Source organism: Oncorhynchus mykiss, chromosome 12, assembly GCF_057628025.1.
Source record: "Oncorhynchus mykiss isolate SJ-2025 chromosome 12, ASM5762802v1, whole genome shotgun sequence".
Classification (NCBI taxonomy): domain Eukaryota; kingdom Metazoa; phylum Chordata; class Actinopteri; order Salmoniformes; family Salmonidae; genus Oncorhynchus; species Oncorhynchus mykiss.
In genome coordinates this window covers 66,680,619-66,752,707 of record NC_143033.1, presented here as the reverse complement: position 1 = coordinate 66,752,707, position 72,089 = coordinate 66,680,619, and the positions used below count along the sequence as shown (strand labels likewise).

Genomic DNA, 72,089 nt, shown 5'->3' with positions numbered 1-72,089 from the left:
GTTTGCACTGTTGGGACTATTCCATTGGTGCCATTGAGCCAGGCAAGCTCAACTTAAGTATTTGAAAAACCACACACAATAAACCACACAAATATTACAGACCCCTGGATAACGATGTGGATGTCATTGTGTCAGGTTTACAGGGTTTTGACAGGTGTCAGCAATATGGTAATAGCTCCACTTTGCCCTCTGATAGGCTGAGTGGAAGTTTCACCATATTGCTTAAACCAATCAAATCCTCTCAGATCTTCACAAGTGCATAGGGCGTAGGGTCTATTTGTGATTTGGCTTTACCTTGTCATCAGTGGGTTGGGGATGAATCATCTGATAGTCAGACGGCAGGAGGAAGCTGATGGTGAAGACAGATGACGCCCACATCTTCTTCTTCTCTTCAATTTTGACAGTCACCGGAGCTGTCATGTCAATGTTGACGCCTATAGAAAAAACATGTGTGTAAGCACTTGTTACCAGGTAGACACACGCGCACGGAAACAGACTCATGCATGTGCATCCGCACGCACGCACGCATGCACGCACACACACACACACACACACACACACACACACACACACACACACACCAGCCTTGTTGGATCCGGTGATGTATTTGAAGAGTCTCCGGAAGGCAGTGTAAGTGGCCTTGTCCATGAAGTAGCATTCCTCGTCTGTCGACACCCATTTCACCGAGTCATAGTGGCGCACCTGTAACACAGACACAAACCTTCACTCACGAGTCCTCTGCTGGAGAGTGTATTTGAGTTACAGATGTTGAGAACGGGATTAGGGTGATCTACAACCCTGCATAACTTGATCTACAACCCTGCATAACTTGATCTACAACATGTTTCCAATTACCGAAACCCGATGCGATAACCAAAATGGGGGGTGGGGGGGATCATCATGTTGTCAATTTGATATATGCAAATGCTATTGTTTTGTATCTGCCACCCTGAACAACAACGAAACACAAAAAAAATCTGTCACCAAAAAGGTGGTGAAACAAACTCCTATGTTGTAGCCCCAATGTGCCATTAATTTGTGCTGCACAAGACTCACCTCATAATCGTCATTCTTGCACACCAGATCATACAGCAGACATTCCTTTGACTCGGTGCAGAAGCGAGACTCAGAGGAGTTCCTAAAGGGATCGGTGGAAAACAAATCAATAAACGGACAACAGCATACGATTTAGCACGGAGACCGTTCACTCACTACACAAACAGAGTATTCATTCTGAAACGTGCGGTTACGATGCGAGAGAAGTAATAACAGATGTGTGTTATAACATCCTTACCCAACTCTGGCTTCAGCAGTCAAGATGAGAAGCAAGCCAACCAACCCTACAAAATAAACCCTGAAGTACACACAAACAGTCAGTGTCATCACATTAAAAACCTGAAGTACACACAAACAGTCAGTGTCATCACATTAAAAACCTGAAGTACACACAAACAGTCAGTGTCATCACATTAAAAACCTGAAGTACACACAAACAGTCAGTGCCATCACATTAAAAACCTGAAGTACACACAAACAGTCAGTGTCATCACATTAAAAACCTGAAGTACACACAAACAGTCAGTGTCATCACATTAAAAACCTGAAGTACACACAAACAGTCAGTGTCATCACATTAAAAACCTGAAGTACACACAAACAGTCAGTGCCATCACATTAAAAACCTGAAGTACACACAAACAGTCAGTGTCATCACATTAAAAACCTGAAGTACACACAAACAGTCAGTGTCATCACATTAAAAACCTGAAGTACACACAAACAGTCAGTGTCATCACATTAAAAACCTGAAGTACACACAAACAGTCAGTGCATCACATTAAAAACCTGAAGTACACACAAACAGTCAGTGTCATCACATTAAAAACCTGAAGTACACACAAACAGTCAGTGTCATCACATTAAAAACCTGAAGTACACACAAACAGTCAGTGTCATCACATTAAAAACCTGAAGTACACACAAACAGTCAGTGCATCACATTAAAAACCTGAAGTACACACAAACAGTCAGTGCATCACATTAAAAACCTGAAGTACACACAAACAGTCAGTGTCATCACATTAAAAACCTGAAGTACACACAAACAGTCAGTGTCATCACATTAAAAACCTGAAGTACACACAAACAGTCAGTGTCATCACATTAAAAACCTGAAGTACACACAAACAGTCAGTGTCATCACATTAAAAACCTGAAGTACACACAAACAGTCAGTGTCATCACATTAAAAACCTGAAGTACACACAAACAGTCAGTGTCATCACATAGACACAATGTAATACTCTTTGACACTCTTCACATATGGTGCTGCTACTCTGTTCATTATCTATCCTGATTGCCTAGTCACTTTTACCCCTACCTACCTGTACACATTACCTCAACAACATTCTACCTCAACAACATTCTACCCCTGCACAATGCCTCAGTACTGGTACTCCTTGTATTTAGCCTCGTTATTGTTATTTTACTGTGTTACTATTTCCTTTTGTATTTTGCAAATTATTCTTCGTTTTTAACTCTGCATGGTTGGGAAAGGGCTCGGAAGTAAGCATTTCACTGTAAAGTCTACTACACATGTTGTATTCAGCGCATGTGACAAACACATTTCATTTGAAAACCTAAAGTACACAAAACAGTGTCATCACATGAAAAACCTGAAGTACACACAAACAGTGTGTCAATACATGAAAAACCTGAAGTACACAAAACAGTGTGTCATCACATGAAAAACCTGAAGTACACACAAACAGTCAGTGACATAATCATATAACAAATATGTTATACAGACATAACTGACTAAGATTGCAATATTGTAATACTTTAAAAGACAGTAAACTGTGTTATTACACATTTCTATTTCTAGAAAAATCTTAATTAAAATTACTTAACACCATAACAACTCAAACAAACCTAGTCAATGCAATGATAAACTATCATTTCTACTTACATTGTGCTGAATGTGTGTCTTTTAGATCAGCTCAGTTCAGATGCATCCACTGGCCTGAGGGAAATGCTTGCAGAGAAACTATTTATACCAACTGAGGGATATTTGCATCGCCCCCCCCCCAAAAACACACCCACTTCACCACAGAATGTACAATGGACTTCACATGCGGAAGAGAAGAAAAGGTGGTTTATAAATAAGTGTGTGCCAAGTTAGATAACGTGAGAAGATCGATCTTGATCCGTCTTTGAAAAGCAAGTATAGGATTATTGAGAAAGAGGCTGTGACTAGATCCGTCACGTGTAGCAGACTATTATGTATTTCTGTTTCGTAATTAAAGCCTTTGCTGCTTCGCAATAACAGCCTGGCTGTCACGTTTAGACTAAAGAAATAGCACTTGCATGTAGTTTGTTCACTGAGCACTGCTGGGTCGACATTACCAATCACTAGTGGACAATGGAGTAGCCCTGTTTATAACTGGTGCTAACATGGACCCTTTGTAATCCACGTTTCTTATGATATTAAGTTGTTATAAAGTAGAGTGAAATTAAAATGAAAAAATCCGATGCACATTGGGCAAACATTTTCCAATTCATATCAAACCATATTCCCCACCTATAAAAGCAGATAAGACAGCACTTGGATGACCTAAAGAGCTCAGCTTTGACCCCACGAGTAGCCAAGAAAACAGAACTCTGGGGTGTATCTCAGTAGTCTGGAAGGGCTTCATTTAAAAAAATATTTAGCAGACACTCTTATCCAGGAGCATTTAGGGTTACAGATTTTTCTGCCGAGTCGGCTCGGGCATTTGAACCAGCAACCTTTCAGTTACTTGCCCAACGCTCCCTACCACATGGCCACCTCCTCTCCTCTTCACATGGACTGACCCGAAGAGACAAAGGATAGGTGGTGAATACAAAACGGCGCTCCTCACTTTGAATCTGATTTCAACTGTCCCCTGTTCTTTTACATCAGTGTAGGAAAGGAGACAAGGAAACAAGAATAGGAAGCCACGGAATACCAAGATGGATGCAGTCATGGAATGAACCCTGCCCTAGATTTAGAAAGTCAAAGTCAATTTCAGTTTAAATGACCTTTAACAAACCTCTGACGTCCCCTGTGATGTCAGCTGGTCACCACCTCAGGGGCTCAATGGGTGACAGTCTTCACTTGGGGACTTCAGCCTCAGATGAAGAAAAACTCCAAATAACTCATATGATCCCCTCTCTTATGTCCGTTCTATGTGGAGAAGTATGTGCTTTAGGTCAAATTCTTAGCCAACACGTTGCTTTAGCCTGATTTGATCAGGACCATGAAACTGTATGTTGTGGACATTTCCATGGCATCATGGAACAAATGTTGTCACACTGACTGCAGAGCTGATTGTTGTTGTATTTGTTGTTGTTGTTGCTGCTGCTGTTCAAAAACTTTACATTTGTAGATAAAATGAGCGTGTGAGAGGGATTGAACAAAACACCAGAGGTGTGTTTGTTTCTCTCTGAGCATGAGACGCCCTGTTCCAACACAAAGCACTAGAGTACAGTTCATTTACACTCTTAGAAAAAAAGGGTTCCAAAAGGGTTCTTTGCAGAGGGATAGGGTTCTGCCAAGAACTGTTTTTATCTGATGAACCTTTTTGGAAGACTAAAGTTATTTGTAAGGCAAAGAGTTCTACGTAGAACCTTTTTCATCCTAAAAAAAACGGTTTCGGGAAGAAAGGGTTCTTTGATGATTGTTCGGAAGGCAAGAAGGGTTCTTCAAAGAACCCTCATTAATCTGAATAAGCTTTTGTATAGATTTTCTTCCCTTTCTTTGAAATAGTGCCTGAGTGTTTACATCAGTGTATAAACGTTAACATCAGGAGTTTGAGTAATATGATACGTTTAACAAGATAGGTGTGAGAAGGTTTTAAACTGTACCTTCAGTATATGGGAATATTTGTGCATGTTTCTGGTATCAATCCTTTTCTCATACAGTATACTGACATACCGTAGTTGATATCTTTGCCATTATTTTCTGTGATTTTAACAATGAGCAGAGAGTAAGAGAATATAAGTGAGTATGGGTGAACTAGCAGTGTATTGTGTGGGTACAGAGCGAATTACAAATGGCAGAAAAACATAAGACTGATTTAATTTAATCTTTGGTCCAGTTTCAACTGTTCTGCCTTATTATTATTCGATCATGCTGGTCATTTATGAACATTTGAACATCTTGGCCATGTTCTGTTATAATCTCCACCCGGCACAGCCAGAAGAGGACTGGCCTTCCCACATATGCTCTCTCTAATTCTCTCTTTCTTTCTCTCTCTCGGAGGACCTGAGCCCTAGGACCATGCCCCAGGACTACCTGACATGATGACTCCTTGCTGTCCCCAGTCCACCTGACCGTGCTACTGCTCCAGTTTCAACTGTTCTGCCTTATTATTATTCGACCATGCTGGTCATTTATGAACATTTGAACATCTTGGCCATGTTCGGCTATAATCTCCACCCGGCACAGCCAGAAGAGGACTGGCCACCCCACATAGCCTGGTTCCTCTCTAGGTTTCTTCCTAGGTGTTGGCCTTTCTAGGGAGTTTTTCCTAGCCACCGTGCTTCTACACCTGCATTGCTTGCTGTTTGGGGTTTTAGGTTGGGTTTCTGTACAGCACTTTGAGATATCAGCTGATGTACGAAGGGCTATATAAATGCATTTGATTTGATTTGATTTGGTACATAATTGATCTAGCAAGTACTCCAAAATTAAACAAATTTGAGTAAACACCTTTGAGTGTGGACTATATTATTATGCATACTGGATGGACTGGTTACCTTATGCTACGCTCCAAAATGTATACCCTGGGAAAGAATGTATAGCCCCAGGCGATGCTGTTGGTTCATTGATTGTTCGGGGCGGCTTACAGAAAGCCTACAATTATAGTGACTTTGTATTTGATTTTGAATAACCCAGTAATAGGGAATTTCTTATTTTTTCATAATTATTTGGGTAACACATTACCTTTAGCTATACAGAATATCTCACCATCATGCATTTTCATCTCCTCCTATGTTTTGTTGGAAAAACGTGTTACTATCGATGTTCCTGAACAGATTTCACTTAGTTTCCTAAATTAAGCACTGGGTAGCTGCAGGAACAGGGTTGGAGAGCCCATGACATACAGAGTTTGGGCAGAATATCACCTGTCGCGCAGCGAGAGCATGCTCCTCAAACAGCATACTCCTCCACATTTTCTTTCATCACAACCGTATTCTAAAATGGATTAAATAGTTGTTAGCCCTCATCAATCTACACATAATACCCCACAATGACAAATTAAAAACAGGGTTTAGAAATGTTTTCAAACTTGTAAAAGAAAGTATTACAAAAATATTACATTTACATAAGTTTTCAGACCCTTTACTCAGTACTTTATTGAAGCACCTTTGGCAGCAATTACAGCCCCAAATCTTCTTGGGTATGACGCTACAAGCTTGGCACACCTGTATTTGGGGAGTTTCTCCCATTCTTCTCTGCAGATCCTCTCAAGCTCTGTCAGGTTGGATGGGGAGCATTGCTGCACAGCTATTTTCAGGTCTCTCCAGAGATGTTAGATCGGGTTCAAGTCCGGGCTCTGACTGGGCCACTCAAGGACATTCAGAGACTTGACCTGAAGCCACTTTTGTGTAGTCTTGGCTGTGTGCTTAGGGTCGTTGTCCTGTTGGAAGGTGAACCTTCACCCCAGTCTGAGGTCCTGAGCACTCTGGAGCAGGTATTCATCAAGCATCTATGCTATGCTATGTACTTTGCTCCGTTCATCTTTTCCTCGATCCTGACTAGTCTCCCAGTCCATGCTGCTGAAAAACATCCATGCTGCCACCACCATGCTTCACCGTAGGGATGGTGCCAGGATTCCTCCAGATGTGACGCTTGGCATTCAGGCCAAAAAGTTCACTCTTATATAAGTGTGTGTGTGTGGCAAATGTGTTCCTGTACGTACATGTTATGTGCGAGTGTGTGTGTGTGTGTGTTGGAGTGTCAGTATGTGTGAATGTGTGGGTAAAGTCCATTGTGTGTGCATAGAGTCAAAAGGAGTTAGTGCAAAAAGGGTCAATGTAGATAGTCTGGGTATCTATTTGTCTTATGGCTTGGGGTATAAGCTGTTCAGGGGCCTTTTGGTCCAAGACAGTATATGTCCGTGTCTAGACTTGACTGTTCGTGCAGCTTTAGTATTCTGATCATGGAGTTCGGATCAAGGAATTCTGAATTCTGAAATGTGTCTACTGTGTTCACAGTGTGTCCGGATTCCCTTTTCCCGTGCCATATTCAAATTCCAGTATCCATTCTACAAACAGGGAAATATGCAAAATATGATTATAACACAAAAACCGATGCCAGTAGCTAACCTCTGTAGCTAGCCAGCAATCTAGCAAGTAAAGGAATTGCAAACGGGTTAGAATAACTCTAGTAAAACTAGTTTAAAAAAAAATCTAAATATTAACTAGCTGGCCAGCATTTGAGGCCAGTAAACACATTCCTCACACGCTGGGAACGTATTTCCTCCAGTTAAAACTGAAAAGGTGCATCGGTCCCAAAACAAATGTTTTCTGGAGACTTGTGGGAGGAGTGCTGATGGCGTTGCCCACTATATGCGCTTTCGGTAGCCTGATTGCATCCAGAATGGAGAAATCCAAACTTGAAGCATCCCTGATCCCCCTCCTGAAGCGGTCAGCCAGGTCTGAACACAATCAAACCCCTTTTGTGCATTTAAACATTTAAACTGTCTTTTTCAATGCGATCTTTGTATTCTGATAGTAGAAGTCGCATGTAAGTGTCAAGTGTATGACTTTGGGTGGCTGGAGTCTTCAGCCATTTTTTTTTTTTACCAGTTTTATGCAAACATTTGGTGTCAAAGAAATAAAGGAACGTGTGAGTCTGGTAAAATAACATGTGGTATTTTGTTGGCTAAAGCAATGTTTTATTAGTTAGCTAGGGTTTGAAGTAGGTGTATCTAACTCGCTTTCTTATATGTCTTTGTTCAATGCTTCCATTGATTTCATAAACTATATTGGATGTATGCTGTAGGTTCGAATCAACCCAAGATGATGAACCCTGAAGATGGGACAAAAAGGCATGAAAAAGTGGCCCAGATGAAGCCAACTGTTCTCAAACCCTACAGTGCCCCATTCTTCCAAGATCTCACTGAGCTCACTGAATTTGAATGAAGGTAAGTACACACACAAATGAAGGTAAGTACACACACACACACACACGGCACCAGCTTGATATGTCATTTTCCCCCTGTCTTTCTACTCAGAGTAACAGTCCTAGTGCTCTCTGTCTCTCCTTTTCATCTTTCTTTTTCTATGCTTGTCCTAGGGGTGAGTAGAGCTGACAAAATCAGAACTGAGGAGGATTGTTACGGAGCCCCATGAGGAATACCTGAATCTGCGCTGACTTCTCTCTCCTGGATGCTCTCCTGCCCAAACTGTCCCGTTGTGTTTCACCACCTCTGAACCCCCTTAAGCAACTAGTTGCCCCTGATCACAGATCTAAGATTGTACTCAATCTCAATTTGAACTCTTATCTCTTTGTCACTCTCTCCCCCACACACACCACCACACAGGCACACATTATAGTTTTTATGTTTGTGTTGTCGTTACGCTCTTCCTTGGTTACATACAGTATGTGTTAACTGTTGTTTCTTCTATTGTCAAATATGGTTGTTAATTTGTTATTAATGTTGGTACCAATTTGAATAAATGTATTGTTTTTCTTACATTTAGATTTCAGTGGGAATTTCACTGTACATTTACAGCATTATCTCGGCACCAGAGTTGCCAGCTTAATACTGTAATTTTGCTTTACAGCAGAGATGCTGTAATATATTTCACAGTACTGTTTTCCTTACTGTAAAACATTACAGCATCCCTGTAAATTTACAGCAGGGATACTGTAAAAAAAAGTTATATTTTGAGAATAGAGCCCATGCCTTAATTTTAAGTTGTTTGGCAAATGTACGTGTTTTAGAAACCATAGAACCTGCTCTTAACAATGGGTTATTCGATTAAAACGTCTTACTTGCATGAAGGATGATTTGAAAAAGTTTATTTTTGATAAGCTCTGTTCCCTACTTTGTCAATTACCCACGCTGCACTGCAGTATCTTCATTCACAGGGCAATTAATATTGTCACCCATCAGACTATTGTCAATTTAGTCGTGTCTATAGGCTACATCTATTATTACAGAGCAAACGCAGAAGTGTGAAAGTAACTCGCTGTTATGTTAATTTTAACACTTTTGCAGTGTGTATATTCATCCACTCTCAACAGAGTGAATTTCACACTTTCAAAAGTGTTAAAATGTTAACATTTAGACAGTGTTTCTGTAACCTACACAGAGTAGGGAAAAACACACTAGCTGTGTCAAATTCACAATACACTGCAGGGAATGAATAGGCATTTAACTGAATGAATGAATAGGCATCTATTCTGGAGTAAAATATAAAATGCACTCACTCTACTGTGGTGATAATCACACAATTTCACTTTACAGTGGAGTAAAATTCAAAAGGCACTCACACATCTGAGCTATCTTTGTTGCAGGTGCATGGTAACAGTTGAATAAGATGAGAAAAACATAAGAAACCCGCACACTGCTCAAAAGCTCTGACTAAGGCCTTGATAAGTAAAGCTTAATAAAGAGCAGTGATACTAGCAAGAGCAGTGTGCAGGTTTCTTTTTTAATCCACTTTACAGTGGAGTGAAATGTAATGAAATGGTGTATAGTTTAAAGTCACATTTTCATGTTTCCCAGGGTGCCTTTTCTTTTTGAGTGAATTGTAGAGTTACCACCCATGACTGTATTTGTTACTGACACAGACATGGTTGTTGAATTATTTCCTTTTAAAGGCCTGTGGCTTTCACCAAGGGAGTTCCTAGGCGAATGTTATCATTAAAATGATCTGACAAAATACATACATCATAAGACCTTATTTTGATGGCCTAGTTTTACCCTAACTCAGTGGTGTTAGGAAACTCCTGGTTTACAGGCCACATCAGGCCCGCAAGTCACTTTATTCTGCTTTGCAAAGTGATGTGTAATTCCTATTGGAATCCAGACAGAGTTAGGATATCCAACAGCTGGAAATATTATTCATCCGCAACCCGCATTCAAAAATAAACTTTTTCAAATCATCCTTCATGCAAGTAAGACGTTTTAATTGAATAACCCATTGTTAAGAGCAGGTTCTATGGTTTCTAAAACACGTACATTTGCCAAACAACTTAAAATTAAGGCATGGGCTCTATTTTCCAAATATAACTTTTTTTTACAGTATCCCTGCTGTAAATTTACAGGGATGCTGTAATGTATTACAGTAAGGTAAACAGTACTGTGAAATATATTACAGCATCTCTGCTGTAAAGCAAAATTACAGTATTAAGCTGGCAACTCTGGTGCCGGGATAATGCTGTAAATGTACAGTGAAATTCCCACTGAAATCTAAATGTAAGAAAAACAATACATTTATTCAAATTGGTACCAATATTAATAACAAAATATGCACAAAAACCTAATTTCTCTCAGATTTTGTGCACAAATTTGTTTACAGCCATGTTAGTGAGCATTTCTCCTTTGCCAAGATAATCCATCCACCTGACAGGTGTGGCATATCAATAAACTGATTAAACAGCATGATCATTACACAGGTGCACCTTGTGCTGGGGTCAATAATAAGCCACTCTAAAATGTGCAGTTTTGTCACTTAACACAATGCCACAGATGTCACAAGTGTTGAGGGAACATGCAATTACATTCTGACTGCAGGAATGTCCACCAGAGCTGTTGCCTGAAAATGTCATGTTCATTACTCTTACCATAAGCCACCAACGTCGTTTTAGAGAATTTGGCAGTACGTCCACAAGGCTTCACAACCGCAAACCACGTGTATGGCGTTGTCTGGGAAACCGGTTTGCTGATGTCAATGTTGTGAACAGAGTTCCCCATGCTGGCTCTGGGGTTATGGTATGGTACCATAACGAGATCCTGAGGCTCATTGTGAGGCTCATTTAAGGTATCTGTGACTAATGGATGCAGATCTTTATTCCAAGTCATGCAAAATCCATAAATTAGGGCCCAATTAATTTATTTCAATTGACTGATTTCATCATATGAACTGTAACTCAGTAAAAATCTATAAATTGTTGCATGTCGAGATTATATTTTTGTTCAGTACATTTAAACTGGAACAACCCTTTCAGTAACGTGCAATAAATCAAATTTATTAGATTTGTTTATAAAAATGTATATTATTTGTCACACCTGATCCTGCTCCCCCTCTCTAGCACTCGAGGTCCACCAGGCTGCCCTTCATTACGCACACCTGTCACCATCATTACGCGCAGCAGTGCTCATTGGACTCACCTGGACTCCTTCCCTTTGTTGATTGCCCCGTCGATATCTGTCTGTTCCTCAGTTGGTTACCTGTGTCAGCATTATTGTCGTTGACATGGTTATTTTTCCCCTGTCCTGACGCTGTTCCCAGGGCTCCCATGCCTCAGCTGGCTTCTATTGTCAGATTGTCAGATGACGGTCAACTGGTGAAAAGGACACAGGGTGTAATTACACGTCTTCCTAAAACTACTTATAACACAAATTCAGTGAAACCCTAGTGACCTTGTTTAAGGACAATACAATTGTAATGAATAATTGCATTATTGTACAACTGCAGTAAAAATTGAATTTGAATAATGGTGCAAACAAAAACCCTGTGATTTGAATATTTAATTCCATTCATTCCATTTGTGTCAGTTGTGGGTCTTCTCCTGACAGTTTCTAAGATGTAGAAAGGCACAGTAGCATCCCAGTTTGGTTGTATGTTAAGTTCTGATACTGAGATGTGCTGCCTGTTGCGGATCATCATTCTCCCAAGTCATCCTACAATAATGTATTCACGGAAGCTTCAAGCGAGCTCTGCCTCCTCTCCAATCAAGAGCCTATAGCCTAAATATGTGTCATTCAATTTGTTTCACGTATTACCTTTTATGTGTGGCATAAACACAACCACCCACACGTATTTTGTAGGCTACCTGCTCACGTTCGTCCAAAATTTGATTCCAGCATCCAGATGCTGTGCAGATGATGTTGAAGCTCCCGAAGTCAGTATGTTTTGCTTATTAGTTGTCGTGCATTGGCACAGGAAACCTGTGGGTGGAAAAATCGTTGCATATATTTTATATACTGTAATTACAAATACAGCATAAAATATGGGGACAAACCGAAGAACCCTTTATGGTTTTACTTAGCACCTTTTTATGTAAGAATGTACTAGTGTACAGGCCGAACTGGTCTTGAATAACTACCTTGGTCTTAACGACTCTCTGTAGTCTAGCAGGGACAAAGGCATCGCACCAAAGGACACGTTAAATCTTTCTAGTACACTATAGAAGGAGTGCATGGAGGTGGTTCACACATCCTCCTCGTATTACTGCTTTGTTTCCATGTCTTACCACAGGTCACAAGATACCTGCTCTAACCATTCTGGGAGGGAACGCTGAGTGCCATTGTCCCTTTGTTGGTGTTTCAGAATCACACCAAGTTCAGATCCCTGTGAGGGATTCCATTCTACAGAGGAACAATGGAGAAGTGTCTACACGCCCACTCAGTACTATACCCAGGCTGTGTTCGATATGAAAGAACAGTGTGCAACGTTTAATCCAACTAAGTTTTGCAATCGATCGTGCCACATGGGGCGACAGGTAGCCTAGTGATTAGAGCGTTGGGCCAGCTGACAAGGTCCAAATCTGGCATTCTGCCCCTGAACAAGGCAGTTAACCAACTGTTCCCCAGTAGGCCATCATTGTAAATAATAATTTGTTCTTAACTGACTTGCCTAGTTAAATAATATAAAAAATGTAAATAGTGATCATTCCACACCTTGCCAAACCCACCAAACGGCTGAAGAACGGTGCATGGCCGGTCGTTCAGTACAAACCGTCATGCATCTTAGCGAATGTTGAAGTTAACTGAGCACACCCCATTGCGATACCATAGGGAACAGGATAGAAGACCTAGTCGAGAAACCAACCAACTACTCAACTATTGCAAAACGTGACTTATTTTTTGCAATCAACGTTTCTACACAAAGTCACTGTCTCGCAATCCATTTGGGTGAATTTGAGATATATAAACTGTATAATATATTTCTGTGACAACGTGCTGTGTAAGTGACACAAAGTACAAGATCTCGGGTTCTTGGTGTAAAGTGATAATGCTGAAACACAAAGCCTGAACAACAACTCCACAAACTGGTTATGTTGTCATGTAACTTAATGAGGACTAGGAGCACACAAGGAAGGACGTCTGAAGTTATAGAACTTTTTGTAACGGCTTTCTTCTGTGGACGAAGGAGAGGACCAAAGTGCAACGTGGTTAGTGTTCATCATGTTTAATAAAGACGGTAAACGTGAACATTACAAAACAGTTCTGTCTGGTGCAGAAACACGAAGACAGAAGACACCCACCCACAAAACCCAACACAAAACAGGCTACCTAAATATGGTTCCCAATCAGAGACAATGACTAACACCTGCCTCTGATTGAGAACCATATCAGAATGCCCACTCAGCTCATGTCCTGACCCACACTAAAACAAAGAAAACACAAAAGAACTATGGTCAGAATGTGACACTTTTTCAATTCAACTTGTATCGTTGAAGTTCAGCAATATAGCACGACTGAAATGTAAAAGTCATTTACGATTGAGCTGACATACAGTAACAGTCAAAAGTTTGGACACACCTACTCATTCAAGGGTTTTTATTTATTTCTACAATTTTCTACATTGTAGAATAATTCAATCGGGGATTGCTCAGTTTGGTGGTTCCGAACTTCTTCCATTTAAGAATGATGGAGGCCACTGTGTTTTTTAGGGACTTTCAATGCTGCACACTAAGTGCCTTGCAAAAATTATTCATACCCATTGAATTTCTTAACATTGTGTTACAAAGTGAGGTTAAAATGTATTTAATTGTCTTTCTTAAAAATAGAATGTACACAAAATACTATAATGTCAAAATGGAAGATGTATTTGTATTTTTAAGATTAATAAAAGTTTGATAACTCAAATATAGTCATTGCATAAGTTTTAGGCAAGCTTAAATTAGTTCAGGAGTCAAATTCTGCTTAAAAGAAGATAGCCCTATTTAGCCCTATTTGGTAAAAGACCAAGTCCATATTATGGCAAGAACAGCTCAAATAAGCAAAGAAAAACAACAGTCCATCATTACTTTAATCATTACATTAAGGTCAGTCAATACGGAAACTTTATTTGTCACACGCGCCGAATACAACAACTGTAGACCTTAGAGTGAAATGCTTACTTACAAGCCCTTAAACCAACAGTGCAGTTCAAGAAGAGTTTAAGAAAATATTTACCAAATAAACTAAAGTAAAATAACAAAGTAACGAGGCTATATACAGGTGGGTACCGGTACAGAGTTTCTTGCTTTGGCCAAGAAACATGAGCAATGGACATTAGACCAGTGGAAAATCGTCCATTGGTCTGGAGTCCAAATTGGATGTTTTTGGTTTCAACCATTGTGTCTTTGAGACGTGGCGCATGTGTATTTCCCACTGTAAAGCATGGGGGAGGAGGTGTTATGGTGTGGGGGTGCTTTGCTGGTGACACTGTCAGTGATTTATTTAGAATTCAAGGCACACTTAACCAGCATGGCTACCACAGTATTCTGCAGCGATACGCCATCCCATCTGTTTTGCTCTTAGTGGGACTATCATTTGTTTTTCAACAAGAAAATGACCCAACACACCTCCAGGCTGTATAAGGGCTATTTGACCAAGAAGGAGAGTGATGGAGTGCTGCATCAGGTGACCTGGCCTCCACAATCACCCGACCTCAACCCAATTGAGATGGTTTAGTTGGCCCGCAGAGTGCAGGAAAAGCAGCCAACAAGTGCTCAGCATATGTGGGAACTCCTTCAAGACCATGGAGAAAGCATTCCAGGTGAAGCTGGTTGAGAGAATGCCAAGAGTGTGCAAAGCTGTCATCAAGGCAAAGGGTGGCTGTTTGAAGAATCTAAAATCTAAAATATATTTTGATTTGTTTAACACTTTTTTGGGAGTTACCACATGATTCCATATGTGTTATTTCATAATATTCTGCCCTTGAGTTGCGTTCCCATGCAAAACTAGACAGATAGCTAACAGCTAAGTCTTCAATAAAACTCCCAAGGCGTGCCTTTTCTTGAATATTGAAAACGTTTATGTTGTGAAACTGCAAAATACATAAAATAATATACTTTAGTATTCAATTCACATAGACATACTGTAGCTGTACATTATACATTTGAAGTTGAAGTTGCATGAAAATACAAAGCACGTACCAGGGTACCATGCATCTGGCATGACGCCAAATCATATAGCTAATTTTTACTCATATGGTAATTGGCTAACTCCTTTAACTACTCTAATAATGTACAACCTCTGTAGAATAACAAAGCATATTACACTAGAAACAGTAACAAAACTACAGTATAGTATATTTTACAATTCGTTTGCATGACGCACAAGCAAAATAATACAGCTGACGGCATACATGAAATGCATTGCAATTTGTGTGAGTAAATGCAACCAACCAACATTGATATGTAAGCAACTCAATCAATGACAAGATTATCATCACTAGCTAAATGCTTGAATTGAACTTACAAACAAATATTTTCCGAGGCTGAAGCGTGACAAGAAATAGCTACACTGAAAGACCTGCACCGTTGTTTTTAGCTGCTTCTATGCGTGCGGAACAATTCTCTACTTCCTGTTTGCGTACAGTATTTCCAAGTACCAGAAAGCTCCACTAGGGGGCGAATAACACCATGGAACACAATGAAAATCCATTTTAACCATTGTAATAAAATAATCTGTTACCTTCTAACAGGATGGCAGCACACAGTTTTGATGTCTTCACTATTATTCTACATTCTAAACGCACTACCCTGCCATGTGCCCCCTAAACAACCACACAACCCTCCCTAAAGAAAAAACAAAGTGTGACAATCCTCCCCTATTTTAGTTATCTAGCTAGCTAACTCTTCCCCAAGTGTTTTAACCTAGCTATCTAGCAACCTACCTAATGTCCTTTTTTATAATTGTTATAGATAATATAAATATATAAAATGTTCCCTTGCATCTAGAGATGGCTAGTATGGCAAGCCAGTTAATAGTACAGTAGCTAGAATGAATGCAATGTGGGACAGTAACGTTAGCTATATGGGCAACATTAGCTAGATAATTGAGTGATGAAAACCCGAAGGAATGACATCACATCAGAAACAGGTGTATAGCTAAACTGGAATTACTGAGTCTACCAGTACAGATAACCACTGGCAAATCTTTAAATAAATGAGATCATCAAAAACACGTTGAAATCGCATTAGGCTGAGTTAGCTTGCTATCTTTCTTACCTAATAAGGAGCGACATGCTGAGTCCGCCATATTGCAATGTGGCTACTGTCTACACTCTAAAAAGAAAAGGTTCCTGAAGTATCCTTTAGGGATTTTTCAAATTGAAACTGTGGGGGAACCCCTATAAATTCAAAGAACCAATTTTAATGGATCCTAGAAAAACCTTTTGGGGTTTCTTTTCTAACTATCCCCGCTCCCGTTATTTTTTATTATTGATAACAATAATAGGCATAACAATAACAACACAATATTTTTGTTCTCAGTGTTTATTGTGATTTTAGTGGCAAAGCAGAATAAAAAAATCCAGATATGAGGTAAACTCCCAGCAGGAACCCAAGTCCAATGGGTATATCCTCTGGCGTGTTGATGTTAATGTGCTGATGTTCTCCGTATCCATAACCAGAACGATTTGCAGTGCATGCTGATCGAACAGGTTTCCTGTTTTTTTCGTCAGAGGTGTAGGGAGGGGAGAAGTCTGTGAATCCCCCAAAATTTAATTATACAGATGATTACCAAAATATGCACCCGACAGTCTTGTTACCTTGGCTTTTGTGGTGAATGTGAATGAAAATAAATGTTTGATAAGGGTTTTCATACACGTACCTTGTCCATAATGTAGAGGCCTATGGGATATTCATTGATGAGGGAGTGAGGAGGATGGTAAATGTGATCTGCATAACATACCAATACCAATTGATGTACATTTGTATGCCTCCTTGTCTGTATACCTGCAGACACTGACACAAAAATGAGCAGTTCAGTCATCTGCACCCAGCTATCCTTCAACATATTCTTATAGCCTATATATTCTTACCTCTTTGTTGATTGATATCCATTGAATTGTGTCCATTTTCTGTTTTAGAAAGACTTGCACAAATATGTAAAGATAGATGTAATCGTCATAAAACAATATAAATGTAAATCATACAAGGGACAAACCTTACCTTAAATTGTGGACATTTCTAAAAACCTGTTTTTGCTTTGTCATTGTGGGGTATTGTGTGTAGATTGAGGGGGAAAAACAATTTAATACATTTTAGATTAAAACCTGTTTGGGATAGGGGGCAGCATTTTCACATTTTCACGAACAAATCAAACATTTATTGTGGAACTGGGATTCCTGGAAGTGCATTCTGATGAAGATCATCAAAGGTAAGTAAATATTTATAATGCTATTTCTGACTAATGTTGACTCCACAACATGGCAGATATTTCTGTGGCTGGTTTGGTCTCTGAGCGCCGTACTCAGATTATTGCATGGTGTGCTTTTTCCGTAAAGTTTTTTTGAAATCTGACACAGCGGTTGCATTAAGGTGAAGTCTATTTTTAATTCTGTGAATAACACTTGTATTTTTTTTATCAATGTTTTCAATGTGGCTCTCTGCAAAATCACAGGATGTTTTGGAAGCAAAACATTACTGAACGTAACATGCCAATGTAAACTAAGATTTTTGGATATAAATATGCACTTTATTGAACAAAACATACATGTACTGTGTAACATGATGTCCTATGAGTGTCATCTGATGAAGTTCATCAAAGGTTAATGATTAATTTTATCTATATTTCTGCTTTTTGTGACTCCTCTCTTTGGCTGGAAAAAGGGCTGTGTGTGTTTTTGTGACTTGGCTCTGACCTAACATAATCATATGTTGTGCTTTCGCTGTAAAGCCTTTTTGAAATCGGACACAATGGGTAGATTAACAAGAAGTTTATCTTTCATTTGGTGTATTGCACTTGTTAATATGTGAAAGTTACCTATTTCAAAAAAATATGTTTGAATTTCGCACGCTGCCTTTTCAGCTGAATGTTGTCGAGGGGTGCCGCTAGTGGAACCCCTAGCCATAAGAAGTTTCAAGGCTGTAAGGTAACAAAAAAACATTTACTCTCCGAATGCACAAATTTACACACAGTACAAAGATTAATAAAAGTGATTGGGATTGCACAATAAAGTTGTATTATAGGGTTGACATAGATACAGACATGTTTGTAGTGTTGCAAGATTGACGTAGTCATTGTGTCAGAGTATTTGAGCGGAGTTGAGCGGTTTGAAATCCAGTTCAACGGCTCATGGAGGCGCTCCATGTCCTTTCCTACAGCTCCACTAAAAACTGCTCCATGCTCACAGTACAAAACTAACGCCCCAAATACGTTACATTCCTTCAAATCACAATTTAAGCAACACCCATCTATTTTTCTGACTACCTGGACCTACCAATCGGTTTTTAAGTATTGAAACCAAACCATATGGACTTGAATGAAAATAATTTGAATAAACATGAAACGATGAATTTAAAAGATGAATTTAAGAAGCTAGCATAATTTCAAATGGGCTACAAGTCATATCAAACAGCGTATATATCAAGGTGAGACCCAAATGCAGACACAGGAGGCAGATGGTTGGAGTCTTACAATGTTTATTAATCCAAAAGGGGTAGGCAAGAGAATGGTCGTGGACAGGCAAAAGGTCAAAACCAGATCAGAGTCCAGCAGGTACAGAGTGGCAGACAGACTCGTGGTCAAGGCAGGCAGGATGGTCAGGCAGGCGGGTACAAAGTCCAGAAACAGGAAAAGGTCAAAACCGGAAGGACTAGAAAAAGGAGAATGCAAAAAGCAGGAGAACGGGAAAACCGCTGATTGACTTGGAAACATACAAGACGAACTGGCACAGTGAGACAGGAAACACAGGGATAAATCCACTGGGGAAAACAAGTGACACCTGGAGGGGGTGGAGACAATAACGAGGACAGGTGAAACTGATCAGGGTGTGACCGTATAAACATTCCAAATAGGTCAGGAGCCAGACAAGAAGCCTAAGAAGGAACAAAAATTAATTATTTAGGCTATATTATTTCAACCAAGGTAAAGACAGTTTCAGGTTAGATATTCGCCTGTAGTTTTCCTTAAGTCCACCAACCGCAGTTAGGGGCCGTCAACATAGTGACAAATCAAATGGTTCAAATTTCAATAGCTCTTTAACCGTTACTCCTCAAACTTTCAGAACTGGTTGTAGCCAACCCGATGGCATAGACACACATTGCACACACTTTTTTTGTCGATTTACATCTCACACTATTTTTATTAATTTACATTTTTGAATTTCAATAGCTCTTTGGTCATATGACCTACTGACTTCAAACAAAGTTCAGAGTGTACACTCAGTGGGCCTACATATTGCACACCTGTTAGTTTGTCCATTTTCATCTCACACGTTTTTTACATGAATTTTTCAAACTTAAAAACGTCATTGGTTAGTTTTCGTCAATCGAAAAAACATGGGACGTATTAAAAAAGTCCACAGAAACTCGGAATCAGATCTGTGGAATAAAGGTGGAGGGAGAGAGGCAGTTTTGCAGGCCTTCATTTTACATGGGTGTTACAAAATTGTTTTTGAAGTTAACAAATGGTCCAGGCTCGCAATAACTATCTTTCACATGGACACTGAAAAGATCTGCAAATGGCTGTATGTGGTATGGATCAAGGACAGGAGAGATGTTTGAACAGAGGTGCTTAAAGGAAGGCACACAGGTAGGCCTCATGGAAAAACAATGTTTCATATGTTCTTTTAATTCACAGTAATAGTCAGGGATTTGTCAGTCGGCGTGAGCTTGATAACGTGAAAGAATCCTTTTCATGGCATCACTTTCATATAGTGTACATTAACACAAATCCTTCTACTGTGAGTATTCGCCTGCAGTTTACATAACCTGATAATGACTTGATATTTGAGTGCATTCACAACAAGCCACTGAAATGTTTTGTATTTATTTGAAGTAAAGTGTCTGACATGTTGGGAAGATTAAAGGTCTACAATTTCCGTTTAATTTGTCAATATTCAATTTTTATTAATTGATTTTCTGGCTACCATTACTGTGGTTACATGTTCAGTACACGTATTGACCAGCAAACCCACTGCAGCATACCTCACTAGCTCACTCTCCATCCCTGCATTGGACAATTAATAGCATGACTCTCGAACTTTGCCCTTTTCATTTATGGTTGATATTAACGATGAAAGGAGATATTATCTGTCTCGCTCCTTTTGTGTACCGCTGTTAAATACTGAGGAAAAAAAAAAAACAGGGAAAATAAGTACTTAGAACTACCAATTTATTATAGATAAATATGACAGAAAAGGGTAAACACAACACTGGACTGAACCCCCCAATTGTCAAACTAATATTAGTCTACAACAACATAGAAGATACATGACTAGAGTTTATACAATATGAGTGTATAACCACCTCACGCTTCTTAGGTGTGTAATTGACAGGACCAAGGAGCTATTGAAATGAGAAAGTTTGACATATTCATGTAAAATCGAGTGAGATGAAAATGGACAAACAAAAGGGTGTGCAATATAGAAGGGTAGTCAGTGGACATTCTGAACCTTGGTTGAGTCAAGTAGGTCACATGACCAAGGAGCTATTGAAATATGAATGTAAAAAAAAGTTTGTTCTTTGTTCACACTCTAACTAATTAAACTAGGAATACAAAATGATGCTCACATTTCCACATGTTTATTAGCTTTGGAAAGTGAATTAATGTCCAATTCGTGAAAATAAGAAACATTTTCCAACATCATGCCACTTATTTGGAGTCTGTGGCTCAAGTGGTTTGAAAGCGTAAATATCCTTCGAATATCCAACTTGAAACCGTCTTTACCTCGGTATTATTTCAAGGCTATAGCCTACAAAGAAATACATTCTGAAGCATTTGCGAGTGCGACACAATAGGCTGGTAGGGACATAAAGCGTGCAGCATTTAAACAACTATTTCATTGTATTAAATTATTATAGTCTATATATTGCGCATATAGGCTGTGACTTACTTAGAATTAAATACAAATTAAACGAAAAATGTCTTATTAGTGCCTTTGAATACATTTTTAAAAACACGAGTTTGGCCAGTCTGTGGCTTCACCTATCCACACTTGCAGAGCCACTGGGGATGCTAAACACCCTTTTTGGCCACTCTTGCCAGGCTGGGCAAAGATGCAAAGTTGTTTATTGTTTTATTTTTCTATAGGTAGGCCTATAGGTTTTTAGGCAAAATAACCCAATCAAAACGGAAAGCTCCTTTAAAGTGGGAATATGCTAGGCCTATTGGGCCAAAATCTATATTGATAATAGAACGAAAATGAACGAAACATTTAAGAGACCTGATTTTCTGTTGATAAAAACTTTGCTACAATGACACACTTAGTTATCTACCCACCTTATTCCTTTCTTTTAACATGTGCACATTGTAAGTACACCATCATACTTTTGGGATAAGTGTCTTTTCAGATTCCACAATGATTCTTTAGTTGTGGATGTTTCATGTAACCAGTGTGTGACTGCCAAGTCCCGCGCGTAGAACAATTGACATCCGCTCTATAACCTAACAGTTTTAGTACCATACCAGCAGGTGGCATCCAAGCCTTACACATAACAATGGACACTATCACCGCACTCCCGCTCTTTCTCATCTTCGTAAGGCTCCTTGATTTAGCATCTGTGTGTTTTATTAGTTTCTTTATGAAAATATTTAGCGAACTCCATGACAGTATCCAAAGCAGTTGGCTATTAGCAGCACACAAGTAGACTACCAACGAATGCTGGAGCTGGCATGCCCTGAGCTCCTGAAGTAAGCACAACTGGAGCGAAATTGGAGCGGGCGAAACTGCCGACGCTACAGCCTTTGGGAATCTCGCTCCACGCTCCAGTGAAATTGGACACGCTCAGCTCCTCGCTCTGCTCCAGCCCCGCTCCACTCACATACTCTGCATTGCATGCAAGAAATATGGGACCAAATACTGTGGTTTTGAGACAAGATGTGTGGGGCATATAGGCATACGTTGCAATTGGAGGGTGCATTTTATGCACTTATTCTATAACGATATTCAATCTGTCAGTACAAACTTTGATTGAGAAAGGATGATGATGTCATTGACTTTTTTTGTTGCCCTCCCTCACCTCAAAAAAGAGCAGCCTCTGAATGTCATAGAGACAAACCAAAGATCTCTTATATGTATCTGAGTCACATCTTTCCCTGGCATTTTACAGCTTGTTTCTAGCATAAAGCATTGTGGTCTAAAGCCTCGTTATAAGATTGCTTTATATAATCAGGTCCATTTAATTTGTATTAAAATCAATTATATCAGTAGCAAGCTTTGGACCCAAGAAAAGTAGCTGCTGCCTTAGCAAAATTAAATTTAAAAAATACCTCTGATCCTCCATATCATATTCAGCTCTCGTTCTCAAACTGAACAGGACATGAGTAGGCCTGGTCCGCGTGCAGATATGGCTTTTTTGTTGTTGAAATTGACTCGCCTCCTGAGGTACCACCATACACAGCACAGTCATTGGTTAGGCAGCACAAAGCGGTTTACATCTGCAAGAGCAGGGCAGGCCAGAGTTCATGACTGGGAATGCCTATCCATTGCAGTGTGTAATGCAGTGTACACTCAGAAAAAATATGTTAAGTAGAACCATACAGGGTTCTTCAGTTTTTCCCCATAGGGGAACCCTTCTATCTAGTACCCTCTATGTTTGGTTCATGAAAGAACCCCCTGTATATGGTTTTACCTAGAACCCTCTGTGAAGGGTTCAACCAATAACCATTTTATAATCTAAAGGTTCGTCCTACAACCATCTATGAAAGATTCTACAGAGGGAAGATTGAAAATTGAGAGACCTCAATCATTTAAACTGAAAAACTCATCTCAGTAACGGGTGGAATAAATCCAATTACTAACCAATTGGATTAGTTTAGAAAACTGTATGTTCTTTATCTTTGTGAAGCATAACATGAATCAACTGATCAATGTACAGTACATGCAAAAACACAGATATTACAGTAAAACAATCTATTCGGAAAATCTCCCTGAAAAAGAGCATGCTGGGAAATATTATATAATGTTCCATGTAGAATCCTTCTTGCCTTCCAAATAATTATCCAATAACCTTTTCTTCCAAAAATGGTTCTTAGGATGTTAAAGGTTCTAGGTAGAACCCTTTGACTGATAAAGAACCGTTGTCTTCCAACAAGGGTTCTTCTGATCAAATTAGTTCTTGGTTGAACCTCATTCCTCAGTAAAGAACCCTTTTGGAACCCTTTTTTTCTAAGAGTGTACTTACTTGTGATCTGTATTTGAGATGTTTTCTTAGAACATGCCCTGAGTGGCAAAAAAGTGGCGTATAGTGGTCTTATGTTGGGCACCGATGAATAATAACAAACAAAGGAGATTTTTATGGCTTTCAAATATGACTTCACTGTATTTGTGAAAGGAGTGACTGGAAAAAAATTCATTTGTAATGTTCATCATAGTCTCTCATGGACAGACTATGTAACAAATATGGTTTCTGACACAATGACCCAAGATTTTATGTTCATTATAATCCTACTGTATTCACCACCACTCAAGTTTTACCAAAGAGCTGGAGAGGATTTGTTTGGCATATATTTAAGGGAACAAACTCAACACAGACAAAAGATCCAAATCATGTTCAACATTGAATGTAGTAGTTTGTCAAAAGGGAAGTTACTTTTCATAAACAGACTTTAGTACAAATGTATCCCTGTCTACATCTACATTCACCCCACATTGTTAGAACATGTCAATACGTACAGAGTTCGAATTATGGGGCTGGGGGGGGTGGGCAAGGCACCTTCCTAACAAACTGAACACTGAATAAGAATGAGCACATTCTAAGACATATGTATACACTCTATAGTATGTGGCATATTGATTTTGGATTATAGTGCCACCAGATCAGAGACACATGTCTTAGTTAATATCTTTTTTGCCCCCAAACCACATTTTCTCAGATGTTCTCAGTCTACCATGCACCTCCCATTGGTCCTCCTCAAAGTGGTTATGCCAGACTCAGCAGTAATGGAGGAGGATGTTTAGGAGGAGGTAGGGCACACAGGCTCTCCCTCAACCATGTACCACACCTCGTTGTGCCTATTCAGAATCTTCATTGGGCTGTAGGACACATACACACACACACACAAAATATTAAAGTATGTTTGAAAAAGTATTTTGGTGGAATTGTGTTGGATGTTGGATATGAGTACATTGAAGGATTTGTATCTGTGCTCTCACCTGTCATATCCCACAGCATAGTGGTAGTCTTTGTTGTAGGTGGCCTGGACGTTGTCTAGCTGCCTTTTCAGCAGCATAGAGTTTACACTGGATGTCAAAGACATCATCCATCCACCGTAGCTCCTCACGTACACTTTCATGTCTGGCGTCTCTGTAAAATACACCTGCACGGGGAAATCACAAAGACATCCACATTGTTAACCACGGTCTTTAAAAAAAAAAACATGACATACTTGACCTGGGTTCAAATGGTATTTGTGTTATTTTTAATATTTTTACTGCGCTCGATTAAGCTTTTCTTGCACAATGGCACCAATAGAATAGTCCCAAAACGGCAAACCCCAACCACCTGGCACTCTAGAAAAGCTGCATAAGCTGTAGGGACTATTGGGTCTTACACTGCCATCAGTGGGTTGGGGAGGAGCCAACTGATAGTCAGACGGCAGGAGGAAGTTGAGGGTGAAGACAGACGACTGCCACAACCTCTTCTTCTCCTCAATTTTGACAGTCACCGGAGTTGTCATGTCAATGTTGACGCCTATAGGAAAAATGTGCATCCACACACACACAAATAGATCAATATGCACATACACACACACACACACACACACACACACACACACACACACACACACACACACACACACACACACACACACACACACACACACACACACACACACACACACACACACACACACACACACACACCAGCCTCGTTGGAGCCGGTGATGTATTTGAAGAGTCTCTGGAAGGCAGTGTACATGGCCTTGTCCATGAAGTAGCTTTCCTCGTCTGTCGACACCCATTTCACCGAGTCATAGTGGCGCACCTGTAACACAGACACAAACTTTACTCAGAGTCCTGTGTTGGAGAACGTGTTGAGTTACGGATGTTGGATGCAGGGGGAGCAACTTTGGTGTCTTGGTCCAGTAGAAAGTGGTGGGAATCCTGATTTCTGGGGCTTGGGGACTTGGGGACTTGTCAGGTGGATGGCACCTTGGTAGCAGGGAGGGGATTGGGGGAAGCTCCTGTTTTACGCATGCAGGTACAATTCGTCTGTTTTTAAAATTTTATGGAAAATGATCATTATTATTATCATGTTGATAAACGATATTCTGATGAAAATGAAAATGTATTTTATCTGCAACCCTGACAGAAACGATCCCCCAAAAAATGTGGTCACAAATAACACCCCTGACTCTGTTTTATGTGCCATTAATTTGTGCTTTACAATGAACTCACCTCATAATCGTCATTCTTGCACACCAGATCATACAGCAGACATTCCCTTGACTCGGTGCAGAAGCTAGACTCAGAGGAGATCCTATAGGGATCAGTGGAAAACAAATCAATCATGGAGAAATTCAGAAAATATTGCACAACATCATTATTCAATATGAATATTCAAACATTCACTATGCGTGTGATTTCTGAAACGTGTGGTTACGATGTGAGGAAAGTAATAACAGATGTGCGTTATAACTTCCTTACCCAACTCTGGCTTCAGCAGTCAAGATGAGAAGCAAGCCAACCAACCCTACAAAATAAACCCTGAAGTACACACAAACAGTCAGTGTCATTATTAGAAGTTTAAACCGTCAGTGACCACACCACATGAAAAATCTATTATTCAGACATTAATGATTACTATTGCAATATATTGTAATACTTTAAGACCGTTTCCAAATGATGATACTACAACTTCCAATTTCTATAGAAATCATTCTCCCTTTAATAATTAACACCATCACAAGTCAAATGAAACATATCAAAGCAATGAGACTATCATTTCTACTTACATTGTGCTGAATGTGTGTCTTTTAGATCAGCTCAGTTCAGATGCATCCACTGGCCTGAGGGAAATGCTTGCAGAGAAACAATTTATACCAACTGAGGGTTATGAAAGAAATCCTGGACCCCTTCCCAAAACTTGTGAGACACACCCACTTCACTGCAGAATGGCCTGGGGGCCTCAACAAATATGTGCAATGGGATTATTTAACCAGCTGAAGAGAAAACCAGGTGGTTTATAAATGTGTGTGCCAAGTTAGATAATGCGAGACGATCAGTCTTGATGGGTCTTTGAAAAAGAGCATAGGATAATGAGAAAGAGGCTGTGACGAGATCCGTCACTTGTAGTAGACTGTTATATATTTCTTTTTGGAAAATAGAAAGTCTGTTTCGCAATAACAGCTTGGCTGCCACGTTTAGAGGAAGTAAATAGCACTTGGATGTATTCAGTTTGTTCACTGAGCACTTCTGGGTCGACTTTACCAATCACTAGTGAGGAATGGAGTAAGAAGCCTTGTTTATAACTGGTGCTAACATGGACCCTTTGTCCTGATATGGTATCTGACTCAATTACCCAAGATTTTATGTTCATTATAATCATACTGTATTCACCACCACTCGAGTTTGACCGAAGAGCTGGAGAGGATTTGTTTGGCATATACAGTTGAAGTCAGAAGTTTACATACACCTTAGCCAAATACATTTGCGCTCAGTTTTTCACAATTCCTGACATTTTAATCAGAGTAAAAATTCCCTGTCTTACGTCAGTTAGGATCACCACTTTATTTTAAGAACGTGAAATGTCAGAATAATAGTAGAGAGAATTATTTATTTCATCTTGTATTTCTTTCATCGCATTCCCAGTGGGGCAGAAGTTTACATACACTCAATTAGTACTTGGTTGCATTGCCTTTAAATTGTTTAATTTGGGTCAAACTTTTCGGGTAGCCTTCCACAAGCTTCCCACAATAAGTTGGATGAATTTTGGCCCATTCCTCCTGACAGAGCTGGTGTAACTGAGTCAGGTTTGTAGGCCTTCTTGCTCAAAGACGCTTTTTTCAGTTCTGCCCACAGATTTTCTATAGGACTGAGGTCAGGGCTTTGTGATAGCCACTCCAATACCTTGACTTTGTTGTCCTTAAGCCATTTTGCCAACAATTTGGAAGTATGCTTGGGGTCATTGTCCATTTGGAGGACCCATTTGCGACCAAGCTTTAACTTCCTGACTGATGTCTTGAGATGTTGCTTCAATATATCCACATAATTTTCCTGCCTCATGATGCCATCTATTTTGTGACATGCACCAGTCCATCCTGCAGCAATGCACCCCCGCAACATGATGTTGCCACCCCCGTGCTCCACGGATGGGATGATGTTCTTCGGCTTGCAAGCCTCCCCCTTTTTCCTCCAAACATAATGATGGTAATTATGGCCAAACAGTTCTATTTTTGTTTCATCAGACCAGAGGACATTTCTCCAAAAAGTACGATCTTTATCCCCATGTGCAGTTCAAAGCCGTAGTCTGGCTTTTTTATGGCGGTTTTGGAGCCGGCCTTTCAGGTTATGTCGATATAGGACTCGTTTTACTGTGGATATAGACACTGTTGTACCTGTTGCCTTCAGCATCTTCACAAGGTCCTTTGCTGTTGTTCTGGGATTGATTTGCACACTTCGAACCAAAGTATGTTCATCTCTAGGAGACAGAATGCGTCTCCTTTCTGAGTGATATGACGACGATATGTTTGTACAGATGAACGTGGTACCTTCAGCCATTTGGAAATTGCTCCCAAGGATGATCCAGACTTGTGGAGGTCTACAATTTTTTTCTGAGGTCTTGGCTGATTTCTTTTGATTTTCACATGATGTCAAGCAAAGAGGCACTGAGTTTGAAGGTAGGCCTTGAAATACATCCATAGGTACACCTCCAATTGACTCAAATTATGTCAATTAGCCTATCAGAAGCTTCTAAAGCCATGACATTATTTTCTGGACTTTTCCAAGCTGTTTAAAGGCACAGTCAACTTAGTGTATGTAAACTTCTGACCCCCTGGAATTGTGATACAGTGAGTCAAGTGAAATAATCTGTCTGTAAACAATTGTTGGAAAAATGACTTGTTTCATGCACAAAGTAGATGTCCTAACCAACTTGCCAAAACTATAGTTTGTTAACAAGACATTTGTGGAGTGGTTGAAAAACTTGTTTTAATGACTCCAACCTAAGTGTATGTAAATTCCGACTTCAACTGTACAGTCGTGGCCAAAAGTTTTGAGCATGACACAAATATACATTTTCACAAATTCTGATGCCTCAGTTTGTATGATGGCAATTTGCATATAGTCCAGAATGTTATGAAGAGTGATCAGATGAATTGCAATTAATTGCAAAGTCTCTATTTGCCATGCAAATGACTGAATTCCAAAAAAACATTTCCACTGCATTTCAGCCCTGCCACAAAAGGACCAGCTGACATCACATCAGTGATTCTCTCGTTAACACAGGCGTGAGTGTTGATGAGGACAAGGCTGGAGATCACTCTGTCATGCTGATTGAGTTTGAATAACAGACTGGAAGCTTCAAAAGGAGGGTGGTGCTTGGAATCATTGTTCTTCATCTGTCAACCATGGTTACCCACAAGGAAACACGTGCCGTCAACATTGCTTTGCACAAAAAGGGCTTCACAGGCAAGGATATTGCTGCCAGTAAGATTGCACCTAAATCAACCATTTATAGGATCATCAAGAACTTCTAAGAGAGCGGTTCAATTGTTGTGAAGAAGGCTTAAGGGCTCCCAAGAAAGTCCAGCAAGCGCCAAGACCGTCTCCTAAAGTTGATTCAGCTCCTTTTCCAATGCCTTTTCCAGCATGATGGAGCACCTTGCCATAAGGCAAAAGTGATAACTAAGTGGCTCGGGGAACAAAACATCAATATTTTGGGTCCATGGCCAGGAAACTCCCCAGACCTTAATCCCATTGAGAACTTGTAGTCAATCCTCAAGAGGCGGGTGGACAAACAAAACCTACAAATTCTGACAAACTCCAAGCATTGATTTTGCAAGAATTGGCTGCCATCAGTCAGGATGTGGCCCAGAAGTTAATTGACAGCATACCAGGGCAGATTGCAGAGGACTTGAAAAAGAAGGGTGAACACTGCAAATATTGACTCTTTGCATCAACTTCATGTAATTGTCAATAAAAGCCTTTGACACTTATGAAATGCTTGTAATTATACTTCAGTATTCCATGGTAATATCTGACAAAACTATCTAAAGACACTGAAGCAGCAAACTTTGTGGAAATTAATATTTGTGTCATTCTCAAACTTTTGGCCACGACTGTATTTAAGGAAACAAACTTAACACAGACAAAGTTTCAAATCATGTTCAACATTGGATGTAGTAGTTTATGAAAAGTAACTTCCCTTTTGACAAACAGACTTTAGTACAAATGTATATCTGTCTACATCTACATTCACCCCCACATTGTTAGAACATGTCAGTATGTACAGAGTTCTAATTATTGGTCTGGGGGGGTGGGCAAGGCACCTCCCTAACAAACTGAACCCTGAATAAGAATGAGCAAATTCTAAGACATGTACAGTAATACGTGGCATATTGATTTTGGATTATAGTGCCACCAGATCAGAGACACATGTCTTAGTTAATATCTTTGTTGCCCTCAAAACACATTTTCTCAGATGTTCTCAGTCTACCATGCACCTCCCATTGGATTTGTATTCGTGCTCTCACCTGTCATATCCCACAGCATAGTGGTAGTCTTTGTTGTAGGTGGCCTGGATGTTGTCTAGCTGCCTTTTCAGCAGCATGGAGTTATATTATTTTGTAAGAATGACTGTCAAATAATTAGCATACACGGAGGCACCAGCTAGTCACCAGCTAGTCTGGTCACAATGCGGACACATTGGACGGATAAGAGACACATTTTAATACAATTGGTAAGATCACGAAACTCACATGTCAGCGCAAGGTGTAAACAAGGATTCAGTGTACTCCTACTGAGGACCCTGTCAGTGGTGTTTCACCTATTAAAGTAAATATAAGTATGCTGCATTGGTATGATATTATTCTCTGATATTAAATCAATTAAAGACTTCATCAGTTTTCTTTATTATTTGTCTGGTCCAACCATCATCATCACCTCATTTTAACATGTTTATGTGTCATTACCTGTCAATGAGGGATGAATTGGTTAAAACCGTCTTTAATGTGAAATTATGATGTCATTATAATGTTGAGTGAAATATCAAATACACATTGGACGAACATTTCCTAATTCATATCAAACCATATTCCCCACCTATAAAAACAGACAAGACAGCACTTGCATGACCCTAAGAGTTCAACTTTGACCCCCACAAAGAGGAGAGTAGCCTAGAAAAAAATAACTCTGGGGTGTATCTCAATAGACTAAAATGTCTTCCTCTCCTCGTCTCCTTCCCTTCTCATGAGCTGATCTGAAGCTGAACACTGTAGATAAATACAAAATGGCATTTCTCACTGTGAATTTGATTTAATCTATTCCAGGTCTTTCACACCAGTGCAGGAAAAGAGATAAGAAAAAGGAAGCCACTGAATATCGAGATGGATGTGATCATGGAATGAACCCTGCCCTAGATAAAAAAAATAGATATAAAAAATCCCCCCATGCAAAGTCAGGTCAGTTTGCATTGGAGAGATGCCCAGTTGGGGTAATGCCATTGAGAGGGTTGTTGTTTAACCCCCTCAGGCCTTTCAGCTTTCACAGTTAGAATATTGTCAAAGGTCATGACCTTTAACAAACCTCTGACATCGCCTGTGATGTCAGCTGGTCACCACCTCAGGTGCTCAACGGGCGACGGCCTTCACTTGGTGACTTCAACCTCAGGCGAAGACAAACTCAAAATAACTCAAATGATCCCCTCTCTTATTCCTGTTCTGTGTGGAGCAAGCACATGTGCTTTAGGTCAACTTCTTAGCCAAAGCGTGTTACTTTAGCTTGATTCAATCAGGATCACGAAGTTGCATGCTGTGAAAGTTTCCATGGCATCATCACCAGACATGGGCAAAAATCACAAAATACAATGACAAAATACAAATACAAAATAAAAAATACAGTGGAGTGTAGTTTAACCCAGTGTAATTTAAATGAAAGTATACTCAGAAGTAATTAAAATGCGTATTTTAAATACAGTGTATGTGTAACAGAAATACTGCCTGTCTCTGAGAGTATTTGAAGGAAACATCAGAGGTGTTTTTATTTCTCTCAGAGCACGAGACACCCTGTTCCAACACAAATCACTAGAGTACAGTTCACTGTGTGTGTACAGGCCTAACTGGTCTTGAATAGCTACCTTGGGCTCCATAGTCTAGCAGGGACAAGTCTAGCAGGGACAAAGACATTGCACCAAATAACGTTTGACCTTTCTAGTAGACTGTAGTAATAGCGCATGGGGGAGGTGGTTCACACATCCAGTGAGCATTGCTGCTTTGTTTCTATGTACTATCACAGGTCACATGATACCTGCTTTAACCATTCTTGGAGGGAATGGTGGGTGTCCCTTTGTTGTTGTTGTTCCAGAATCACACCAAGGTCAGATCCCTGTGATGAACTCAATTCTACAGAGGGACAATGGAGCAGTGCCTACACGCCCACTTAGAATACCCAGGATGCGTTCAGTACAACAGAATACAGTACAATGTTTAATTCAACTGAAACGGCACTTGAAGAGTTGAAGAACGTTGTGTTTATCGTGGCCTTGAGTGCGATTGAGTATGATGTACTACACAAGTTTTGCAATGTCAAATGATCATACCCATATAGATTATACAATCAAACTGGAGCAAACATACCTCAAAGACTGTTGAAGAATGGTGCACACTGTTTTGGGGAAACGTGTTGTTCAGTTCAAACTGTCACGCAAACACTTGAAGTGAACTAAACGTACCCCAGTACTATAACAATACTATAGGGATAGTATGTGTGACCAGGTTGAGACACCCACCGACTATTTATCTGTCGAAAACATCCTGTCACTATCTCACAATCTGTTAAGGTGGACTTGTGACAGCTAAACTCTGAAATATTTATTATGTACTTACGTGACAACGTGCTGTGCGACTGACACAAAGTACAAGATATGCACATCTCTTGATGTAAAGGGATGGACTCTACAAGGTGTGTCACGCCTACTCCCGCTCCCCCACTCCGGCGCTCGATGTCGCCGGTCTACCAACCACCGGTCCAGGCACCATCATTTCGTGCACCTGCTCCACATCATTAAGTACACCTGGACTTCATCATCACCTTGATTACTCTCCCTTTATTTATTCCTCAGTAGACTCAGTATTCAGGCAGTATTGGTTTTGTTTACCTTCAGTACGCTACTCCTGTTTTGATTATCTTCATGTTTCTTATTATTAATGCCACCTTCTTCACCTGCTTCCTGACTCCCTGCGTATACGTTATAGAATACTTCCTCTCAAGAATTGGAAGCAGCAGAAGTTAAGGATATCGCCCACATGGTCGATGGACAGGAACACCTACTCCGTCAACACCACGACCAGCTGACTCAACTGGGTACGGTAATGGATAAGGTCCTTCGCATTCTCCACCACCTCGACAACACTCGAGAGGATTAATCTCCTAATAGCGTGAGGATCCTCTACCACATGTCATCCCAGAGAGCCAGTCCCCAAGCCCATCCAGAAGTCCGCCTAGGTCAGCGATGCCCTATTGTCCCTCCCAGGGACTCCATCGGGTTCATGGCATGAGAGGTTCATGGCTCTGTTCAGAGCAGTCTTCAATCATCCACCTGAGGGCAGAGAGGGAGGAGAGCGATTACTCCAACTTCGGCAGGGTGCCCAGACCGCTGCGGAGTATGCCTTCACCTTCCGGACTGTGGCAGCCCCCAGCTCCGCACCTGATTCCGTTGAGGACTGCGCGAAGAGGTCCAGACGGAGTTGGCGTGTCGGGACGACAACCTTTCCTTGGACGCGCTCATAGCGATGGCTCTCTTCAAGAGCGCCAGCACCCCCCTCATCTCTCGCCTTCCTCCTTTGGCTATCCTGAAACAGAGCCTGAACCCATGGAGATAGGGGTCACACACCTCCCCGTGGCAGAGTGGTGTCGTTGGAGACAGAGTGGTGTCATTGGTGGCAGAGTGGTGTCGTTGGAGACAGCTGGGGCTCTGTTCCTATTTTGGTCAGGAGGGGCACTAGCTTCAGCGGTGTCTGGTGCACTCCAACCCGGTGTCCAATAGGGCAGAGGGGCAGCCCTGTGATCATCCGTCTCCCAGGGTAGGTGTGAGTAGTCCATTATCATCACTTTCTATCCAAACCTTTTCTGGTTTCCATTTCACTGGCTGGGAGGATGCCCTTGCCTCCTCTCTGAACATCACCTCATACCCGCTCACCTTTCCTTTTCTGGTCCAAGCACTGGATACTCGACCATTGGGATCCGGCACAATAACGCACATCACAACACCACTCACCCTCACAGTGGAACCCGCGCATCAAGAAAGCCTTTTCTTCCTCATCATCAATGCACCCATACACAAAGTCGTCCTCGGCCACCCGTGGGTCCAACGTCATGACCCTACCATCTCATAGTCGAGGATGAAAATCACCGTCTGGGCACCGAATGCCGAGGACCTGCTTTCCTTTACCCTGTGGTTCCACGTCGGTTGAGAGTCCTGTGGTTGCCCTCCAGCCCAATATCTCAGAGGTATACACGGATCTCCGGGAGGTTTTCTCCAAGACCCGTGCCACCTGTCTCCCTCCTTATTGCCCCTGGGACTGTGCCATCGACCTGTTGCAGGCTTTGCACCTCCACACAGCCGCATCTACCCTCTGTCGGTGGTTGAAACCAAGTCTATGGAGGAGTACATCCAGGAGGCTCTCCAACAGGGTTTCATCAGCACGTCCACCTCCCATGCGTCGGGCAGGCTTCTTTTTCGTGGCCAAGAAGGATGGAGGTCTACGCCCGCGCATTGATTACAGAGGCCTCAATTCCATCACCACCAAGTACCGCTAACCTCTCCTGATGCCGGGTGCGATCAAACAGCTCCGCGGACCTGAGGAGTGCCTACAATCTGATCCGCATCCGGGAGGGGGACGAATGGAAAACAGCATTCAGCATGATGTCTGGACACTACGAGATTTTGGTGATGTCTTATGGATTAGCCAATGCTCCGTCGGTGTTCCAGACATTCGTTAACGAGGTGTCCGGGACATGCTCGGGCGGCAGGTGGTTGTGTATATCGATGACATCCTGGTCTACTCGGCCACCTTGGAGGATCACATCGCCCACGTCAGAGTGGTCCTGGAACGCCTCCTGGAGAATCACTTGTACGTGAAAGTGGAGAAGTGCCAGTTTCATCAGGTCGCTGTCTCCTTCTTCGGATACCAGATCAGTCCACAGGGAGTGATGATGGAGGAGAGGACGGTCAATGCAGTCAGGTCTTGGCCAGTACCAACCACCATAAAAGGGTTCTTGGGGTTTGCCATCTTTTACCCCTGCTTCATTAGGACCTTCAGCTCCATAGCCTGTCCTCTCACCTCAAGGGTGGTCACCGTGAGTTGTAGTTTAGTCCTGGAGCCGATGAGCCCTTCCATATACTGAAGGGGCATTTCACCTCCGCCCCTTTGCTGAAACACTCAGTTCCTACGTTGCCTTTTGTGGTGGAGGTGGACGCTTCAGAAGTGGGCGTGGGGGCCATTCTGTCCCAACGTCAAGGTAACCCACAGAAATTGTATCCATGTACTCAAAAAAAAATGTCTCCTTTAGAGAGGAACTATGACGTCGGTGACCGGGAGCTTTTGGTGGTGAAGTTGGTATTAGAGGAGTAGAGTCACTGGCTGGAGGGCGCCAAGGACTGATTTCTCATCCTCCCCGGCCATCGAAACCTGGAGTACATACGGACAGCGAGGCGGCTGAACCCGCGCCAAGCAAGGTGGGCCCTTTTCTACACAAGATTTGACTTCACCTTGTCATATCGCCCAGGTTCAAAGAACATTAAAGCCGATGCCCTGTCCCATCTCTACGATTTGGGAGAGGTTCCTGTCCTGAGTGCGCCCATCATTCAGCCCTCCTGAGTCATTGCCCCCATGCTTTGGGACGTAGATGTGGACATTCACCAGGCACCGGAGAGGGAACCCACGCCTACTACCTGGCCTCCAGAGCGCACCTACGTTCCCACAGGGATAAGGGATCGGCTGTTGACCTGAGCACACATCTCTCATCGCTGGACACCCAGGTATCACCCGCACTATTCAATCTCCGGAAAGTACGGGTGGCCCACCTTGGTGCAGGACGTTGGCATGACGTTGGCAAACTAAATCTCCCCTGCACGCTCCAGTATGGAATCTCCTTTATCTTCCCGTGCCTAAGTGGCCTTGGTCTCATCTGTCCATTGATTTAGTTCATTGATCTCCCCTCTTCTGATGGTTTCACTACTATTATGGTTGTTGTGGAAAGATTCTCTAAATCCTGCCATTTTATCCCTCTCTCTGGTCTCCCTACCGCTATCCAGGTCTCTGAGGCACTGTTCTAGCAGGTCTTTCGGCACTATGGCCTTCCGGAGGACATCGTCTCTGACCGTGGCCCCCAATTCACATCACGGGTATGGAGAACCTTCATGGAGAAGCTGAGAGTCACGGTCAGCCTCACTCACGTCACTGCCAGGACTGGCAGGGGGAGCGGGCACGGTTCCTTCCCTGGGCGGAGTACGCCTAGAATTCACTGCGTCACTCCTCCACCGGGCTGACCCCCTTCCAGTGTGTCCTAGGCTATCATCCAGCCCTAGCTCCGTGGACCCTGAGCCAGACTGAAGCTCCTGCGGTGGATGAGTGGTTCAGGCGCACAGAGGAGGTTTGGAACGATGCCCACATGACGCTCCAGTGCGCCATCCACCATCAGAAGGAGCAGGCGGACCGCAACCGCAGTGAGGCTCTTGGTTTCCAACCTGGTGATCTCGTTTGGCTCTCCACCAGGAACCTCCTGGGTACTGTCACACCTTCAAATCACGGTTTTCAAAAGTATTTTGTTACAAAATACATTAGAGTGTAGTTCAGCCCAGTGTAATACAAAATACACAGAAGTAATTCAATTATATATTTCAAATACATGTAGCAGAAATACTGCCCATCTGGTCATAGCTCAATAACCCAATTAAGTGCCCCAATTGCTGGGCCAAAAATAAACCAACAAGTCTTCTGTCCATCAAGGAACACACCACATCACAGCCCGAGACTAATGTTAACTGTCATGTGTTCTGCGGTCTACCCTGTTTCCTTGGCTTGCTCTGGGATGAAGGAAGGGAGGTAGTTGCCTTATCTCTTTCCGAATACCCCTCTTTTTCTCTCCCATGGTTACATGATCACTGTTTATTTTCTTACTGGGTGAATACCTTTTGTTAGGAACTCAAATGGAGGACCATAGAGTGTTAGGCACCTTGACATACTGAACCAAAGAAGAGTATTGAGAAAAATGAGTACAAACTATGTACAGTCATAAGAAACATACAGTATCTCTGACAACAAAATGGAACTTTATTCCACTGCGTGTTCAGTACCAAGACTCATAGGAGTTCCAAAAAATGTTTTGTCTGTCTCTACCTAAATAGTAGACATATGAAATAGCATAAAGAGTCTTTAAACAGGAGCTCTGCATCATCCTGAACACATCCTGTTCTACTCTCAGATAGATGGTGAACGTAACCTAACAAGGTCAATCAGGAGGGAGTATCATGATGACCATGGACAACACTGTTGGTCTGAGGTGTGTTCTCAACCCCAGAGAGCTGACCAGCTCCCTCTGTAACATGTCGTAACCTTGACGATGCACCTTGACCAGTAATGCCAGGTTCTGAAGACATATAGGCCTGTGATTGGTTGGCTTAGGGTAGAGCAGCCTTTAATTGGTTCGCTTGGGGTATATAGGCCTGTGATAGGTTGGCTTGGGGTAGAGTAGCCTGCTGTGGCAGTGGCACTACTTGGGGTATGTTTATGTGGAATGGAGCGTTACCTTGAAGCAAACCATCAGCCTGGGGTTGGACGATGACTGGGGGTGTATTGGCTTGGGGTTCAAACAGGTGCCATTAATACAGGTAACGAGTGGAGGACAGAGGAGCCTCTTAAAGAAGAAGTTACAGGTCTGTGAGAGCCAGAAATCTTGCTTGTTTGTAGGTGACCAAATACTTATTTTCCACCATAATTTGCAAATAAATTCATTAAAAATCCTACAATATGATTTTCTTGATTTTTTTTCTTCTCATTTTGTCTGTCATAGTTGAACTGTACCTATGATGAAAATGACAGGCCTCCTCATCTTTTTAAGTGGGAGAACTTGCACAATTGGTGGCTGACTAAATACTTTTTTGCCCCACTGTATGTAGCTTTAGAAAAAAAGATCAATGAAATAAATTACTTGTTAACATCGGATGACATACATATATTAGCCATCTCTGAAACGCAGATAATTCATTTGATGATGCAGCAGTGGAAATACAAGGATATAACACCCACAGAAGAGATGTGAATGCTTGTGGGGTTGCTGTATTTGTTCAGAGCCATATTCATTTAAAGCTTAGAGAGGACGTCATGTCTAATGTTGTGGAAGTGTTGTGGTTGCATGTTCACCTGCCTCATCAAAATCCTCTTCTTTGGGGTGCTGATATAGGCTACCAAGTGTCAACAGTCAGTATCTGGATAATATGTGTGCAATGCTTGATCATGTTTGTGATGCTGACAGAGAGGTCTATTTTCTGGGTGACCTGAACATAGACTGGTTTTCATCAAGCTGTCCATTCAAGCGGAAGCTTCTTACTGTAACCAGTGCCTGTAATCTGGCTCGGGTTATCAATCAACCTACCAGAGTGTTCACAAATAGTGCAGGAACTACTGTACATCATCCAAATGTATTGATTAAAAGGTTACCAATGTTGCAGAACTTTGTTCTAAAGCTGTATCCGTACCCATTGGATGTAGTGACCATAATATAGTGGCTATATCCAGGAAAGCTAAAGTTCCAAAGGCTGGGCCTAAAACAGTGTACAGCCGTGGCCAAAAGTTTTGAGAATGACATGAATATTAATTTCCACAAAGTCTGCTGCCTCAGTGTATTTAGATATTTTTGTCAGATGTTACTATGGAGTACTGAAGTATAATTACAAGCATTTCATAAGTGTCAAAGGCTTTTATTGACAATTAAATGAAGTTGATGTAAAGAGTCAATATTTGCAGAGTTGACCCTTCTTTTTCAAGACATCTGCAATCCACCCTGGCATGCTGTCAATTAACTTCTGGCCCACATCCTGACTGATGGCAGCCCATTCTTGCATAATCAATGCTTGTAGTTTGTCAGAATTTGTGGGTTTTGTTTGTCCACCAGCCTTTTGAGGATGGACCACAAGTTCTCAATGGGATTAAGGTCTGGGGAGTTTCCTGGCCATGGACCCAAAATATCGATGTTTTGTTCCCTGAGCCACTTAGTTATCACTTTTGCCTTATGGCAAGGTGCTCCATCATGCTGGAAAAGGGCATTGTTTGTCACCAAACTGTTCCTGGATGGTTGGGAGAAGTTGCTCTCGTAGGATGTGTTGGTACCATTCTTTATTCATGGCTGTGTTCTTAGGCAAAATTGTGAGTGAGCCCACTCCCTTGGCTGAGAAGCAACCCCACACATGAATGGTCTCAGGATGCTTTACTGTTGGCATGACACAGGACTGATGGTAGCGCTCACCTTGTCTCCTCCGGACAAGCTTTTTTCCGGATGCCCCAAACAATCGGAAAGGGGATCCATCAGAGAAAATTACTTTACCCCAGTCTTCAGCAGTCCAATCCTTGCACCTTTTGCAGAATATCAGTCTGTTCCTGATGTTTTTCCTGGAGAGAAGTGGCTTCTTTGCTGCCCTTCTTGACACCAGGCCATCCTCCAAAAGTCTTTGCCTCACTGTGAGTGCAGATGCACCCACACCTGCCTCAGCAGGCAGCAAGCTCTGTACTGGTGGTGCCCCAATCCCACAGCTAAATCAACTTTAGGAGACGGTGCTGGCGCTTGCTGGACTTTCTTGGGTGCCCTGAAGTCTTCTTCACAACAATTGAACCGCTTTCCTTGAAGTTCTTGATGATCCGATAAATGGGTGATTTAGGTGCAATCTTACTGGCAGCAATATCCTTGCCTGTGAAGCCCTTTTGTGCAAAGCAATGATGGCGGCACGTGTTTCCTTGCAGGTAACAATGGTTGACAGAGGAAGAACAATGATTCTAAGCACCACCCTCATTTGGAAGCTTCCAGTCTATTATTCGAACTCAATCAGCATGACAGAGTGATCTCCAGGCTTGTCCTCGTCAACACTCACACCTGTTTTAACGAGAGAATCACTGACATGACGTCAGCTGGTCCTTTTGTGGCAGGGCTGAAATGCAGTGGAAATGTTTTTTGGGGATTCAGTTCATTTGCATGGCAAAAGAGGACTTTGCAATTCATCTGATCACTCTTCATAACATTCTGGAGTATATGCAAATTGCCATCATACAAACTGAGGCAGCGGACTTTGTGAAAATTAATATTTGTGTCATTCTCAAAAGTTTTGGCCACGACTGTAGTCTCATCTGACACATTCCACACCACATTCACTGAGCCTCTCTATCCAGGGTTTGAGCTTCCGGATGGCACGTCAGTCTCTCTGTGTCAGGTAAAATAACATCATGAAGGAACCACGATTCAGGGAAGTCACACTCCTGTTTAAACACAACTTGATGACATAATGGGACATGTTTTAATCATAACAACCCCCCCCCCCCCCCCCCCCGCCCCACACCACTTGAGTAAACAGATTAGTATTCATGAATATACAGTGTACAGAACATTAGGATGACATAGACTGACCAGGTAAAAGCTATGATCCCTTATTGATTTCACTTGTTAAATCCATTTCATATCACTCTAGATGAAGGGGGAGGAGACAGGTTAAAGAAGGATTTTTACGCCTTGAGATATGGATTGTGTATGTGTGCCATTGAGGGTGAATGGTCATGACAAAATATTGAAGTGCCTTTGAACAGGGTATGGTAGTCGGTGCCAGGCGCACAGGTTTGAGTGTGTCAAGAACTGCAACGCTGCTGGGTTTTTCATATAACTCCAGCCAAGTTGTTTAGGTTTAACTGAGTACTTAGTCTTTCCAAACAGGTTGTGGATCAGATGGGAATGGTACCAGATGATAAATGATTAATATTCTGGAGGTGCCTGCCTACTGGTACATTGCTTTCACCTGTCCAGTTCTCTCATGTTAGTTGAGATGAAGGAAAGTAGACCCCCAGGAGTGGTTGGATGTCCTGAGATGTCTTTGAGTTGTTACCGTTTAGTTCTGCATGCTTGATGTTGCTGGGAAGACGTCATAAGGCTGTCATTTCCACACTAACAAAGTTGAGTGGTTTCCAGACCGTCTGTGGCAACTGCAGCACCAGAGTCGTCCCACCTCAGCTTTGGTTGTAGGAGACGACATGTCAATCATTTGAGGGTGGAGAGAGGGAGGTAAAGACGGAGTGAGGGAGGGAGGGGTAAAGGAGGAAGGAAGAAACACAGCCCGGGACTGAAATGTCATGTGTTCTGCAGTCTTCCCTGATTCCCTCACTTGCTCTCCAGTGTGGGCGCAGGACAAAGTGATGGAGGTGCCTTCTCTTTTTGTATCCCTCCCCCCCGTCTGTATCATGCCTCTGAGAAAATGATCAAGCAGGTTAAGAAAAAGGTTCAGAACACTTCTATACTAAATGAATGGCCTGTGCTCAAGTTGACCTTGTGGAATGTGTGCATTAACGAACAATGACAGGATTATAACTGTTTGAACACTTTTTTTGAAAATACATTTTATTTCGGAACTCAACAGGAGGTCCATAGAGGCTTAGGCACCTTGAACAAAAAAAGATTACTGAGAAAAGGGAGCATACATTATTTACAGTCATCGACAAGAGAAACATATCTCTGATAACAAAATGGACCTGCATGTACAGTACAAAGATTCCTAGAGTTACATTTACTGCACAGAACTTTACTCAATGTTTTTAGTCCATCTCTACCTGGATGGTAGACATTTGAAATAGCATAAAGAGTCTTTAAACAGGAGCTCTGCGTCCACCTGAACACATCCTGTCCTACTCTCAGATAGATGGTGAACGTAACCTAACAAGGTCAGGAGGGAGCATCATGATGACCATGGACAACACTGTTGGTCTGAGGTGTGCTCTTAACCCCAGAGAGGTGTTCAACAGCATTAACCAGTCTTTCCAGGTTGTTGTTGATGGATGATAGCAAGGGCTGCAGCACTCTCTCCATGCTGCTCCTCATACTGACCAGCTCCCTCTGTAACATGTTGTAACCTTGGCGATGCACCTGGACCAGTGCTGCCAGGTCCTGAGGAGGTAGCTGGACCTGCATGTGTGGTTGGACCTCAATCAAAGGAATGTGGACCGTAGGTTGGTTCACTTGGGGTATGTTCGTCTGAGGCTGCACAGTGGACTGGGGCATATAGGCCTGTGATTGGTTTGCTTGGGGTATATAGGCCTGTGATTGGTTGGCTTGGGCTAGAGTAGCCTTTGATTGGTTCGCTTGGGGTATATAGGCCTGTGATATGTTGGCTTGGGGTAGAGTAGTCTGCTGTGGCAGTGGCACTACTTGGGGTATGTTTACGTGGAATGGAGCATAACCTTGAAGCAAACCATCAGCCTGGGGTTGAACAGTGACCGGGTGTGTATTGGTTTGGGGTTGAAGGGTGCCCTGAGACTGAGGGATGTGGACAGTTCCAGTCACTTGAGGTGTGCTGACCTGGGTACCAGTTTCAAGGTTCAATCTGACTACGTTCACCCGGGGTTGGAGGTTGGTTTGGGGTAAAGTGGGCCTGGGTGAAGTGGCAGGCGTGTGTGTCTGGGGTGGAGGGACTCTGCTTGCCTCAGACGATGCTGCAGCGTCCAGAGTCTGTTGACCATCAACCAGGTGGTTAGTCGAGGGACTGTCCAGCTCCACCCCAATGCATTGGGAACCAACTTCATTCTGAAACGCTAGGGAAGAAAAAAATATAGAAAAATAAGCTATATTTAGTGTTCCTTACATACTGTTTTACCACATGACATCACGTAGTAGGCACACACACATTACAAAGCTAACAAAAACTAATGTTTAAAAAAAATTCAACCATAAAATTTACCTTGTAATGCAATGGGTCCTTCTCCATCCACAAACTCAAATTTATAACGTTTTGTTCGGACTGAGAGGAAAGGCTCCTCCTCTTCTGTTGGATGGTGAAGTTTTGCTTCTGTCTGCCTGTTCACTCGCTTCCTCTTTGACCCAGGACCCTTCTTGATATAACAGGGTTGTCTGCGCATCAGGTCATTGTATCGCTTCTTGCACTGCATCCCGGTTCTGAGGTATCCAAACGAAGAAGCGCTCACTTTTGCTGCGATATCTTCCCATGCGGCCTGTGCAACACGGGTGTAGCCAGGGCCAGGTCGTCGAGCTTGCACTTCACGCACGAGTATTTTGAGCTCTTCCTCATTGAAACGCTTCTTTCGTTGCCTCTCCATATGAAGCATCTCGATCTCTGGCCTCCCATCTCTCTTATCGTTATCGGAATCCATATTTTCTCAGGGAAAGCCATAAACGAAGCGCAAACGCTAGCGCTGACGGAAAGACACAATAGTGTTCTGAATGTTTACATAGCCTAGGCTACTCATCTCAAGGCTGCAACGTATTAAAAACACAATTACAAAATGGGTGTTTGTTCAGTTACAAAACAGCAACGGTTATTACGGTTACGGAAAACACTAATAAGGACTGGACACCGTTCAGGCGTTCCAAAACAATCTGGGCTACCATTCGCAGGACCACAAAATACAATACGCTTGCGCAGTTGATACCGGCCGTGCGCAGTATATTGCCCTCCCTTTGTTGGGGAAAATGTGCCCAAAATAAACGCTTCTTCAAAACAGTAACAATCACCACAATATTGAATGATTAGATTCTTGAAATTCTTGACATTAGACCTATAGATAAATCGTAATAGATAGGTGATAGGTTACATTTATGATACTGTGGTTCACAGCATATTTATTCCCCCAAAAACATTTAGAAACAGATTGAAAGATTTCATCATTAAATCATGGTCTGCACATTGCCTTCCAAAACCATAAGCAATTCTCTACAGATTTACAAACTTTACCCCACACACATACACTTCTCCTTCTGAAAAGTGAAAGCAAAGTCTCCCTTTGAGGGGTCTACTGTCTAGTAGGCTAAATAGTTGTAGGTTTTTATAGGCTACAGTAAAACCAGTCAATGCATTTGGAAAACGCTATTGTGTGAATACAGCAGGTTTGATTGAATTATATAGACTACATTTTACCACTCTTATGAAAGCATTCTAATAAATACATGCAACAATGAACACACCATACATTCGATAGCATACCCTAGTTCATATTTTTTGGTTAATGATTTTTTATATTTTTTACTTGAAATACTTGTAGGACATTGTATTGTTAAAACAGAAGTAAACAGTCGTCAACATTGCAAGAAACCAGCAAACATCACAAAGGATGTACTCCTGTGGAATCGGTGTATGACGGTCCATTCAGTCTGTGTTGGAGAGGCATTGTGATGGGAGTGACAGTCTGTAGTGGTGACTCCCTAGGATCGGACAGCCTTTCAACAGCACTAGCAAGTCTCTCCAGACTGTGGCTGATGGAGGACAACACAGGATGCAGCATTTCCTCCATACTGTTTTTAGTGTCCATGATCTCCTTGTGTAGCATGGCATAGCCCGCCTGGTGCACCTGGCAGAGGACTGTGAAATCCTGGGAAGCGGGCTGGACGTGGATGAGGGGCTGGAAGTTTATCAGCGGGATGTGAGCTCTGAGGAGCTGTCCCTGACCCAGTCCCTGAGATTGGTTCATCTGCGGTGAGCTGACCTGAGGGGCTTGGAATGAAGAGGCCTGGGTTGGATCAGGTTGGGGAACATGTTGTGGTGTTCCAGCCTGGGATGGACCAGCCGTCTCTGCTTTGATATCAAGGCCATCTCCAATTTGATGCTCTGGAATAGAAAAATCTTACCATGATGTATCATTTTATCCCCCAATCACATAGCTCACCCATTTACACTCAACCAGCATGGTGCAATCTCAAATCAACACATATTTAAATAAAGTAGTTTGCTTGCACACTACTTTATAAATGTGGAAAATGCAGCCAACATAGTAAGTAATCAACAAATATCTACACATGATTTCCCTATGTATAGCCTGCAATTCCTAGTATAGAAAATGGTAGGCCTAATTTGCCTAAATGTAATCATAGATGTACTCTACCTGCATGCTCAATTTTAATTGAGGAAGTAGAGTTGTTGTCTGTAAGGTTAGAGACGGGTTTTGGCAATCTGTTTTCAAATATTCTTATTCCTTGTCTCCGTTTAAGATCATTAATTCGCTTCCTGCACTGGTTGGCTGTTTTCTGAAGCCCAACGGTAGTGGAGCTCACTCGCTCTGCTACTTGCTCCCAGGCTGACCGAGCATTGGAAACTCTGAACGGTTTTGTCGGTGTACCATAAATAGAAAACCGCCGTGCATGGACTTCACGCAATAATATTCTTGTTTGCTCCCGCGTAAAACGACTTCGAGTCGCCGCCGTCAACATTTTGGAGCCTGCACACGGTTTCATAACATAAACACAGAAATTCCGAATGCGCTTCTCGCAGGAGAGGGGTGTTTTTGCGTTGCGAAAGTGATACATAGTAATGACGTATTTTTGTAGGCACTAAAACTGCGCCATGGACTAAGCCTATGGAAAAAATTAATGGTGTTTTTGTAGGATTTTTGGAAAACGCCAAAAATAAGGTATGTGGTAAACCCAGGTTTAGGAGATCTTATGTTTTGTTCCATGAGATAATATTTTTTATGTTAGAAAAAAGCATACCAAGGTCATGTTAACTGACTGCTAAAATCTACTAAACCTGTGTTAATCTCAGACCTCATTTTCGGTGATTATTCCTAAACACTATTCTTTCCTTTTGCGTTTAGGGATAGCTGAATGACTAATTTCCGGGTTGTAAGACTACAAACTGGCGAGCTCTATTGACACGCAGATGCAAGGAGTAGTGCCTTTACGCACAGACGTCACTTCAGGAGTGTCAATTGTGGGATGTATTTCATAAAGCCCGATTTCCTTATACGTTTCAAATGTTTTGCTTCGTGATCAAAGTCCACTTTTGTCCCTTGTGTTTGCTATGCAGTCTGTATTTGCAATTTCAAAACTAACTTTATGTATTTATTCACACAGTAAATTCAGTATATAAATGCAATAAAGTTTAAAAAAAAAAAACAACAGCCTGAAAATGGACCCTCATCTGCTGGTGAGATTCTGTCTCGTGGTCTAGTAGAAACCCAACAACCTAAGAAAATATGACTACCTGGGTGAGACTTTTACTTATGGTCAGAAGTAAAGCTGGAGCTTCTACATTCTTGCATTTGGGATTTTCTCGTTCTGTGTTTCTCTCTCTCTCTATCTCTGTATTTCTTCTCTAGATTAGAGAATAATATAACCCTTAATACCAACTCTTCTAAATGTGAGGATAATGTCCAAAACAGGCCACACCCAAAAACCAGAGAACTAAGGAGACAGCCTGTGGGAACAGCACAATCCAGTCACCATGGCTACCCACCTCCCTCCATTTTTGGGATTTTTTTTTCCTGACTATGTTTGAAGATTTATTCTGTCTGGGATTCTGAGTAAACAATAGTCAGGGGTGTTGACTGAATTGTGTTGCTGTCTACAGGCAATGGAAAGAATCAGACATGGAGGTGTAGTCAGTTGCATAAAGGTTGACTGTATAGAACATAGTGATGACTAGGCTGTGGGCCGCACTGACAGGAGTGAGATCATAGTGTCTTGTTTTGTTGTTCCCTGTGGTAAGCTTGTCTTGTTTTCTCTGAAACAACAGCAGACCAGAGCATATAATCAATGTAGTAGAACAGTCCTGTTTTTCCACAGTTCTATATTTTTTGAACATAGAAAGGTACTTTTTTTCACATCAAGGTTTTTTGGAACCAATGCAATCTGCCGAGTGGGGTTCGGCAAGCCCAATCTGCCGAGTGAGGTTCGGCACTGACACACAGTGTGTTTTCTGTGGGCTTATTTAGGTTTTCCTTTTAATATGGTGAGCTAGGGGTGTGGTACTGGCACAGACAGCTGACTGGAATAGGGTTTTCTCCTGTCTGCTGATATGAGCTCTCCAGCTATGATACCCAGTGTGATATAATATGTAGCCTGAACCCATGTTGTTTACAGGTCTTTTTACAGTTATTCCTGCTCTTTCCTTAGATGTTTATAGTTCAGGTACGTAGCTAGATACTTAAGGTAGCTCTCGATACGACAAGCGCATATTACAGTCGCAGTAAGTGAAACGTTTCGTAGATATAAAAGCAGAGAGAGCGTCTTAACCCAAAAAAACGGTGAATACCTTTCTATCTCGCAATGTTGCAAATTGTCAAAGAGACATATCACTGTTTTGTGGAAAACACATCTCTGACTTTGTGTAAACAAAAAAGGCACAGTGATAGTTACATTGGTTTTCCCTTTATTGGTGTTGCTTTTATCTCTGTGTATCCAGAACATTCCACCAGTCTCTAGCAGTGTGTGTTTTTTTCCAAGTCACATAATGAGTGTGAGGTGTGTTTATATACAACAGCAGTGCCACACACACTCCCTAAAGATTGGAAAACTGCCGCGGTCATCCCCCTCTTCAAAGGGGGAAACATTCTAGCGGAAAACTTGAACATTAAGGAGAGCCGCACACTCTAAGAGCTCAGATGTAAAAATGTAATGTTCAACATTTCGACAGGCAAGCTGTCTTCATCAGGGTATAATTACAAACACTGCAGGGTCACTCATTTATATAGTACCAGTACCTCGCCTAAATAGGTGTGCGTTTCTTTGGGAGTGCCACAGGGTTAAATTCTCGGGTTGACTCTTTTCTCTGTATAGATCAATGATGTCGCTCTTGCTTCTGGTGATTCTATGACCCACCTCTACGCAGACGACACCATTCTGTATACTTCTGGCCCTTCTTTGGATACTTGTGTTAACAAACCTCCAGACGAGCTTCAATGCCATACAACACTCCTTCCGTGGCCTCCAACTGCTCTTAAATGCTAGTAAAACTATGCATGCTCTTCAACCGATCGCTGCCGCACCCGCCCGCCGACTAGCATCACTACTCTGAACGGTTCTGACTTAGAATATGTGGACAACTACAAAGGACAACTACAAATACCTTGGTGTCTGGCTAGACTGTAAACTCTCCTTCCAGACTCACATTAAGCATCTCCAATCCAAAATTAAATCTAGAATCAGCTTCCTATTTCACAACAAAGCCTCCTTCACTCATATTGCTAAACATACCCTCGTAAAACTGACTATCCTACCAATCCTTGACTTCGGCAATGTCATTTACAAAATAGCCTCCAACACTCTACTCAGCAAATTGGATGTAGTCTATCACAGTGCAATCCGTTTTGTCACTAAAGCCCCATATACTACCCACCACTGCGACCTGTATGCTCTCGTTGGCTGGCCCTCGCTTCATATTTGTTGCCAAACCCACTGGCTCCAGGTTATCTATAAGTCTTTGCTAGGTAAAGCCCTGCCTTATCTCAGCTCACTGGTCACCATAGCAACACCCACCCATAGCACGCGCTCCAGCAGGTATATTTCACTGGTCATCCCCAAAGTCAACTCCTATTTGGCCGCCTTTCCTTCCAGGTCTCTGCTGCCAATGACTGGAACGAATTGAAAAAAATCCCTGAAGCTGGAGACTTATATCTCCCTCACTAACTTTAAGCATCAGCTGTCAGAGCAACTTACAGTTCACTGCACCTGTACACAGCCCATCTGTAAATAGCCCACCCAACTACCTCATCCCCATATTGTTATTTATTTTTGCTCTTTTGCATCCCAGTATCTCTACTTGCACATCATCATCTGTACATCTTTCACTCCAGTGTTAATGCTAAATTGTAATTATTTTGCCACTATGGCCTATTTATTGCCTTACCTCCCTGATCTTACTCCATTTGCACACACTGTATATATATTTTTATATTGTGTTATTGACTGTACGTTTGTTTATCCCATGTGTAACTCTGTGTTGATGTTTGTGTCGCACTGCTTTGCTTTATCTTGGCCAGGTCGCAGTTGTAAATGAGAACTTGTTCTCAACTGGCCCACCTGGTTAAATAAAGGTGAAATAAAAATAAATAAAAACACACACACACATTGACCACTAGATGTCACTCTTGAGCCAGCATAATATTTTTTCTACAAATTCTCATTGAACATGATTGTCCACTGTTGCTGTGAATTCTCCACACATAAATTGAGCATTAATCATTGTCACTTATTGTCAGATTCTAGAGGAGTGGTTGTGAGGGATTGGATTCAGCAGAAAGCTATCCTTGTTGTGTTGAGTTACTGGCTTCTTCCCTTTTCAAAATATGTTGTTTTTTTCAGTTAAAAAGTCTCACTGTATAATGTTCATGAAGTTGTCACAACTGTTGTCAAATTTTATACATCATGCTTATATACTTATATACTTATATACTTATATATGGGTGTGCACTTTATGTGTGTGAGTGGGTGTATTTTGTACATGTCCGTCTGTCCATTTGTTCGTCTGTCCATCTGTCGGCTGTAATCTTCCAGTATGTCTGTGTGTGTGTTTGTATGTAGACCGTCCTACATTACAAACATATTGTGTTTTTGGTATGGGCCTGGGCATCACTATTGACTCCCCTCCACCTCCCTTGCTTCTTCAAGTGGCCCATTACCCCTTTACAAGCTGTGGGGTCAGAGGTCAGAACCCCCCCCCCCTATTGAAAACCCATCTATTTTCATTGTCCATTGTATGTCCATTCTTGAACTGGAACTTAAATTCAAATCCTGTTGGGGTGTTGTCTCCACTCTGACCTGTCCGGTTCCCGTCAGTCTAACTGACCTGACCTCTTTGATGTCATCAGAAGGGGACAGACACCTGGGACACAGCCTAGGGTGGTAGCTAACACACATACACACACGTTATGGACACAGATCTTGAAAATATGTCAATGGCATGTTAATTATATTCCCATACAGAATTTAAAAAATAATTAGTCCAGTACCAGTACCAGTACCAGTTGCTCTTTTGTCTAGCAAATCTGTGGAGAAATCATACAACAATTTTTTATTATTCGGATCGCCCTAATTCCTAAACTCTCATTGGTTGATCTGTTATTCAACAGAGATAAACTCTCTTTCTGATTGATCACTCAATTACAGAGGTTGGTCTCACAACAGGTGCAAGATACATAGTCATTAGACAGGAGTTTGTCACAGTCTGCTTTCTTATATAATTTTCTGATCAGCTTGTTTGAAGAAATAATGAAAAATATATATTTATTTAATAAAACGGAAATCATGTTCTGTTTGTGTGTGTGTGTGGTACTCACCAGAGGAAGACATAGGTCAGGCCCTCACACACACATCCTCATTGACACACCTCTGGACATATAGGTTGCACACATTCCCTTCCTGGGCAATGTAGCTGTAACACTTCAGGGCCTGACCTGGCATACACACACACACACACACACACACACACACACGTATACAGTGCATTCGGAAAGTATTCAGAACCCCTTTTTCCACATTTTGTTCCTTTAAAGTCTCATTCTAAAATGGATTAAATAAAAAAAATGTGCTCATCAATCTACACACAATACCCCATAATAACAAAGCGAAAACAGGTTTTTAGCAAATTTATTAAAAATAAAAAACAGGAATACCTTATTTACATAACTATTCAGACATACAGTTTGCACACAATCTACACACAAGACTCTTCCTAGAGCTGGCCTCCCGGCCAAAGTGAGCAATCGGGGTGAAGGGCCTTGGTCAGGAAGGTGACCAAGAACCCGATGGTCATTCTGACAGAGCTCTAGAGTTCCTCTGTGGAGATGAGAGAACCTTTCAGAAGGACAACCATCTCTGGAGCACTCCACCAATCAGGCCTTTATGGTAGAGTTGCCAGACGGAAGCCACTCCTCAGTGAAAGACACATGACAGCCCGCTTGGAGTTTGCCAAAAGGCACCTAAATACTATCAGATCATGAGAAACAAAATTCTCTGGTCTGATGAAACCAAGATTGAACTCTTTGGCCTGAATGCCAAGCATCACGTCTGGAGCAAACCAGGCACCAGCCTTACGATGAAGGATGGTGGTGGTAGCATCATGCTGTGGGGATGGTTTTCAGTGGCAGGGACTGGGAGACTAGTCAGGATCGAGGGAAAGATGAACGGAGCAAAATACAGAGAGATCCTTGATGAAAACCTGGTCCAGAGTGCTCAGGACCTCAGACTGGTCCGACAGGACAATGACCCTAAGCACACGAAAACGTAGGAGTGGCTTCGGGGAAAAATCTCTGAATGTCCTTGAGTGGCCCAGCCAGAACCCGGTCTTGAACCCAATCGAACATCTCTGGAGAAACCTGAAAATAGCTCTGCAGCGACTCTCCCCATCCAATCTGACAGAGCCTGAGAGGATCTGCAGAGAAGAATGGGAGAAACTCACCAAATACAGTTGTGCCAAGCTTGTAGCGTCATACCCAAGAATACTCAAGGCTGTAATCGTTGCCAAAGCTGCTTCAACAAAGTACTTTATTTTATAAATTTCCCCCTAAAAATTGCCTTGTCATTATGGGGTATTGCGTGTAGAATGATAAAGAAAAACAAAAAAATGGAATCCATTTTAGAATAAGGCTGTAACATAACAAAATGTGGATAAAGTCAAGGGGTCTGAATACTTTTCGAATGCACTGTACAGTGTCTTCCGAAAGTATTCACACCCCTTGACTTTTTCGACATTTTGTTGTGTACAAATTGGGATTCAAATGGTTTAATTGTCATTGTTTTTGTCAACAATCTACACAAAATATTCTGTAATGTCAAAGTGAAAGAAAATGTTTTATATTCGTAAAACATTTCTGAAAAATAAAACACTTTATTAGAGTATTCTACCTCTGTGTCAAAACATGTTACAATCACATTTGTCAGTGATTACAGCTGTGAGTCTTTCTGGGTAAGTGTCTTAGAGCTTTGCACACCTGGATTGTACAATACTTGCACATTATTCTTAAAAAAATTATTCAAGCTCTGTCAAGTTTGTTGTTGATCATTGCTAGACAGCCATTTTCAGGTCTTTAGATTTTCAAGACGATTTAAGTCAAAACTGTAGGCCACTCAGGAACATTCAATTATCGTCTTGTTAAACAACTCCAGTGTATTTTTGGCCTTGAGTTTTTAGGTTATTGTCTTGCTGAAAGGTGAATGTATCTCTCAATGTCTGTTGGAAAGCAGACTGAACTAAGTTTTCCTCTAGGATTTAGCCTGTATTGTACTTAGCTCCATTCCGCTTCTTTTCATCCTAAAACACTCCCTGGTCCTTGCCGATGACAAGCATACTCATAACATGATGCAGCCACCACCATGCTTGAAAACATGAAGAGTGCTACTCAGTAATGTGTTGTATTGGATTTTCCCCAAACATAACACTTTTGTATTCAGGATATGAAGCAACGTTTTTAGCCAATTTTTTTGCAGTTTTACTTTCGAGCAAATAGGATGCAGAGTGAAAGCCAGTACAAAATAAAAATTACAAAATAAAAATTCTATACAGGCTTCCATCTTTTCACTCTGCAAATTGGGTTAGTATTGTGGAGTAACTACAATGTTGTTGATCCATCCTCACTTTTCTCCTATCACATTAAACTCTGTAATTGTTTTAAAGTCACCATTGGCCTCAGTGAAATCCCTGAGCTGTTTCCTTCTTCTCCGGCAACTGAGATAGGAAGGACGCATGTATCTTTGTAGTGACTGTGTATTGATACACCATCCAAAGTATCGTTAATAACTTCACCTTGCTCAAAGGGATTTTCAATGTCTGCTTTTCAACCCATCTACCAATAGGTGCCTTTCTTTGCAAGACATTGGAAAACCTCCCTGGTCATTTTGGTTGAATCTGTGTTTAAAATTCACTGCTCGACTGAGGGACTTTACAGATAATTGTATGTGTAGGGTACAGAGATGAGGTTGTCATTCAAAAATCGTGTTAAACACTATTATTGCACACAGAGTGAGTCTATGCATCTTATTATGTGACTTGTTAAGCAAACTTTTACTCCTGAGCTTATTTAGGCTTTCCATAACAAAGCAGTTGAATAGTAATATAGTTATATAGTTATTAATAATAGTTATTGACTCAATACATTTCAGCTTTTCATTTTGAATACATTTGATTACATTTTGAAAACATGATTCGACTTTGACATTATGGGGTATTGTGTGTAGGCCAAAGACAAAACAAATCTCAACTTAATTTGACATTTTACATTCAAAATGTGGGAAAATGTCAAGGGGTGTGAATACAATCACAAAAGCCACTACATATATTTTGTTGACGCAAAAGCACGAAGGGAAATATGTGAAATTGTGCGATTTGTTAACTAGTTGTTCCCTAAACATATTTTGATGGTGTCACATTCTATTAAACTAAAAACTAAAAGAATAAAACACATCAAGGAACAACATCATCTCAAAACAAGAAGTTAGTATGGTAACACAACCCACTGGTGCAGTAGGTCTCAACAGTAACACCGGACTAACTCTCAGACATTGGGACCATGGGGAGGACGAGTGCCACAGAGAATCCCTTCATATCCCACTATCTATAACACAAGAGGAGACAACGATCTGCTGCAGTGGTGCAGTGTTGGACCCATCAGCAAAAAGTAGCACAAAGACCCGTTGATATGAATGAGCATGTTCCTACCGTTTCGCTGTCCTCCTCAAAGTTGCAGCCTGTATCTTTCTGCCTGCTTAACTACTTGAACCTATCTGACTTCACAAGTTTGCTGTACCCGCATCACTTCACACGCAGGCAAACGCACGTTACAAAATACATAAATGAACCATTGCAATATCTAACCACTCCTCACATTACAGCAAATCTGCAGATAAATGTACTGTAGGTAAAAAATAAAAACCAACGGTTGCCAGAAGTTACAAAGTATTTATTATCTTAGAGATGCATATAGCACTTGAGTGATATGACAAAAATATATAATAACTTAGTGTATACTTTGGCTTGAAATGCAAGGGGGAGAGTATGGTTAGGTAATTCATGTTAATTCATGCTTCACCATTTCAAGTGTTCAAATGATACATTTGATTTACATTTTATGTGTGAAAATGACTACACTATATATTTTTGTAATATTGAATGAAATGATAAAATTAGCTCCTGTCCAAATCCTGCAAAATGTATTATTATTGACCTTCAGGTTGGGTCCTTTCACACGGTGTACTGAGATAAGGTGTTCCCACTCAAACTTATCCCAAAACCTCTACTGGAAAATGAATATGTACTGAGAAATGAGACTGTGCACGTGCATGTGTTGGTTTGTGTGTCTGTGCCAGTCTCTGTTCACACTCAGTGTTTTCACACGTTGTTAGTGACCTGTCTGCACCTCACCCCCTCTAAGCATCGAGGAACATTTTCTTGGGCAATAAAGAGGTGTTCACCAAGGCACTCACCAAGGCACCCTCCAAGGCACCCTTACTTGATTCCATACCATGAATACTTAATCAAGTGCCATGAATACTTCATCAACCCCTTCTATTGGGGTTGTCCTCCATTAATCTACAAATGGATGAATATATTCAGGAACAGCTCTTAGATTCTGACCCAGACAACCGACGCTTCCAACCGATGACCTCATCTGGTCATTGGTCCTCTCTTATCTCTCTCGGACATCGAGCAATTCAGAGAGGAAGGAGACAGGCTCGCCAGTCCTCAAACTAACACACACACACACACACACACACACACACACACACACACACACACACACACACACACACACACACTGCAGAGGGCAATGCCACAGTGCACGTACTGTATACTCTGCAGGAAGTTATTAACTGTATAAGATCAAAGCCAGTGGACAGGATAAACATTCTTCCCCCCAGCTCCTCTAGGCAACAAACCAAACAGCTTCCTCCTCCAACTTCCTCTCCAGTCAGTCCCACCACCACATATTGTTACCACATGACCAGTCCTGCAGCTGCTGACTAACGTGTGGATGGAACCAGGTTAATGGCAATATGATTCAGGACCAGGGCTTGTAGTCATAAAGCGTCTCTGAGTAGGCGTGCTGGGTCTAGTATTAGGTCCCTCCTGCCCATGTAATCTAAAAGGTAAAAAGGTACTTGGATCATGTCTGGTGCACAATCACAGCAGGACAGGTTTGAATGATTTAAAATGCTTTGGCGATCGAAATGACGAAGACTCAAAAGCACACGTCTTTCATGGCAAAGACATATATTTTTTTGAGTGATAGATGCTGTAAGTATTCCAAACATTTCACAATCAACAGGCACAAAAAAAAGATTTCAGAAATGCATTTCTAAAAACAAAATGTTTTTAAACAGAAAATAAAAAAATAAAAAATCTGAGGTAAAAACTATGCAGTTAGTTGACTTGTAATCAAGCAGTCAAAACTGACATTTACTTGACAATGAGTGTGTCAAGAGTTATGTCTCCCTCAGGTAATACCACATACTTTGCTAAGTATTTCTTCCATTGGGGTTTTGTGTCGTTTTTCATCTACTTACCAATATTTTGTGGTAAATGTGTAAATTGTACAATATAATTATGACCTTTGGTCAACATTTCTTTCTGAAGTGAATTGATCAATTTACATTCAGAATGACCACATGACTCTGAACTTGCAGTAGAGGGCAGTAGCCACAAGTAGAGCTCTAGTCTACACTGCTGATATGGAAAGCGTGTAGCAAGCTGGTTTCTGGTGTAGCAGGGGGATCCTTGATAGCAGATGACATTGGAAAAGGAGTTAGTAAAGAAACTGAGAAGATACACTGTTGTGTGTATCTCTCAACACAATGTTGTCTTGAAAGATCGACTTTTAAGGAGAGTGTGAAAGCACGTTAGTTCACACTAACCTCGTATTAATAAATATCAAACTCATGCAAAAAAAAGTATGATTATATTGCTTTGTTTTAATACCCATGCAATTAGAATGATACAGCACACTAATTTCCAACAATACCATCAGTTAGCATGTACAGTAACAGAATGTCTGACAATGTCTGCCTATCACCAACACTCCCCAGGGCCGTCCTTCATGGCCTTCTCAAAGGTTGGTATATTAGAGCTGGTGAATCTAGCTCTGATGACTTAGGGAAAGGCTATTCAACTTAGCTCCTGGAGGGCCGACACTTCTGGTGTTCACCCTCTCCTTCAAATAAGGAACCGATTCAGACCCGCGACACTAGGTGAGTGCAATTAACTGGTAGAAGCCAAAAACAGAAGTCTCTTGGTCCTCCAGAACCCGAGTTGAATAGCCCTGATGTAGGGCAACTCCAGCAAGCTGACTTCCCCCAGAGACAGTTGCACTTGCTGCTCCAGCACGTCATGCGTTCCTGCTTCTAGTGGCCATAATGTCTTCTTCGATCATCAGCTTGTCGGTTCCAATGTCCCACTCCAGGATCTTTGAAGTGAAGCTCACAATGTCCGACTCATCAGTCTGGATCTAACTTCCGCTGGCCTGTGAGAGGCCTAGCAGTAGCAGCAGGAGCAGGCCAAGAGTGTGTCGGTGGTCCATCTTCTTGTAGTGTGTAACGTGGTGATTTCAGCGTGTAAATCTTGGTGAGGCGAACTGCCCAATTTTTTTTTTAGATGCATGCCAGCAAAGCCACTATGCTACACAACACTAAACAATACATTAATTACACTATAACGATGGGTTTTTTTCTTTATTTTTTTACTATTTTCTAGATTGTAGAATAACAGTGAAGACATCAAAACTATGAAATCACACATATCATGGAATCATGTAGTAACCAAAAAAGTGTTAAACAAACATTCTCTCAACCAGCTTCACCTGGAATGCTTTTCCAACAGGCTTGAAGGAGTTCCCACATATACTGAGCATTTGTTGACTGCTTTTCCTTAACTCGACAGTCCGACTCATCCCAAACCATCTCAATTTGGTTGAGGTCGGGGGACTGTGGAAGCCAGATCATCTGATGCAGCACTCCATCACTCTGCTTCTTGGTAAAATAGCCTTTACACCGTCTGGAGGTGTGTTGGGTCATTGTCCTGTTGAAAAACAAATGATAGTCCCATTAAGCCCAAACCTGAAGGGATAGTGTATTGCTGCAGAATGCTGTGGAAACCATGCTGGTTAAGTGTGCCTTGAATTCTAAATAAATCACAGACAGTGTTACCAGCAAAGAACCCCGACACCATAACACCTCCTATTCCATGCTTTACGGTGGGAACCACACATGCAGAGATCATCCGTTCACCCACACCGCGTCTCACAAAGACACTGCGGTTGGAACCAAAAATCTCCAATTTGGACTCCAGACCAAAGGACACATTTTCACCAGTCTAATGTCCATTGCTCATATTTCTTGACCCAAGCAAGTCTCTTCTTCTTATTGGTGTCCTTTAGTAGTGGTTTCTTTGCAGCAATTCGACCATGAAGGCCTGATTCACACAGTCTCCTCTGAACAGTTGATGTTGAGATGTGTCTGTTACTTGAACACTGTGAAGCATTTATTTGGGCTGCAATTTTTGAGGCTGGTACCTCTAATGAACTGATCCTCTGTAGCATAGGTAACTCTGGGTCTTTTATTCCAGTGGTAGTCCTCAAGAGAGCCAGTTTCATCATAACGCTTGATGGTTTTTGTGACTGCACTTGAAGAAACTTTCAAAGTTCTTGAAATGTTCCGTATTGACTGACCTTGTCTTAAAGTAATGATGGACTGTAGTTTCTTTTTGCTTACTTGAGCTGTTCTTGCCATAATATGGACTTGGTCGTTTACAAAATAGGGCTATCTTCTGTATACTCCCCCTACCTTGTCACAACTCAACTGTTTGGCTCAAATGTATTAAGAAGGAAAGAAATTCCACATATTAACTCGTAAGAAGACATACATAAAGTTTTCCCAACAGCAGAGCTTTCTTTTCAGCACCATGGAGTGATTCAACAAGATGGCACTGACAGAGATGACAGCTTCGCTTCTAGTCCTTAGGAAACTGCAGTATTTCGTTTTTTGATGTATTATTTATTACACTGTTAGCCCAGAAAACCTTAAGTGTTATTACATACAACCGGGAAGAACAATTGGATATCATAAAGATGTCAATTTACCAGCACAATGTAGAAGAAAAAGAAACGCACACCTATTAAGACGAGGTGCTGGCTAGCGGAATAGAAAACTTGAAAATAAAAGAAAGCCGCACACTCTAGGAGCTCAGATGCAAAATGTTTATTACCAACGTTTCGACAGCCAAGCTGTCTTCATCAGGGTACCAGCACAACCAGCACTACGACCAGGATTACAACTTGAACTGATTCCAGAGGCCGACCCAAAACAACGCCGCCGGAGGAGAGGGTGCCGGAGCGGTCTTCTAATGAGGCTTCAGATGTGCGCACACCACCCACCACTCCAGAGTATATTACTCACTAATGTCCAGTCCCTAGTTAACAAAGTCAACAAAAACAGGGCAAGAGTTGCATTCCAAAGAGATATACGGGATTGTAACATACTCTGTTTCACGGAAACATGGCTAGTAGGGGACATGCTGTCAGAGTCCATAAAGCCAGCGGGATATTCAGTGCATCGCGCCAACAGGAATAAACAACTCTCTGGTAAGAAGAAGGGTGGGGGTGTATGTTTCATGATTAACCAGTTAGAGCTCTAGGGGCGCTATTTCATTTTTGGATAAAAAACGTTCCCGTTTTAAGCGCGATATTTTGTCACGAAAAGATGCTCGACTATGCATATTCTTGACAGTTTTGGAAAGAAAACACTCTGAAGTTTCAGAATCTGCAAAGATTTTGTCTGTAAGTGCCCCAGAACTCATTCTACAGGCGAAACCAAGATGATGCATCACCCAGGAATTAGCAGAATTTCTGAAGCTCTGTTTTCCATTCTCTCCTTATATGGCTGTGATTGCGCAACGAATGAGCCTACACTTTCTGTCGTTCGCCCAAGGTCTTAGCAGCATTGTGACGTATTTGTAGGCATATCATTGGAAGATTGACCATAAGAGACTACATTTTCCAAGTGTCCGCCTGGTGTCCTGCGTCGAATTCGGTGCGCAATTGCCAGCTGCTTCTACTTTACCATTTGATTCAGGGGAGAAAGCATGTGTCCAAGAACGATGTATCAATGAAGAGATATGTGAAAAACACCTTGATGATTGATTCTAAACAACGTTTGCCATGTTTTCAGTCGATATTATGGAGTTAATTTGGAAAAAAGTTTGCGTTTTGAGGACTGAATTTATGGATTTTTTTTGGTAGCCAAATGTGATGTATAAAACTGAGCTATTTCTAATACACAAGGAATCTTTTTGGAAAAACTGAGCATCTGCTATCTAACTGAGAGTATCCTCATTGAAAACATCAGAAGTTCTTCAAAGGTAAATGATTTTATTTGAAGGCTTTTATGTTTTTGTTAATGTTGCGTGCTGGATGCTAACGCTAATGCTAACGCTAAATGCTAACGCGAAATGCTAACTCTAGCTAGCTACTTTTACACAAATTATTGTTTTCCTATGGTTGAGAAGCATATTTTGAAAATCTGAGATGACAGTGTTGTTTACAAAAGGCTAAGCTTGAGAGATGGCATATTTATTTAATTTCATTTGCGATTTTCATAAATAGTTAACGTTGTGTTATGCTAATGAGCTTGCTGATAGATTTACACAATCCTGGATACAGGGTTTTTTTCATAGCTAAACGTGACGCAGAAAACGGAGCGATTTGTCCTAAACAAATAATCTTTCAGGAAAAACTGAACATTTGCTATCTGAGAGTCTCCTCATTGAAAACATCTGAAGTTCTTCAAAGGTAAATTATTTTTTTGAATGCTTTTCTGTTTTTTTGTGTAAATGTTGCCAGCTGAATGCTAATGCTAAATGCTACGTTAGCCATCAATACTGTTACACAAATGCTTGTTTTGCAATGGTTGAGAAGCATATTTTGAAAATCTGAGATGACAGTGTTGTTAACAAAAGGCTAAGCTTGAGAGCTAGCATATTTATTTCATTTCATTTGCGATTTTCATGAATAGTTAACGTTGCGTTATGGTAATGAGCTTGAGTCTGTATTCACGAACCCGGATCCGGGATGGGGAGATCAGAAAGGTTAATGACTCATGGTGTAATTATAACAACATACAGGAACTCAAGTCCTTTTGTTCATCTGACCTAGAATTCACAATCAAATGCCGACCGTATTATCTCCCAAGAGAACTCTCCTCGGTTATCGCCACAGTCGTGTATATCCTCCGGGCAAACGGACACCAAGACGGCCATCAAGGAACTTCACTGGACTTCATGCAAACTGGAATCCATATATCCTGAGGCTGCATTTATTGTAGCTAGGGATTTTAACAAAGCTAATTTGAGAACAAGTCTCCCTAAATTATATCAGCATATCAATTGCTGTACATGAGCGAGCAATACGCTTGACCATTGCTACTCTAACTTAGGGGAGGGCATACAAGGCCCTCCCCTGCACTCCTTTTGGCAAATCTGCCCATGACTCCATCTTGTTGCTCCCCTCCTATAGGCAGAAACTAAAACAGTAAGCGCCCGTGCTTAGGTCAATCCAACGCTGGTCTGACCAATCGGATTCCACGCTTCAAGATTGCTTCGATCACGTGGACTGGGATATGTTCCAGGTAGCCTGAGATAATAACATTGACGTATTCGCTGACTCTGTGAGTGAGTTTATAAGGAAGTGTATAGGAGATGTTGTACCCACTGTGACTATTAAAACCTTCCATAACCAGAAACCGTGGATTGATGGCAGCATTCGCGCAAAGCTGAAAGCACGTACCACCGCATTTAATCATGCCAAGGCAACTGGAAATTTGACCAAATACAAACAGTGCAGTTCTTCCCTCCATAAGGCAATCAAACAAGCAAAGTGTGAGTATAGAGACAAAGTGGAGTCGCAATTCACCGGCTCAAACACGAGACGTATGTGGCAGGGTCTGCAGACAATCACGGATTACAGAAGCAAAACCAGCCCCGTTGCGTACATCGACATCTTGCTTCCAGACAAATTAAACAACTTCTTTGAGTGCTTTGAGGACAATACAGTGCCACCGACGCGGCCCGCTACCAAGGACTGGGAGCTCTCCTTATTGTAGCCGATGTGAGTAAGACATTTAAACATGTTAACCTCGCAAGTCTGCCGGTCCAGACAGCATCCCTAGCCGCGTCCTCAGAGCATGCACGGACCCGCTGGCTGGTGTGTTTACGGACATATTCAATCAATCCCTATCCCAGTCTGCTGTCCCCACATGCTTCAAGATGGCCACCACTGTTCCTGTTCCCAAGAAAGCTTAGGTAACTGAACTAAAGGACTATCACTCACTTCTGTCAACATGAAGTGAAGGATCATATCACCTCCACGCTACCTGTCACCCTAGACCCACTTCAATTTGCTTACCGCCCCAATAGGTCCACAGATGATGCAATCGCCATCACACTGCACACTGCACACTGCCCTATCCCATCTGGACAAGAGGAATACCTATGTGAGAATGCTGTTCATTGACTTCAGCTCCTCATTCAACAACATGGTACCCTCCAAACTCATCATTAAGCTTGAGACCCTGGGTCTCGACCCTGCCCTGTGCAACTGGGTCCTGGACTTCCTGACGGGCCGCCCCCAGGTGGTGAAGGTAGGAAACAACATTTCCACTCCGCTGATCCTCAACACTGGGGCCCCACAAGCGTGCGTTCTCAGTCCCCTCCTGTACTCCCTGTTCACTCATGACTGCGTGGTCATGCACACCTCCAACTCAATCATTACTTTTGCAGACAACACAACAGTAGTAGGCTTGATTACCAACAATGACGAGGTGAGGGCCTTCGGAGTGTGGTGTCAGGAAAATAACCTCTCACTCAATGTCAGCAAAACAAAAGAGATGATCGTGGACTTCAGGAAACAGCAGAGAGAGCACCCCCCTATCCACAGCAATGAGACAGCAGTGGAGAAGGTGGACAGTTTTAAGTTCCTCTGTGTTCATATCACCCACAAACTGAAATGGTCTACACACACAGACAGTGTGGTGAAGAAGGCGCAACAGCTCCTCTTCAACCTTAGGAGGCTGAAGAAATGTGGCTTGTCACCGAAGACCCTCACTGACTTTTACAGGTGCATCCACACCACCTGCACAACAAATCCCAGATGTCACAGGAAGGCAAAAAAGATAATCAAGGACAATAACCACCCGAGCCACTGCCTGTTCACCCTGTTTCCATCCAGAAGGCAAGGTCAGTACAGCTGCATCAAAACTGGGACAGAGAGATTGAAAAACAGCTTCTATCTCAAGGCCATCAGATTGTCAAACAGCCACCACTAGTACCGAGAGGCGGCTGTCTACCTACATACTTGATATCATTGGCCACTTTAATACTGTAAATGGAACAGTTTAATACTTTAATAATGCCATTTTAAGAATGTTTACATATCTCATCTCAAAAGTATATAATGTATACTAACAGGTATGAAGGGAGGACCCAGATGCAGACCCCGTCAAATAAACAAAAGTTTAATGTTCCAACAGGGACAGGCGTGAGAGCAGACGGGGGGAGGCCAGGGTACTGTGACACCGGATAAAACAGCGGTAGAAGTTGACGAAACTGTTCATTCAGCCTCATTTACTGCATTTAAAAAAACATAGCTGATATGGCTGACTTGCTTAAACAAATGTGGTTTCTTCTGACAATTGAGATGTACAAACTATGGCAAAAGGGAATGACGAGCGGATAGGAAGCAATCCGTAATTTTGATTAAGACATTGAGCGAGCTAGGACGGACGTAAACATTTGTTTATGGACGTAGTCAATATAACTATTTGTTCAGCACTTTTGAAATGTACAGTGAAATAATTGAGTATTCTCCCTGTACACCAAGTCAGAACCGTAGGATAAATAAAAGGGGGCATATAAGCAGACAATGAAAGCTCTTACAGTATTCGATGATTACATTTTTCTAAAACAGGCTATGAGCTACATGTGCACCACCAAGTCAGAACAGTAGGCTAAGTTACAAGAGGGAAAAGGATCAAATTATTAGGGTGAGGCACATGGCTACTAACAGCTTACTACACCACATACACTTAGTATTACTTTATTAGTTGCAGTATACATTTCTCCCTGGCATAGTACATCATTTATGCAGCAGCATACAATAAATACCTTTTTGGACTCACCTTGTTGTGCTGCACTCACTTGAACAGGAAGGTGGTGCGGCGGTCCTACTCGTGGGCAAATTTTGTCATCAAACTTTGTCATCAACGCAGCAGAAGTCATGATGGATTGACAGCATGGTTAATGTATTCAACCTTTTCTGGTCCATGGCATGTGAATGTTTATCCTTTTAAGCTTGGAAAAGAGACCCTTAAACCCAGACTTTGACCACACACCCTCTCCACTGAATATCAGGCTAGTGATTGCTTTGCAATGCTTGCAGCTAGCCACTGATTCCTTCCAAACCACTCATTGTTGAATTTGAGATTTCCAACTTGTTGTGTAATGTTTATGTCCAATGGCCAATGAGCACCGATACGTTTTATCTATAATTTCTCTTCATATGACAAGTATTGAAAAGGATTTGCTAGTAGATTGTCGACTTGATTCGTGATGATTCAAGATGATGACTGCTTATCTAGCCTGCAAGCTAAGATTTTTTAAGTATGATGTTGACATCATTTTATCTGTGGCCAATGACCTTGAGCCTTCTCGGATGGGAGCTTATAATGTAAATCTATGGCAGCACCCAAGGGGCTTGAATTGTTTTTCTGTCACACCCTGGTCGAAGTATTTTGTGTTTATCTTTATTTATTTGGTCAGGCCAGGGTGTGGCATGGGTTTTTGTATGTGGTGTGTATGTATGGGGATTGTAGCTAGTGGGGTGTTCTAGCTAAGTCTATGGCTGTCTGAAGTGGTTCTCAATCAGAGGCAGGTGTTTATCGTTGTCTCTGATTGGGAACCATATTTAGGCAGCCATATTCTTTGAGTTTGTCGTGGGTGATTGTCCTTAGTGTCCTGATGTCATTGTTCTGTGTTAGGTTACACAAGTATAGGCTGTTTCGGTTTTCGTTAAGTTTATTGTTTTGGTAGTGTTTGTGTTTAGTGTGTTACTTCATTAAACATGGATTGCAATAGACACGCCGCATTTTGGTCCGACTCTCCTTCTCATCAAGAAAACCGTTACAGAATCACCCACCACAAAGGGACCAAGCAGCGTGTCAACAGGCAGGAACAGCCCAAAGTGGAGTACAGTATGGACTATACTTCTTGGGAGGAGATAGACAGGTGGGCGGTCGACCCAGGGAGAGTGCCGGAGCCCGCCTGGGATTCGATGGAGCAGTGCGCGGAAGGATATAGGAGAATGGAGTTTGCGAAGCAAGCAAGGCGGCGCGGACGGAGGCCCCATAGTCAGCCCCAAAAATTTCTTGGGGGGGGGCTCAGGGAGAGTGTGGCAGAGTCAGGAGCCAGACCTGAGCCAACTCTCCCTGTTTATCGTGAGGAGCCAAGGAGGAGACCAGAACCAGAGCCGGTGTTGGAGGTGAGCGAAACAGAGACTGTGAAGGAGTTAATGGGGAAATTGGAGGAGAGAGAAATGAGGGAGTTGCTGTGTTGGTGTTTTAAACATGGAATTCGCCCGACGGAGCGTGTCGGGGATTTGATGGCACCTGGGTCAGCGCTCCATACTCGTCCTGAGGTGCGTGTTAGTCGGCTGGTGAAGATGGTGCCAGTCTCACGTACCAGGCCTCCTGTGCACCTCCCTAGCCTTGCACGTCCTGTGCCAGCACCGCTCTCAAGATCTCCAGTACGCCTTCACGGTCTAACCCATCCTGTGCCACCTCCACACCCCAGCCCTCCGGTAGCAGCTCCCCGCACCAGGCTTCCTGTGCGTGTCCTCGGCCCAGTACCACCAGTGCCAGCACCACGCATCAAGCCTACAGTGCGCCTCGCCTGTCCAGCGCTGTCGGAGCCCTCCTCCTCTCCAGCGCTGTCGGAGTCTCCCGCCTGTTTAGCGCTGTTAGAGCCTTCCTTCTCTACAGCGCTGCCGGAGTCTCCCGCCTGTTCAGAACTGCCAGTCTGCATAGAGCTGCCAGTTTGCAAGGAGCTGCCAGTCTGCATAGAGCTGCCAGTTTGCAAGGAGCTGCCAGTCTGCATAGAGCTGCCAGCCTGCAAGGAGCTGCCAGTCTGCAAGGAGCTGCCAGTCTGCATAGAGCTGCCAGTCTGCAAGGAGCTGCCAGTCTGCAAGGAGCCGCCAGAGCTGCCTGTCTGCAGGATGCCGCCAAAGCTGCCAGTCTGCAAGGAGCCGCCAGAGCTGCCAGTCTGCAAGGAGCCGCCAGAGCTGCCAGTCTGCATGGAGCAGCCAGGGCCGCCAGTCAGCATGGAGCAGCCAGGGCCGCCAGTCAGCATGGAGCAGCCAGGGCCGCCAGTCAGCATGGAGCAGCCAGGGCCGCCAGTCAGCATGGAGCAGCCAGGGCCGCCAGTCAGCATGGAGCAGCCAGTCAGCATGGAGCAGCCAGTCAGCATGGAGCAGCCAGAGCAGCCAGTCAGCATGGAGCAGCCAGAGCTGCCAGTCAGCATGGAGCAGCCAGTCAGCATGGAGCAGCCAGAGCTGCCAGTCAGCATGGAGCAGCCAGTCAGCATGGAGCAGCCAGAGCTGCCAGTCAGCATGGAGCAGCCAGAGCTGTCAGTCAGCATGGAGCTGCCAGTCAGCATGGAGCAGCCAGTCAGCATGGAGCAGCCAGAGCTGCCAGTCAGCATGGAGCAGCCAGTCAGCATGGAGCAGCCAGTCAGCATGGAGCAGCCAGAGCTGCCAGTCATCATGGAGCAGCCAGTCAGCATGGAGCAGCCAGAGCTGCCAGTCGACCAGACTCTCCCAGATCTGCCAGTCGACCAGACTCTCCCAGATCTGCCAGTCGACCAGACTCTCCCAGATCTGCCAGTCGACCAGACTCTCCCAGATCTGCCAGTCGACCAGACTCTCCCAGATCTGCCAGTCGACCAGACTCTCCCAGATCTGCCAGTCGACCAGACTCTCCCAGATCTGCCAGTCGACCAGACTCTCCCAGATCTGCCAGTCGACCAGACTCTCCCAGATCTGCCAGTCGACCAGACTCTCCCAGATCTGCCAGTCGACCAGACTCTTCCAGATCTGCCAGTCGACCAGACTCTTCCAGATCTGCCAGTCGACCAGACTCTTCCAGATCTGCCAGTCGACCAGACTCTTCCAGATCTGCCAGTCGACCAGACTCTTCCAGATCTGCCAGTCAGCCAGGATCTGGTAGATTCATCAACCTGCCTGAGCTTCCTCTCACTCCTGAGCTTCCTCTCACTCCTGAGCTTCCTCTCACTCCTGAGCTTCCCCTCAGTCCCGAGCTGCCTCAGTCCCGAGCTGTCCCTCAGTCCCGAGCTGCTCCTCAGTCCAGTGGGGTTCTGGGTGAGGACTACTAGGCCATGGTCGGCGGCGAGGGTGGACTATCCAGGGACGCGAGGAGAGGGGACTAAGACATTGATTGAGTGGAGTCCACGTCCCGCGCCGGAGCCGCCACCATGGACAGACGCCCACCCGGACCCTCCCTATTGTTTTGAGGTGCGTTCGGGAGTCCGCACCTTAGGGGGGGGGTTCTGTCACACCCTGGTCGAAGTATTTTGTGTTTATCTTTATTTATTTGGTCAGGCCAGGGTGTGGCATGGGTTTTTGTATGTGGTGTGTATGTATGGGGATTGTAGCTAGTGGGGTGTTCTAGCTAAGTCTATGGCTGTCTGAAGTGGTTCTCAATCAGAGGCAGGTGTTTATCGTTGTCTCTGATTGGGAACCATATTTAGGCAGCCATATTCTTTGAGTTTGTCGTGGGTGATTGTCCTTAGTGTCCTTAGTGTCATTGTTCTGTGTTAGGTTACACAAGTATAGGCTGTTTCGGTTTTCGTTAAGTTTATTGTTTTGGTAGTGTTTGTGTTTAGTGTGTTACTTCATTAAACATGGATTGCAATAGACACGCCGCATTTTGGTCCGACTCTCCTTCTCATCAAGAAAACCGTTACATTTTCTCTCCCCGTAGATTTTGTGGTGACGTAGTGTCCCCATGAGTGACAGCACACTGAGCCAATCACAGCGCAACTAGAGCTGGGCTAAAACACCTGCATTTTGGAGCTGCCTTACACAATAAAGCAAAAAAGTGACATTGTTTTATGCGGCTTTATTAACACAATATTGTTTGCAAACTGATATGAGGCACGTATTAATGCCAAAATAACATGCAAAACAGGCATGTCATTTTTTGCTAAACAGGTGGGGCTCAAACCATGTAGGGCAGAGTGAGGAGGCCTGAAACGTTGGGCCTGAATGACTTGCCATCACTGAGTGTGTAAAGCAGTGGCATGTATTCATGGAAGCAAAGGGAAGCCAGGCTTCCCCAAAACAATTGGGGTAAAAAATGTTGTTTTGTAAATTTCCTTCAATTCGCAAAAGGCTGAATGAATCTCACCAGAGAATGCAACCGAGCGAACAAAACATCGCTCCTCTGTCTCAGTATGTGTAGCGCATCTATCTGATGCTGTCTGGAAAGAAAGAGCATGACATTGTTGCCACCCATTGCATTGAATGCAAGGGAAGCCAGCAAACATTTGGCCTCCCTTGATAAAAAAATAATAAAATCACAGCCAATCAGCGTAGAGCTAAACTTAGTGAGCTCAGCTGTGAATGTTCCTGGTGCACCAAAAAAAGTGTCAAGGTGTGAAGGAAAATGTTATGTTTGTGCTTTTCTAATAATGAATAAGACTGGGTTCATGCAAGTGACTGATTGATCGTGCCTGGGAGGAATCATCTTATCAGTATAAGCAATTTGGCAGTATGCCCAGAATATTGTTTTGAGAACCGAAAGGGGTGTCTCAGTTTCAAGGTCTCAGCTTAGAGAGAAGAAGCCTCGTGAGGTATTGGTCGGTCACATGCACGAACCAAATGTTAATGATGAATTGATTATGAATAATGAATAAGCTAAATCATGCAAACATAACTTGTCTTGTAAGCAGTATATTAGAGAACTAACGGGACTGCCACGGTGGAGCTGCTGACAGACGTGTACTACTTGGTGCATTAAGCTTGTTTAAACCTCTCCAGCATGCTGAAAATAAAGAATGATTAATTTAAGATTGACTTCAGTTGTTACTGGTAATAATTTCCACAACAAAGGGAAGCCAGTTTGGATTTGGCTTCAGACCAATTCCCTCACAAGTCAAACATCAAAAAAACTGAATTGTTGCATTTTGTTGTGTTGTCCCCTTGTGGCCAGCTAGCTAGCTAAAATCGACCCTTTCCCAAATTAGCCATTGGGATTTGGACTAGATGAGGTATGCTAATGTTAACTAGCTGCCCATGAAACGAAGTTAGGCTAGCGAGCAAGTGTTTTAGCCAGGGGGAGAGAAGAGAGAAGAGAGAGAGAAGAGAGAGAGAAGAGAGAGAGAAGAGATAGAGAGATGACTTGGATAATGGACTTGCAAAACTGAAACCTACTTGAAGGTTAAAGCTTTAACTTTTGCCCCTAGTGGCCGGTTTCCGCGACGTCTGCTGGCGTCCTCAGACACGTATACAAGTCAAACACTGACTTGTATCACGAGTGACCTAGCTAGTTTCATCAACTATTAATCCACACACATGCACATGGCACGCACATACACACTGCCTTTAGCTGTTGGGTAATTGTTTAGGAGAGGGAAATAAACGAGGACTTGTTTTCCTTTCCACTGGCCGTGTGTCCTCCCGGTGGTGTCCTCCCCTTGGGGCATCATTTCAGCCAGCCGGACCAAGGTTCAGCCTGGCCTGGGCTAGCATAGCCAAGCAGGACATCCAGAGCACATGTTGGAGCAATCAGTCCCTATAATTCGGAGCCTCCCAAGTGGGGACCAAGCCAGGCAAAATGCACAGGGCATGTATGTCTCACAGCCTCCCAGAGGACGGTGGAAGTATGTCTCTAAAAGCCGTGCCTGCCCTGCCGTGCCTCCCTCTTAGTACAGATCTGCTGCAGGGGCACGCTACCCACAAGGTGACCCCCAAACAGTGCAGATAGGGATCATGGCCCCAAGTACGTCCCTGTGTGTTTTTGTGTGTGCGTGTGCGTCTGTGGGAAGGTTAATCTTGACATTACCACCCTGTTACAGCCAAACTCAGACCACACCATTGTACAAAAGTTCCTATCATTTACAGACCTCACAAGATGTTTAGGAATAACAGACCAAGACCAACATGGAGTTTACATCTTCCTCCCAAACAATCAGCCTACATACAGTCCAAACTAAAGCCAAGGCTTGTAATTTGAGTGAATAGTAGAATTAAATGAATCGTCACTCTGTCTGTGTCTGTCTCTCTCTCTTTTGGCAATTATCTGATGGAACAAACAGCTCTGCTCCCACATGTGTCGGTCAGAGGTTGAGCTTCCCCAGCCACAGACCATACCGGCTACACACCAACCAACCAGCCCCTCACGCACGCGCATGCACACACACACACACAAGCACACATACTGTACATGTGTGCACACCCGCACACACACCAACCAGCCCTACAGTATTCCGCTTACTACGCTTATCTGACTGGACCACATGTGGGCACCAGCTAGGGCCATCTCTCTGGCCATCATTAGAAAGCACTTCATCTGATAGGAGCTTGGCAAACTGTTGAAGGTTGGAACCTTGGTGGACTGACAGGGCCGAGGGGATGAAAGATCGTGCCAAGCGTTGCCAGGTTGTGCATATAGGATAAGGGGTTCCCGTGGAGAGCGTTGCCAGGTGTGAAGTGAACTGGGCCTCTGTGTTGTTGATGTTGGGCCCCTGGCTAAAGCTGGACAGCTGTTTTGGCCCTATTAGTAATGCTACTCTGGATTTGGAGCTGGTCCTCCATCCAGTCCAGCTGTGGGAGGGAGGGAGGGAGGGTGTCATTGTGACCCCAATTACTGTGGACCTTGAAAATCTGGTGTTAAGAACTGTCTCTCTGGACGGGACAGGAAGTTAGTTAAGAGGCAGTGTCTGAAGAAGGCCTTTCTGATCCAATGTTTCGTTGTTTTGAGGACTTGTTTTTATGTTTTTATTCCAACACTAATTTCTTTCATGTCTTGGCTTCCAAACGGTGTAATACGAAAAAAACGGTCATGTTTTTTCTTCTTTAGCTTTTGTTTTCGGGCGTACAATACTCAGAGCAGTTACTCTATAGACACTTCACTAGGACTCTATACAACATTCATACATTTTCACGTATTCAAAAGCCTTGGATGGCTGTAGTATATTGTCCTTTTCATTGCATTTTCTCTCTAACATCTTTCAACTGTGTATTATTGTGTACTATGATATAGCTTTCTTATGAGACTCTGACATTGTTCATCACTTCTCTGTTCTCTCCCGTATAATTCAGTGTGTGGGCCTTGTCTCGCTGCTACCACCGAGCTGGGTATGTGCAGTCAAGCTGCAGGTGGAAACCTGAGGGTACACTAACTGAGGGGCTGGGTCATTACATTTTATACCAGTTACATTAACTCTCCCCTGTGTGTGTGTGTGTGTGTGTGTGTGTGTGTGTGTGTGTGTGTGTGTGTGTGTGTGTGTGTGTGTGTGTGTGTGTGTGTGTGTGTGTGTGTGTGTGTGTGTGTGTGTGTTTGTGTGTGTGTGTTTGTTTGCAAGTGGGCCCCATTTGAAGAGGGGGGAACTAAGGAAGGGGTCCCTGTTACAGTTCAAGGGTGAATCCCCCCCCACCCCTTCCCGTTGCTATGTATAGGGCCGTGGTCAAGATGGCCACCATACTTTGTGAGCTGTGGCCAGGGGTCAGGGGTCAGCGTTTCCAAATGACTGTTTATTTTTAATCTAAACAAGGGTGCTATTTAAGGCATCATGAAGAGGCCGCCCGCTAATTATGGTAGTGATGGTGAGCCTGTCTGCCTGCCACCCCCAGCTCAGCTCAATTGCAGCCATATGCTGCCAAACTAGGGGGTCTTGCTGCCTTGTGCCCCCTGCCATCTCTACTGCATCCCTGTCTGTGTGTGTGTGTGTGTGTGTGTGTGTGTGTGTGTGTGTGTGTGTATGTGTGTGTGTGTGTGTGTGTGTGTGTTTGTGTGTGTGTGTGTGTGTGTGTGTGTGTGTGTGTGTGGTGGGTGTCTTTGGCTCTCCACGTGGTGTAAGTAAAGGATAGCCTTGGTTTTGGTGTGTGTGTATACATGTCCACCTATCCATCTACCTTTAACCCTATTCCCAGATCAAATATTTTGGTATGTTGTTTACGCCACACCTTGAGTAGCTGGTTACTCACTAATTAAGGTGAAAAAGTGTATCAACATCCCTGGAAGAAACACAAACGCTCGCAAGCATGCACAGAAACACACACACTAACAGTCTTTAGAGGAACAGACCTGGAAAATCCCTCGAACACACACTGACAACACACGCAAATGCTCGCAAGCATGCACAGAAACACACACACTAAAAGTCCTTAGAGGGACAGACCTGGAAAATCCCTAGAACACACACTGACAACCGTCCCGCCGTCTCTTCAAGTAAATTATCCGTGACTCATCTCACGATCAGTACAATTCTGGGATGTCCACTTCAACAACATATTCTACGACTTCTATTCCTTTCTCGTTTCAGCTATCTGGTCCTCATAGTATTTCACAACCATGCCGTCTCATAATCACAACCAGCATCTTTGGAATCCACAACCTGAATCAGTAGCCATGTTTTTACTCACCTTCAGTGAAGCATTACGAGACCATAAACATGTCATTGTATCTCAATAAAAATTGCACTTTGGGCGTGCTGCTGGCTCTTTACTTGCAGAACTGGGGAACCAGCTACCAGACCTGCTCTGGAAAGGGGTTACTCTGAATTTGACATACGCATTTCAAGCAGCCAGGTGGCAAGTCAAATGTTGTATTCCATATTACAGGACACCTACTGTAATAAAAACACAGTATCAAATGAGTGGATTAATGAGGCCGAAGCAAAGGCTTCCAAATTGGAAGCAACTACAGGGCCAGAAAGACAAAGCGGACCAGAAAGACATGGCAAAAACCGCTCAACCACTTACAGTAAGGCTTGCTGCCACTCCAATCTGTCCCCTGCACAAATGGAATAGGCACTATAACCACATACAAGTTCAATAGGTACAGCCTTCTCACTCATGGGAGCAACAAATATGTTTGCTTACAAGGCATGCCTCAAAATCTGTTAATGAGCCATTAACAACAATACCTTGCACCATTAGTGTTCATAAGGTTTTTGCCGCTCCACAGATACGGTACTGTATTCTGTGGGGTGGAATTACAGTACCATTCAAAATGCAGCAATTATTTGTTCCGACCACAACATTTTCCCACAATGCTTCAGACTTTACAGTATGCTGCAGTAAAAAAAGTCCACATTCCCCCCAAAAATTGAAGGATTTCAAATATTATTTGAACCCAGGTCTGCTGGCTATTGCACCTCCCACCTCTTTTACTTCGTAGGCACCTAGCCACACGCTTCAGTGAATTTGTCCTTTCCATCGCTGTGAAAATGTGTTTTACAGGAATATTCCTTTCATTTAGAAGAACTC

The 72,089-nt window shown here is 42.6% G+C and overlaps 3 protein-coding genes across 3 annotated transcripts in view; all 3 read right to left on the bottom strand.

Moving 5' to 3' along the window:
• LOC110537973 (heme-binding protein 2) overlaps positions 1-3,364 on the bottom strand; it is a 4,459-nt gene extending 1,095 nt beyond the window's left edge. The window contains exons 1-5 of the mRNA XM_021624462.3: positions 2,969-3,364; positions 1,295-1,354; positions 1,057-1,138; positions 582-702; positions 295-434 (exon numbers count right to left, since the gene is read on the bottom strand). Of these exons, the coding sequence (XP_021480137.1) occupies positions 295-434; positions 582-702; positions 1,057-1,138; positions 1,295-1,354; positions 2,969-2,970 (405 nt within the window). The 5' untranslated portion in view covers positions 2,971-3,364. The remainder of the gene's footprint in view (positions 1-294; positions 435-581; positions 703-1,056; positions 1,139-1,294; positions 1,355-2,968) is intronic.
• Positions 3,365-23,660: 20,296 nt separating this feature from the next.
• LOC100305204 (heme binding protein 2) lies at positions 23,661-26,374 on the bottom strand. The gene is given in 7 exon segments (NM_001165108.1): positions 23,661-24,396; positions 24,517-24,680; positions 24,915-25,054; positions 25,228-25,348; positions 25,762-25,843; positions 26,011-26,070; positions 26,319-26,374. Coding segments are annotated over 7 exon segments (648 nt in total). The 5' UTR covers positions 26,321-26,374; the 3' UTR covers positions 23,661-24,317.
• Positions 26,375-41,139: 14,765 nt separating this feature from the next.
• On the bottom strand, positions 41,140-45,398 carry LOC110537972 (uncharacterized). Its single transcript, XM_021624461.3, has 3 exons — positions 44,661-45,398; positions 42,506-44,386; positions 41,140-42,359 (listed from the first exon to the last, which is right to left on the bottom strand). The coding sequence occupies exons 2-3, from the start codon at positions 42,933-42,935 to the stop codon at positions 41,494-41,496; spliced, it is 1,296 nt and encodes a 431-aa protein (XP_021480136.2). The 5' UTR covers positions 42,936-44,386; positions 44,661-45,398; the 3' UTR covers positions 41,140-41,493.
• Positions 45,399-72,089: the final 26,691 nt, after the last annotated feature.

Bases quoted from the DNA above. Each gene is read 5' to 3' on its own strand.
- LOC110537972 (XM_021624461.3), bottom strand. From the start codon at position 42,935: ATGGATTCCGATAACGATAAGAGAGATGGGAGGCCAGAGATCGAGATG. The intron at 42,360-42,505 runs GTAAATTTTATG...TTTCTTCCCTAG, and splicing joins AGGACCCATTGCATTACAAG to CGTTTCAGAATGAAGTTGGT.